The sequence below is a fragment of the Vespula vulgaris genome, chromosome 1, assembly GCF_905475345.1.
Source record: "Vespula vulgaris chromosome 1, iyVesVulg1.1, whole genome shotgun sequence".
NCBI classification, from domain to species: domain Eukaryota; kingdom Metazoa; phylum Arthropoda; class Insecta; order Hymenoptera; family Vespidae; genus Vespula; species Vespula vulgaris.
In genome coordinates, this window is record NC_066586.1 from 5,903,322 (window position 1) to 5,972,149 (window position 68,828).

The 68,828-nt window shown below is 34.8% G+C and overlaps 8 protein-coding genes across 29 annotated transcripts in view; 3 read left to right on the forward strand and 5 right to left on the reverse strand.

The window, feature by feature from the left end:
- Window positions 1-12,621: 12,621 nt before the first annotated feature.
- Window positions 12,622-25,783, reverse strand: LOC127066403 (angiogenic factor with G patch and FHA domains 1). Of its 9 annotated transcripts, none has more exons than XM_051000157.1 (10): window positions 25,656-25,783; window positions 25,340-25,538; window positions 25,036-25,269; window positions 24,793-24,957; window positions 24,394-24,553; window positions 24,093-24,253; window positions 23,554-23,996; window positions 23,381-23,480; window positions 16,400-16,526; window positions 12,622-12,880 (listed from the first exon to the last, which is right to left on the reverse strand). In XM_051000157.1, the coding sequence occupies exons 2-10, from the start codon at window positions 25,520-25,522 to the stop codon at window positions 12,795-12,797; spliced, it is 1,659 nt and encodes a 552-aa protein (XP_050856114.1). In that variant the 5' UTR covers window positions 25,523-25,538; window positions 25,656-25,783; the 3' UTR covers window positions 12,622-12,794. The 9 variants fall into 9 exon arrangements, 7 of the variants coding, with proteins under 7 accessions (XP_050856114.1, XP_050856282.1, XP_050856197.1 ...); XM_051000325.1 differs by lacking the exon at window positions 24,394-24,553 and adding an exon at window positions 24,599-24,674; XM_051000654.1 differs by lacking the exon at window positions 16,400-16,526 and adding an exon at window positions 18,592-18,654 and having other exon boundaries at window positions 12,740-12,880; window positions 25,656-25,782.
- Window positions 25,784-25,797: 14 nt separating this feature from the next.
- On the forward strand, window positions 25,798-37,803 carry LOC127065101 (dnaJ homolog subfamily C member 13). Of its 6 annotated transcripts, none has more exons than XM_050997049.1 (18): window positions 25,798-25,892; window positions 26,103-26,181; window positions 26,537-26,804; window positions 27,570-28,415; window positions 28,723-29,166; window positions 29,300-29,710; window positions 29,824-30,389; window positions 30,484-31,399; window positions 31,482-31,838; window positions 31,908-32,099; window positions 32,186-32,698; window positions 32,833-33,411; window positions 33,532-33,961; window positions 34,037-34,319; window positions 34,404-34,617; window positions 34,949-35,134; window positions 35,216-35,356; window positions 35,447-37,803. In XM_050997049.1, the coding sequence occupies exons 2-18, from the start codon at window positions 26,114-26,116 to the stop codon at window positions 35,888-35,890; spliced, it is 6,858 nt and encodes a 2,285-aa protein (XP_050853006.1). In that variant the 5' UTR covers window positions 25,798-25,892; window positions 26,103-26,113; the 3' UTR covers window positions 35,891-37,803. The 6 variants fall into 6 exon arrangements, with proteins under 6 accessions (XP_050853006.1, XP_050853097.1, XP_050853181.1 ...); XM_050997140.1 differs by having other exon boundaries at window positions 25,828-26,036; XM_050997307.1 differs by having other exon boundaries at window positions 25,830-26,181; window positions 35,447-35,687; window positions 35,778-37,803.
- LOC127065954 (tyrosine-protein kinase receptor torso-like) lies at window positions 34,354-46,914 on the reverse strand. Of its 6 annotated transcripts, none has more exons than XR_007782242.1 (19): window positions 46,749-46,914; window positions 45,223-46,627; window positions 43,191-43,220; window positions 42,180-42,311; window positions 41,966-42,092; window positions 41,785-41,892; window positions 41,559-41,629; window positions 41,311-41,473; window positions 41,052-41,212; window positions 40,845-40,971; window positions 40,611-40,747; window positions 40,301-40,529; window positions 40,000-40,172; window positions 39,770-39,899; window positions 39,623-39,678; window positions 39,326-39,540; window positions 38,818-38,955; window positions 36,131-38,734; window positions 34,354-35,994 (listed from the first exon to the last, which is right to left on the reverse strand). XR_007782242.1 is itself a non-coding variant. In XM_050999200.1 (19 exons), exons 2-18 carry the CDS (start codon window positions 45,349-45,351, stop codon window positions 38,608-38,610), a joined length of 2,253 nt encoding a protein of 750 aa, XP_050855157.1. In that variant the 5' UTR covers window positions 45,352-46,627; window positions 46,749-46,914; the 3' UTR covers window positions 34,354-38,497; window positions 38,570-38,607. The 6 variants fall into 6 exon arrangements, 5 of the variants coding, with proteins under 5 accessions (XP_050855157.1, XP_050855034.1, XP_050855251.1 ...); XM_050999200.1 differs by having other exon boundaries at window positions 34,354-38,497; window positions 38,570-38,734; XM_050999077.1 differs by having other exon boundaries at window positions 34,354-38,734.
- Window positions 41,354-52,149, forward strand: LOC127065598 (kinesin-like protein Klp61F). Its single transcript, XM_050998199.1, has 18 exons — window positions 41,354-41,490; window positions 47,092-47,244; window positions 47,349-47,496; window positions 47,587-47,736; window positions 47,814-47,974; window positions 48,045-48,194; window positions 48,314-48,550; window positions 48,643-49,018; window positions 49,131-49,402; window positions 49,481-49,620; window positions 49,702-49,775; window positions 49,839-50,183; window positions 50,272-50,499; window positions 50,580-50,759; window positions 50,857-51,031; window positions 51,115-51,236; window positions 51,372-51,608; window positions 51,694-52,149. Exons 1-18 carry the CDS (start codon window positions 41,453-41,455, stop codon window positions 51,805-51,807), a joined length of 3,300 nt encoding a protein of 1,099 aa, XP_050854156.1. The 5' UTR covers window positions 41,354-41,452; the 3' UTR covers window positions 51,808-52,149.
- Window positions 52,150-52,373: 224 nt separating this feature from the next.
- On the reverse strand, window positions 52,374-59,508 carry LOC127065769 (protein masquerade). Of its 2 annotated transcripts, none has more exons than XM_050998642.1 (11): window positions 58,743-59,508; window positions 56,537-56,907; window positions 56,433-56,460; window positions 55,856-56,340; window positions 55,591-55,779; window positions 55,313-55,433; window positions 55,052-55,237; window positions 54,712-54,973; window positions 54,155-54,432; window positions 53,923-54,077; window positions 52,374-53,580 (listed from the first exon to the last, which is right to left on the reverse strand). In XM_050998642.1, exons 1-11 carry the CDS (start codon window positions 58,846-58,848, stop codon window positions 53,413-53,415), a joined length of 2,349 nt encoding a protein of 782 aa, XP_050854599.1. In that variant the 5' UTR covers window positions 58,849-59,508; the 3' UTR covers window positions 52,374-53,412. The 2 variants fall into 2 exon arrangements, with proteins under 2 accessions (XP_050854599.1, XP_050854674.1); XM_050998717.1 differs by having other exon boundaries at window positions 56,537-58,604; window positions 58,743-59,507.
- Window positions 59,509-60,567: 1,059 nt separating this feature from the next.
- Window positions 60,568-63,549, reverse strand: LOC127066741 (BRCA1-associated RING domain protein 1-like). 2 transcript variants are annotated; one of them, XM_051000862.1, is made up of 9 exons: window positions 63,243-63,548; window positions 62,969-63,154; window positions 62,693-62,879; window positions 62,484-62,564; window positions 62,200-62,396; window positions 61,893-62,108; window positions 61,698-61,807; window positions 61,497-61,615; window positions 60,568-61,404 (listed from the first exon to the last, which is right to left on the reverse strand). In XM_051000862.1, the coding sequence occupies exons 1-9, from the start codon at window positions 63,311-63,313 to the stop codon at window positions 61,036-61,038; spliced, it is 1,536 nt and encodes a 511-aa protein (XP_050856819.1). In that variant the 5' UTR covers window positions 63,314-63,548; the 3' UTR covers window positions 60,568-61,035. The 2 variants fall into 2 exon arrangements, with proteins under 2 accessions (XP_050856819.1, XP_050856912.1); XM_051000955.1 differs by lacking the exon at window positions 61,893-62,108 and having other exon boundaries at window positions 63,243-63,549.
- A 57-nt stretch (window positions 63,550-63,606) lies between these two features.
- On the forward strand, window positions 63,607-65,396 carry LOC127067170 (JNK1/MAPK8-associated membrane protein). Its single transcript, XM_051001832.1, has 4 exons — window positions 63,607-64,388; window positions 64,492-64,661; window positions 64,742-64,818; window positions 64,907-65,396. Exons 1-4 carry the CDS (start codon window positions 63,943-63,945, stop codon window positions 65,120-65,122), a joined length of 909 nt encoding a protein of 302 aa, XP_050857789.1. The 5' UTR covers window positions 63,607-63,942; the 3' UTR covers window positions 65,123-65,396.
- A 146-nt stretch (window positions 65,397-65,542) lies between these two features.
- The window catches only part of LOC127066325 (neutral and basic amino acid transport protein rBAT), a 4,283-nt gene continuing 997 nt past the window's right edge, over window positions 65,543-68,828 (reverse strand). For both annotated transcript variants that reach the window (XM_050999937.1, XM_051000027.1), the window contains exons 4-11: window positions 68,036-68,414; window positions 67,686-67,930; window positions 67,397-67,522; window positions 67,087-67,313; window positions 66,805-66,988; window positions 66,490-66,716; window positions 65,826-65,975; window positions 65,543-65,748 (exon numbers count right to left, since the gene is read on the reverse strand). In XM_050999937.1, coding sequence (XP_050855894.1) covers window positions 65,664-65,748; window positions 65,826-65,975; window positions 66,490-66,716; window positions 66,805-66,988; window positions 67,087-67,313; window positions 67,397-67,522; window positions 67,686-67,930; window positions 68,036-68,414 — 1,623 coding nt within the window. In that variant the 3' untranslated portion in view covers window positions 65,543-65,663. The remainder of the gene's footprint in view (window positions 65,749-65,825; window positions 65,976-66,489; window positions 66,717-66,804; window positions 66,989-67,086; window positions 67,314-67,396; window positions 67,523-67,685; window positions 67,931-68,035; window positions 68,415-68,828) is intronic.

The following is a 68,828-nucleotide window of genomic DNA, read 5'->3' on the forward strand; positions in this document are numbered from 1 at the left end:
TGGCAGCGTCGAAGCGTTCGAGAAGCGCCGCCGGCTTTTCGAGAGATACGAAGGGAACGAGCGGAGAGGGAGAGAGAGAGAGAGAGAAAGAGAGAGAGAGGCGGACAAGTATTCCGAGAGAGTATAACCTGCGACGCGGATTGCACGACAACTTGCAAAACGTCCGATCTCACGGTACGTAAATCCGCGACAGGTAGGTAAATCCTGTCCGGAGAGCAACATTTTGAGCGAAAAGTTGCAACGGCGCGAAGGAGGAGGAGGCGGCGTTCACCAGTGACGTTCCGACGGACATTGAGATATTAAACGTCGTTGCGCCCTTCGGCGGAGAGAGTCGTATGTAGGTACGTGTTATCGTGATCGGTCGCTCCTTTGAATTTCCTGCTGCTGTTGCCGCTGTTACGCTCGATTGTACGATGCATGCGTTTACAATGTTTTCCCTTTCGAATTCCGGCTTTCCACGTTACTTTCCTTTTCTTTTAACTTTGTTGGAAAATATTGAGACACTCGACACGATCGACGTCAATGTTCAGCGTCGAGTGCGAGATCAACGAGACGAGATAATTTGATGATATTTAATAAAAAACGGGACCGGCATACTACTTTGTTCGTATGGCGTAACTTTTACCGAAAGGCTCGCGTTAGAGTTTAAATCAAGAGGAATATGTAAGTATACGCGAGGGACGGCAGTGACCTAAGAAGTGACTGACGTGTGCCATGAGAGTGAGTCTTCCGGGGCTTCGACTCGTTGTCGGTGGAATAGCCTTTCCGAGTCGTAGGAAGAAGAAGAAGAAGAAGAAGAAGAAGAAGAAGAAGAAGAAGAAGAAGAAGAAGAAGAAGGAGAAGAAGAAGATGAAAAAGAAGGAGGAGAAGAAGAAGAAGAAGAGGTGGAACGAGAAGGAAGAGGGAGAGAAGGAGAAAGAGGTGAACGAGACAACTGCGAAAGAGAACTCGCTTGCCTCCAGGGGCCACAGTCGTTGCTGCCCACGCCATGGACCATGTATCCACGTCCAGCTCGGCCACCTGCGCAACTTGACAGCCAGCCAGCCTCTAACGATGCGCGTACCTACTCTCTCTTTCTCTTTCTTTCTCCCACCTCACTCCAATCCGTTCTTCGCCAAACATTAAATGTACTCGAGATTATCGTTCCATGTGTTTCGACGTTATCCGAAGAATCTGGGAAAGAACGATAGTCTACAAATGGTCTAACTTTCTCGGAATTGATCCTAGAAAAAGGAAGAGAGAGAAAGAGATTAGATAGCTCTGGTTAATGATATTAGATATAAAACAATCGTAAGACCAACATCGATTTAACGCACGTAATCAAAGTCGAATATCGCATCGAGCTTCGCGCGTAATCGCAGTAAAAGCTTTTTTAACCGGAAAAGTTCGCACCGGAATTCACTTAGCTTGGTCGAACTTGTTTTGAAGATGACTGTGTTCTCGGTACGAGATGCACGTAGCATGCTGACAAAAAAGCTGAAAAGCACTTCCACGATCCACGGGACAATGGAATCTTTCTCTCTCTCTCTCTTTCTTTCTCATTCTCTTTCTCACTCGGCGTTCCTCTCGGCGTTCCTCTCGGCGTCCAGTGGCCGAAGGTTTTCAGCACCCTAGTGGTCAATTTCCCACTCAGACGGAATCATTAGTCTACGGGCCACCGGCAAGCAGCGGGGTTGCATTCGCGCTTTCTGCCTCCCGCTAGAAGTACACTCGATGAACGAAGCCGCGGTAGCGCGAGTCGAGCGTGACTAAAAGCAAACTTATAATCTGCTATCGAGAAAAGGGCCAAGCGTTTCGATTCGTTCCGCGGCGATAACTTAACGGGGAAGTCGCGAAACCGTCTACGCGTACCTTTCATCTTCTTCAATATGCGATCCATCTTGAAAATGCATTTTGGAAAGCGTCGACGAAAGTGGCCATGTCGCCGCTGCTGCTGCTGCTGCTGCTGCCGCTACTCCTCGAGACACGTTGCAATTACCTTACCCTTTAATCTATATCTCTAATTACTCGCCCAGAGAAAGAGATCCTGATATCGATTCGCGCGTGACGGTTTAGCGCCGTTTCTCTTCGTCTCGCGCCACGTGTAAGTCATTTTAGAAAGGTAAAAAAGGACTGATTTACGCTGATTGGCTTCCGAGCAAGCCGCGTACGCATGAATATCAAATGAATTACTAGTCGGATTAACCGATGAATGGACGTGTAATTTTCTTGTCCGCCGATGATAAATGTACCTCGCGATGGCATACGTTTATTAAAACAAGCTAATATAAATTAAATTGCGAAGATAAGCGTCAACAAATTCGTTGCGTTCGGTATAATATAAAAGGAAAAGAGAGAAATTAAAGAGATCGATGATCTCTTTGCGTTCATCGTAGCACGTGTCACGAAATCCCTTGCCAATGTATTCTATCTAAATTGCAAGGAAGTAACGTAGTCATAAAATTGTCAGCTGTCGATTTAAAATAATCGATCGATCGATCGACCGACCGATTACACTTGGATTCGTCGTTTCCACGTAGCTCACGTGTTTCTAGCAACGTCAATTGCCTGCTAACACGAGGAAGAAGGTATTATCCTTAGATAAGATCCGTATAAAGAGGGAAAATACTTTAAAGAGAGAAGCGAAGACGCGTTTCGACGCGGCGAGTACGTCGAATAATTACGATTACTATCTATGAGTTAGTCCACTCGTGTGAGTCCGAGTAGCGTGAGAAAACAACTGCTGCTGGGATGGAAAGATGAAACTCTACGAACTGGTTTTACGCTTCGGAGTTAATCGTGCGTACGTAAATAGATACATACGTATTCATCAGTCGATCGAAGAAGTAGAAAGAAAAAAAAGGCTTAGAAGGTAGAGTCTTAAGAAAAAGTAAACTGGACCGGTCACACACAGCTTCTTCGTCTTCTCGATCTTACCTCTTTCGCTTGTATCCTTTGTAATTCGCGTGAGTACTCTTTCTCTCTCTCGATGTTCGAAAGAGTAAGATATTCACGTCCATCCACTCGCGCAAGGAGCGCGATACGCGACCGAGCGAGGCAGGACTTTGGGATATTCGATTGGTCGGATAGAGAGAGGGAGAGAGCCTTTCAGCCGGATCACGTAGTAGGTACATACATCTATCCATACAATCCATACATACGTAAATACGTACATGCATACGTAGTATACACATACGTTAATACGTACGAGGCTACTCGGCAAACGTCTGTTACACGGCGCTAGAAGGACGAAGAAGAGGAGGAGAGAAACGTACAGATACACACGTGTGTAAACGTGGAGAGAGAGAGAGAGAGAGAGAGAGAGAGAGAGAGAGAGAGAGAGAGAGAGAGACGTATGTATGTAGACGCTCGGAAAGCAGTGAACGCACGCGCGAGCGCGCGAGCACGTAAGCCAGTGCGTCCACGTAGGCCCGTCTAGACGGCCGTCAGACGTATTATTGGGTTCGCGTAACTCTGCGCTACATTGCTATCGCGTTACGCGCACGTACGCGCGCGCACACGCGCCTCCTGGCGAGGGTGTCGCTTCGTTCTCTCTCTCTCTCTCTCTCTCTTTTTCTCTCTCTCATTCTATATATACATGTATATGTATATGTATATATATATGTATATATATACATGTGTGAGCGCGTGTTTGCCCACGCTACTCGTCAGCGTATATGGACTGAACTACAGCGAGTTTAGCTGACATAACCGCCGCTAATTACCGGCTGGCCCGGACCACACGGCTAGATGTGTCCGCTCGATGCGTTCGTCCACGTTCGTATCTATGTACGCGTGTGTATGTGTCTTCATAAATACGTGCGTGGGTCGGAGCGCAAACGACAAGATTAGGATGCAGACGCGGACGCGCTCGTTTGTCCTCTCTCTCTCTCTCTCTCTCTCTCTCTCTCTCTCTCTGTCTATCTGTCTGTCTGTCTGTCTATCTATCTATTTATCTATCTATTTATCTATCTATCTCTCTTCTTCTCCCTGTCTATCTATCTTTTTTTCACTCTTGTTCTTCCCGAATTAAAAGAAAAATAAAAGAAAGATTATTGGTGGGAAAACTAAATCGGCAATTCGCGAGATCCTTTGGCAAAGGATAACTCGTAACCATCGACGAGGACATTCGCACGGAGAGGCGGCCATGCAGTCCGTAATTATCCTCTCCTCCAATTTGCAAACTTATATGTAATTCAAATCGGTGCATGGCCGCCGGCTAATGCAATAATAATGACTTCGTGGAAATTACCGCGCGCGCAGACTGTCGTATATATAATCCTTGCGAAATACGTGACACGAACGCCCTAGGAAATTCTCTTTCAACGTAACCCACCACCTGCAAATACTTTTCGATTGCTCCTATCGAACCAATCGGGGAATTTAGTATTACTCGTTTATTATGAAAAATAAATGCAACTTGTTCGATCCTCGTAATGTCTTTGTTGGTATGATTAGGAAACCTTCAAAGGAAATCTTTCGTGTGAAAACCGGTAATCTGCAGTCTCTTCTTTTCGGCCACCTACGCGATATTTTCGTCTCTGAGAAAGAGAGAGAGAGAGAGAGAGAGTCAAGCTCATCGTCCAAGCTCGCGTCTCCTCTCGTTTCTTCCTGGAACTTATCTCATTCAACCGGCACAAACCTATTTATAGTCACGCTCGAGGAGATGATAGAGTATTCGGCTGAATGAAAGCGTTACCTACTCCCGAATGTCGTTTTTACGATGAGCAACGATCGACGCGTTCCGCATGACGTTCGTCTCGAGAGATTCGCTAAAACCTCCTTTCCCTTCCTCTCGATATTATCTTCGTTCGAAAACCATTGGACCATTCTTAAGAACCTTTTTTCTCTTCGCTTCTAATCGACAGATTCGTCATCGAAGATTAATTTTAATCGCGACGGGTTATCCCCGGCATTACTCAGAATCCACAGCGTGAACGTGGCAGAATTCCAGTTCTCCCTTTTCTTCCGTTCCCTTCATCTTCTCTTTCCTCCTTTTTCTTTCGCATTTTCGTTCGATCTTTTTGCTCGACACTTTAATTGATACTTTAACTGCTTCTCTCCACTTACTCGCTTCGCCCTTTTTCTATCTTTCCGAGAAGGAAGAGCGATGAAGGTGAGTGATACTCCTCGTCGTTCCTTCCTGGCAAACGACTTTATAATTGGTCCATTATTATCTTACTCATATATTTTATACGTTGATGAATATCAACGTTAAGCCATTGTATCTATCTTGGCACGATCGGCTCTTTGGTAATTATGATGCAACGAGATCGAAATGATCGACGAGCGACCATAGCACGTTCGAACTTTACTCTTTCAAACGGGTAATTACGTTGTTCTCTTTCCGAATTTATGTTTTCCGGAGTTGTGTAAAAATCATGCGGTTTAAATCGATACGACGTTGTTTGCGAATCAAGTGGACACTTACGTACTTACGGAGCATGGATTTCCTGGAAACAAAATTTCCAAGCAACAGCATTCCTTTCAACCGCGAGCTAGTTTACTCGCATATCTTATTATCTCGAACGAGTTCATGAATGCTGATAGTGAAATTGTTGGGGATTAACGCGAGGAGTAGATTTGTCCTTTCAATTTCATCTTGCCCGTCTCTGCGAAGTAATTATTCGTAGAGAAATAATATTCTAAATAAAAGTCTACAAGGTCTTGAACGTTCCCCGTAACGCTAAGATTTCCTTTCAACTGGTGTGTGCCACACGATACCTTTGATGATTGCGAGTAATGCGTTGTTCGCTATCTCGCATCGTTCTCTTATTGTCAATCGTGTCATGGATATTCGATGTTTTGTCTCGCGATAGACACAACTAACTGATATTACAGTTGGCATACTCCGGATTACGATAGGCATCGATCGCGTTCGCATTCTAATGATCGCGAACACAGAGATAGGATAACCAACTTAACCACTTTGGAATCTACTTGGACTCGGACGATTCTCGTTTACTGGAGCTTCGCCTATTGATCTTACGAATTCCAATCTTTCGACCTAGATCATTCTCGGATTCGTTTACATAAAAGAATAGGATATTCTAACGGTAAGAAAGCTTCGATAAAAATGTTAACGGATTCACGGAACTGGAATGTAATAACGGAGTCGATCTAAATTAGTTCGTTGAATGGTCTTCGATCTAATACAAACTAGTGAATTCCAATAAAATCGTGTAAGTTGCAACGCTCGAGGAATTAAAACTTTACTCGAGGATATCGGTATCTCTTCGATCTTTGCTTAAACGAAATCCGAACGTACGATTTGTAGATTAGATTATCTCCCTGTAAAGAATCGAAGACACGCCCGAGTCGACCTATCAACTTTATTTGTCGGTTCATTTGCACGCACTCGAGAAGGCACACGTGTCGTTTAGTGATTGCTATTAAAATTGAAGCAAACCTTTAAGGAAGAGAAAGAGAGAGAAAGAGAGAGAGAGAGAGAGAGAGAGATTCAGTCGCGAGACAAAATACGCACGCGTACGCGCTAGTTCGTCGTACAAAACAGGAAGAACCACTTGTCATAGATTAGGCGTGCTCTCCTGTCCGTAGAGAACACACACGTGTGTCCTATGGGACACAGCGTTCGCCTACACGTACTCCGTCGAAACATTCGATTTAACTATCGTCTAACCTACTTTCGAGGATGTTGTTGTTCTTCTTCATCTTCTAATCAAGTACACGCGGTTCTTTCTCATGGCTTGCATACGGTACGAATCAAAGAGCCGTGCGATACATGCATATTAATATCACGTACGATCGATAAAGGAGTTTAATACGCGTACTACTCCTTCTGGTGAACGAGCATGTTGTACCTACGTCATTACGGGCTATATCTCTTACGTGCTTACCTTCTCTATGGAGTCTTAACTACGTACTAAAAGGATTATCGCGAGGATACACACGGAAATATAATCTTATCGTTCTTTATATATTCTCTATTTTTTCCAATGATAATAAGAAAAGTTGTAAACTTAATGGAGGAGTAATCGATCGGTCGATCGAAAGTTAACGCGACGGATGCTCGTTTTCGCGTACGTTCGACAAGTACTTGTTTTTCTAACGTTAATTAAAGCTACGGTTTACGCGTGCTCGCCCGATGTAATAGGGACACACATAGAAACTCGCGCGTTCACAAAGCCAGACTCGCAAAGAGACATGCTCGAGTAAAAGGCTGGCACGTATCCTGCGCTCTATCTCTACCTCCGCCGTGCTACGTTGCTACTTCATGCGTGCGTCCGCATTCCTAGCCTTCAATTACGTACGGCCGTAGTTACGTATGTACCTTCGGTACGTGCGTGTACTCTTGTCTATTAGAGAACGCCGGCCACGAGATTATTATTCAGCCAGAAGTACCGCGACAGCGCGCGCGCTCGCCCGGTCCGTTGCTGCTGCTGCTGCTGCTGCTGCCGTTGCTGCGCCTTTGTTGCTTCTCTCCCTCTTCTTTCTATCTCTCCTTCTTTCTCTTTACCTCTCCTCTTTCTCTCTGTGCTGCTCTCAGCTACGCGGCCTAATGTCCCATTCTATGTGCTTGCCTCTCTCGAGATCCCTGCCTCTCTATCCGCTTTCCACGCTCCAAGACGCTGGAAATCAAGTCTTCTCTAAGAATCGATTTCAAACCTCTTCGACGTTCTTCTCCGCTCCGTTTCTGCCGATTTGCTGCTTCGTTCTTGAATAACGAGATCCTTCCGTAACGTCGTTATCCTTGCGTTACGGCAAACTGAGGCAAAATGATCGGTTCGTTCCTTTTCTCGTTCATTCGCCCGTTCGTTTGTCCATCTTCCAAGGCTCCTCTCTCTCTCTCTCTCTCTCTCTTTCTTCCTCTTTTAGATCGAAAGGCAGAAAGAAACTTCTATCCGATATGTGTTACCGTAAGAACTTAAGATACGACGTGGCGAAAGGATTTTTTCAACGAATCGATCGACCGATCGGCTTTTAAATTATATACGAGAGAGAATATCGTCGATGCATAGACGTGTACTCGAGCGAGACGCGACGTGCAGTAGCGATCAATGAATTTGACCCGCGGCGGAATGGATTTATCGTGACGTAACGATCGTTTTACATTGCCTCGGACGATTAATCGATCGAATAAAATGCATCTAGAAGCGCTGAAGCGCAACTCGAAAGCGGACGAGTTATCCTCTGGTCCGAGTTGCGGCTGATCTATTCGCTTAACGAAATTACGATTTTCATCATGTGTATATATATATATACATATACATATATACATATATATGTATGTATGTATGTCTTTGTGTATTCTTTCGAATTATCATAGATTTTTCTCAATGGAATCGTAAAGAGACGCGTAAGGTATTCGTTCCGCCGCATCTGCCAGCACCGACTTCTTCGTCGACTTCGTTTCCACGCACGGAAACGCATAATTGAAAGGCGAGGAGAGCCTCGTAAATAACTGCGCTAATTATTTCTAGCCCCGCCAATTTCCTGCCTCCTCCTTGCACTCCCTCATTCTTCCCCCTTTCCCTTTCCTTCCTTTCTCCCTCCTCCTCCTCCTCCTCCTCCTCCTCCTCTTCTTCCTCCACCTCTTCTTCCTTCCCTTCCTATAGTTCTTCCTTTCTATTTCTCTCTCTTATTCCGAACACTGTTCCCTTCCAACCTGACTTTCCTCGTTTACGCGAGAAATTTGCGCCAGTGAGAGCGACTACATCAACGTATGTATTATTTTCTACCGAGGAAAAGATAAAAGATCAAATAAAATAAAAAAGAGAGAGAGAGAATTGTCGATTTTTGACAATAAAATAATTCTGACTTGTTGCCGATTTCGGAGCGAGTAAGTAAGTAAGTAAGTAAGTAAGTAAGTAAGTGAGTGAGTGAGTGAGTAAGTAAGTACGTGATACGCGTACTCGAGACTGTTGTTTTTTGTTTCCTTCTCAGCTTTATTTTCGAGGTTAATGAAAGGACCTTGACTGATTTCACGAGCGTACGCGCACGCACGAGTATCGCGAAACTTCTCGAGGGGAGAACTCGCGAAAGAAAAGGGAGAAAAAAAATATAGAGGAAGACTGTGCGCAGAAAGAGCAAGAGTAAAAGAGAAGAGGAAAGGAGGGGAGGGGGAGGGAGGACGGGAGAACGAAGGAAGCAAAGAAAGATGGCGGTTGAGATTATGTGTGTGCTGTTGCCATGCAATTTGACTACCTGCCACGGACACGTGCGCACAGCTAACTTTACTCTCTTTCTCTCTCTTTTCCCTTTCTCCTTATTACCCTTTTCTTTCTTTTTTTATTTGTTTTTTATCTTTTTTTCTTCCTTGACATAGCTCGCCCTTCTTATTTTTTTCCGATAAAAAATTTCATCTTAGATATCAAAGATACTTTGCTTCCGATAGTCGCGATTTCTAATCCGGTAGGCAGAGTAGACGCGATTAGTCCGGTTACCGTGGAAAAACGAGGGATGAGAGTGCTTCGTCGAAGAGGAGGGCTCTCATCGCGAGTCACTTATCGTCTTGTTCTCCCTCGCAAGGTACTCCGAACCTGAGGAGGACTCGGTGCACCTCGTCGAGTGCTCACTACCGTCTTTCCTCTATTCTCGCGCATCCGGGAAAAGAAAGAAGGGTGAGAGAGGTCGAAGGCTGTTTACATAGAAATTCCTAGCGTGAAATCCTGTCGAATAGCAGAAAAGAGAAAAGAGAAGAGAAGAGAAGAGAAGAAGAGGAAAAAGGAGGAAAGGGAAGAGAAGGGAAGGGAAGGGAAGAGAAGAGAAGAGAAGAGAAGAGGAGGCAGCGGTACCTGACTCCAGCTCTCCACCTTCGGGACCCCGTGCTGGCGTGGTGCCATTTTTATAAGGCCCATAAAGGCCGTGAACGACCGTCGAAAATAGTTTTGGATGGCCGAGCGAGAGCTGGTAGACGCTATTAACTGTTCTCCAGGTACCCGGTGGTATAAAATTGACTTTTTATCGTGACTCGCGCGCTCGAAAGACCGAGAGAAATAGGAAGGGAGAAAAGAGGAGAAGAGAGGGAGATAGAAAGAGAGAGAGAGAGAGAGAGAGAGAGAGAGAGAGAGAAAGAAAGATAGATAGATAGAGATAGAGGGAGAAAGAGAGAGAAAGAGAGAGAGAGAAAGAAAGAAAAGAAACGACTGGAAATTAGTCAGCGACGTTTTCGAAGATTCCTGAACGTCGCCGCCACCGTCGACCGCGCGCGTGTTCTTTTGTTCTCCTTTTGCGGACCCAAATACCGTTTTACCGTGGGCATACCGGTGCATTCGAGGCATCGTCCCTTCTCTTTCCTTCCTTCCTTCCACTTATATTCGTTCTTTCTTTCGCTCTCTTACGATTCTCGTACGTTCTCTAGACGATTCCCCTTTCCTCTTTACCTTTATACTCACTCCCCTTACGACTTCCTTCGACCGCTCTTCGTCGTCGTCGTCGTCGTCGTCGTCGTCCTCCTCCTCCTCCTCGTCCTCCTCCACCTTCTTCTCTTTCACCATCTTTCCTCCTTTTTCGCTACTCCGCCGCGAAATCGGCAGGATTCCTTAATCCCAAAACATCTATACTCGAAGCGCACAAGTATATCTCATTAAACGACGCGATTTACGAAAACGGTCTTCGATGAATTCTCTCAAAGCTATATTACGTTAGTACGAATTCCTTAAAAAAAAAGTGAAAGGTAAAAAAAGAAAAGAAAAAGAGAAAAGAAATATCGGAATAATTCCAAGCTGTTTGGGTTAACGATAAGAGAGATGAAAATCCTCGCAAGAGATTCGGAAAATTTTTGTCGATAATTCGTAATCCGTTATCAATTATCGTTATCATAACGCTATATAAGTTCGATCCTCATCGATGGTTTACTTCAACTACCTATTGAGGATCTTCCTTTTCGAGGACGTTTCGTTGATAGATGTATACTCTCGCAGCATATGCGCTCGGTTATTATCGCAGATTTGTGTACCGTTGTGCCTCGTAAATTCTCCCGCAATTTCCTTTGGAGAGACTGACTTTTGGACGAATGGAAGGGGTACAAGAAAAAGAAGAAGACGTTGGCTCGAATGAGAACCCGATTAATGCACCCGCCAAGTAAATCCGTAGAATGATGCACCGCCTGCGGTAACTTAGGCCGCCTACGCATTGCTGCTGCACTCGGAAGCGCGGATCCGAAACGACGATGACGATAATGATGATGATGATGATGACGACGACGACGAAGACGACGACGATGATGACGACGATGATGACGACCGGCCAACAAACAAACCAACCGACCGACCGACCGATCGACCGACCGCGACCAACCGCGACCGACCATTTCGCCATCTTTTATTTTCTTTTTCATTTCTTCCGTAAAGACTCGTGTAGGTCTTCTCTTCTCCTACCTTTTTTTTGAAATCATGTTATACTCTATTGTGCGTACAAACTATTGCCACTATGATTTGTGTGACGGTAAACTCGTTAACTATCCTAGTCTTCCACGATGAGCCTTCGAGCAGCGGCTCGAGATACCTTTGTAGTACCGCAGAACGTTCCACTCGACTCAAAGTTGTAGCACTCTTCCTGTCCACGAGATACTTATAAGCGAACGAAAATAGTACGTTCGTTCGATTTTAGTCGAACAGATTCGATTTGTTCGATACGGTTCGTTTCATAACTAGCGGTAAAAAAGGGAGAGAGAGAGACCGGTATCTCTTCTTCATTTTCTTTTTCTTCTTTTTCTTCTTTGAGAAGAAGAAGAAGAAGAAGAAGAAGAAGAAGAAGAAGAAGAAGAAGAAGAAGAAGAAGAAGAAGAAGAAGGAGAAGAAGAAGAAGAAGAAGAAGAAGATGGCTAATTAAAAAATAAACAAGAACGCAGAGGCATTAACAAAGTGACCGAGTTCGACGATTAAAGCGTCCAATCCATTTCGTCGGGGCTGTCAACGCGCCGCTTCCTGCCATTTGTCAGCCAACTTTATGGCTTTTCTGCGCACAGTCAAGCACGGCTACGAGCGTTCGCGCGAGAAAACGGTATTCGCGCGTCGCTGCGTTCATTAATTTTCGCGGACGAGGCCCGGCAGCCGCATGACTCCAGCAAGTTCATTAAAAACGGTATGCGTTGTCTCTACTACGAAACTTATCGCTTTATCCTTAGAACGAATAATACGTAGGATTGGGTTTACGTTTATATTCAACTAATCAATTTTTTTATCTTATCTTTCTTTTTATCTAAAGAAATATATTTTCAATATATTTCTCAAGTCGACCGAAAGAAAAAAAAATGTGTACTTTTGCCAATGGCAACAACACATTTTGATGGTACGAATGATTTTCTGACGATGTCGGAAAAGTAACGATCCACCATGATGCTCCGAGTTTATTATGAAGACAGCGTTGATGTGCCAAAGGAGTTAAGGGCTTGGCCTAAACTTACGGCTTATTCCGACTCTTTCTCTCTCTGTCTCTCTATCTATCTATCTATCTCTTTCTTACTCACTAGCACTCCCTTGCGAGGTCTTTGCACCGCCAAGTTTGCTTTATAAATATCGTCGGAGAACGAGCGGACTTGCTAGAGAAGCTGCGTCGTTATGGATCCAGAAGCGATCTCCTCTCTTTCTTCTTCTTCTTCTTCTTCTTCTTCTTCTGTTTCTTCTTCTTTTTCTTTGACAAACTTAAAAAGATCTTCGATAAAGTACGAAGATTCAAAGATGCCTTACTTTTGTTATTTATTTACATTAGACGTAACAATATCTTCCTTAGAATCTCGTCAATAAAAATATAAAGAGAATCGTTGAAATGCGATTAGAACATTTTCTCCTAGTGATTACTCCGTAATTTGATTGTAACGTTGTTGAGCCTTTCGCCATCTTGCCTGCTTCTTCTCAACGTTTGAATCCAATTCGACCGTAGGAAAGTCCGATTCGATCGCACCAAAGCCGCTCTTGTTTGGATTGTTTGATATAGCTATCTGGAAAAATAGAAGCAAAACAAGACGATGATAATTTAAAAAAAGGAAAAAGAAAGAAAGAAAAGGAAAGAAAAAAGGGGAAAAAGACAAACTGGTAGACAAGAGAATGACGATAACGTCGAAAATCCGAGTCGAAGCGAAAGAGAAAAGGAGGGTTGATAAGGAGGGGAGAAGGGAGGAGGAGATGGAGAAGGAGGACGTGGAGGAGGGAGGTAATCTCGTTGGGGAGGAGGTTGGAAGGCGCTAATACGTGCCGGCTGTAAAATAGAATGAAGCTCGGGCCGAGATATCTATGCAAATCCTTTCCTACTTGGACGAGACGTGGCTTCGTCGGTCTTGATAAACTGTCTGGCCGAGTCTGCACGATCAAAGTATTCGTCCGGCTGCGTTTTCGGCCGTCTGTCGCGACCAAATGCAAATCGTATCCAACCTTCCGCGAATTTGACTCGGTAAATTTTTAGTATCGCTAGTTTCCTCGAATCTCCTCGCACGTTTCGTCCTTAATCTTACTTCTCGGAGACCGGCCGAGACTCGAAACGAAGCGCTTTATCGACACGACGAAGAGTTACGAGCTTGAAGTTTTAAATAGATTTCCCGCCTCCGGCGGGATTTATGCTAATTCGAATTAGACGATGGTTCTTTCATTTTCAGACGGTCACGCTTCCGCGGATCATCCTCCGAGGCAGGACGGATCTTATATCTCAGAGTTTGAAGAATTCAGCTCTGGAAGAATCGGGTCTTTTAAAAATCATAGATTAAAAGAGAAAGAGAGAGAGAGAGAGAAAGAGAGAGAAGGTTCGTGTCTCTTTCGGCGAGGATTCTTATCGTCGAGAGGGAACCGCTTCCAGATTTTAACCGGCTCTACGGTGGAACCCGGGTACATTCTCTCTTCAGCCAGTATTTGGGCCAAGTGTTCTCCCTCGTCTGGGCTGTAAATGAGGCCCTATTCCACCGGCGCCGTCACTTGACTTACTTGGCTAAAAGGAAAGAGAAAAAGAAACGCCTAGTAGAGAAGAGCGCATCGTGGAAAATGAGAGAAATTATGGGTGGTACGCCTGCTGCTCCTCCTCCTCCTCCTCCATCTCCAACAGCAGCCACCAAAAAAGCTCAGTCGAGAAAGATTTCGAGTACGTCGAGCACGTCACTCGTACAATGCCCTAGGATTAGAATTTTCTAAGCGAGTAACTCGTTATTTCGTTGGTAAATGCAGCAGCTTTCTTTCCTCGGTCAATCCTTTAAACGTCGTCGAAAAGCGAGATACCCCGAGACCAAAACTTTGCTATTTCGTCCGCAAACTCATTCGCATCTCGTAAGTAATTGTATGAATAGTTAATTAAAAATGTTAGCTTCGGTAGACTAGGATAAAGATTCGGGGAACGGTGGAGAGCGATTTAAAAAAATTTCATTTCGGAGTAAGGTACCCTGCCAGTTTTAAGCCGACAAAAACTCTCTCGACCGTATTTGGGACAAGTACTGTACCCGTCTGGCTTGAAAATGAGGCCCTGTCTACTGCCGCCGCCATCACTTGACTTACTTGGATAAAAGAGAAAAAGGGACGGAAATAGCAAAACGGAGGTAGGCGGAAATGGAAAAGAAGGGAAGTGGAAAGGAACGACGGCGAATGAACTCGTCGCTTTGATCGAGAAAACGAGGGAAGTTGAAAGAAGTTAACTGCGACTGTTCTCAAGAAAATCGTCATTGCAAAGAATTAACGCATCCAATTTATTCGTCCAACCGTGTTCGAGAGGACGAGAATTTAGCGAAAGAGGGGAGAGAGAGACAGAGACAGAAGGATAGAGATAGAGAGATAGACAGAGAGAGAGAGAGAGAGAGAGAAAAGACGGCCAATGCGGAAAACCACTTGTTCCTTGGCAGATAGCTTCGTGTCAAGGAACGGCGTAGAGCAGACCGACGTCGACACTGACGCCAAAACCGCCAACGACAACTCAACGACGATGATACATCCATCTGGATCGTCTAGACCACTTATATGCTATAACACATCATTGTCGCGGCCGCTCGTTATAATCTATGCCGTGACACAGTCGGCGCTCGGTCGAATCACGACGAGAAAACGGACCAGACTCGTTCTATTTGAGACGAGACGAGTTTCCTGCGAAAACATAATCCATGTTTCGAATAGAATTACGTTGAAACTTTAATACCTCGTCGCTCGTCGTCTAAAAAGCTGACGAAGGAGATTAAAATATAGGAGACTAAAATGTTCCGTCTCGGCGGAGTCACGCTAACGAGGTACATCCTAGCTTATATATTTACGTGGATAAGAGCGAGAGGATAAGAAAGTTTATCGATTTTAATAATAATAAAAATGTATGATCTCCCTTGAACCAAAGACACAATGATGTTTTCTTTTGGAACGATAGAACCGAGAACGTCTGGGTTACGTCGATCGATCGATAAATGCAAGAATTGCAAGAGAACGACTAGAGGTAGAAGAGTATCGAGGGAGAGAGACAGAGAGAGAGGGGAATAGAAAGAGACGACGAAACCGTCGTCGTTTCAAACTTTCATACGAAACGGCGACCGACGTTAACCGTCTGCGAGCGAAACTATTCTCGTTCCTTCCAGGTGTCGCGACCCAGATCTCTCTACGATCTCACCGCAAAATAAGTTTTATCCGAGTACGCTTTCAAAGTTCGGATCCGTCTTCTAGGAAAATAGGCAAATAGGGCAAAACGTTTGGATGGGAGGCAATGCACCGTGACGATTACCGATTAACGCCCGCCAACCGGCAGTCGCCAGCTACGAGCACGGCGCGACGTCTAACACTCGACGTCTACTCCACTAGCATCGTTTAACTTTGGACGAGCTCTTGATGCGTGCGCGTATTCGAATGCGTACGCTCATTCGTCGCCTCCGTCAATTCATCGCTCTATCCATTCGTCGTCGACCTTGATGACGTTCTTCCTTCCTTTTTATACTTTCTTTAAAGAAACCTTAACAACTTGTGTCGTACATTTGTCCAACTTCCTCTTCTTTTTTTCAAGAGACGTATGAGAGAAAAAAGATCAGATATCCCTTTTGAATTAGAGTTTGTTATCCGGAAAGAAGCTAGGAAATGTCTAGAACGAAAAGGACACGAACGCGAAAGCGTGGTCATCTTTGATGCAGGACGTGCGGAAAAGGAAATTCCTGGATCGGGAAAGCAGACTCTCCCCTTCTCTCTCTCTCTCTCTCTCTCTCTCTCTCTCTCTCTCTCTCGCTCAGTTTCATTTGTTCTCCGATAGACATTGGGGCTTGGACAGACAAAACGGTGCCGGCAGACGTACAATAACATATTGGGAATTCGCAGGTTCTCCTTCCGGAGGAAGAAGAAGAAGAGGAAAGGGAGGAGGAGGAGGAGGAGGAGGAAGAGGACGGTGGTAGTGTGCCAGACGGTCTGTGCCAGTTCGAAAGTTTGTCCCGGTTTGCCCGTCTGGCATTACCGGAGACGGGGGTGTAAGAGGTGGTAGCACGTGTACACCACTACTGCGGTCGTAGTAGTCGTTGTCGTCGCACCTTGACAGGTTGAATGTGGGCTTCCATGCGCGGAGACAGCATATTGGGTTCGAAACTTTGCTCGTTTACAACGCCGCCGGTGTGTCCGCCGTCGCCTCCGGTCGCTACCAAGAGCCGTCGTAGCTCTCTGAAATAAACGTCACAGACTTCTCTTTGCTTCTACTCTCTCTCTTTCTCTCTCGGCATTTCCACCGGCAACTCCAATTCAACGTTCCGTTTTCTATCCCTTACGTCGTGTCTCATCTCTTCAGGACAGGCTTTCACCCTACGAGTTTAGCCAAAAAGTTCGATTCTCTGAACGGACCTTCCTGGCTTTTTTCGAAACGAGGAGAAATAATAACAGTTATCTATCCATCTGAAAAAGATTTATTCGATAGAGGCGTGTAGGGAGGGAAGAAGTAAGACGGTAGACGAAGCTACTATCGAGAGATCTTCGCGAGATTAACGCGAACCAACGGCGAGACTGGAGTATATCTCGGAGAGAAGGAGAAAAGGGATCTTCTGCTCGTTTAGTGGAGTCGTCGTGTTTGCAGAGAATTAATTAGTGTTTGGTTGTCTATAGAGTGTAGAGAGTCCGTAGACTAAACTAGACATATACATGTATAGATAGCATGCGGCGCGATCGTCTGCGCGCAGACGAGGCTCCAAGAGAGAATAGACACAGGGAACATGCGGTATGGAAGATCGAGTAAAGGGAGAGAGGACAAGGGAATACACAGAGAGAGAGAGAGAGAATGTATATGAGAGAGATGAAGACAGACAGGTACAGGAGGCATAGACGTATCGGAGACGTCAGGGGAGCGTTCCATATACTTCCTGAGGAGAGCACGCGTGTTACCACCGTGCTCGTGCGATAATCCTGTGATGGATGTCCCTAGATGCTCGTCGGTGAAGCCTCGAGCGTCCTGCGCGCGCTAACGTCGATCCACTCGCGTCGCGTTGATGTGTGTACGTTGTTGCATGCGTGTTTACCCAAACGGAAGCCGTCTGGTGGTGATAGGCCAACCTAGATGACGTATTGTACTCGCCGTGTCTATTCGTTCGTAGCCGCTTCATCGGGATAGCTAAAACTCGAGAATCCGTGCGTCAGTCCGAACGGAAACCTCCTGTGGCCGCGTCACGGAGTACCATACCGATCGAAGAAGACTCGAACGATACGAAAAATCCGCGCAACGATAGAATGCTCCATCCTACGACGGGAACTCCTCGACTTGACTTTGACCACACGATACCTCTTGTCATTTTTCGTCCCGTCGCATCCTCTTTATTTCTCTTTTCCGCGGTCGCATCTCCACCTACGTTAAAATCCAGTTGCCCGAAGCGGAATAACGTCGAGTAGCTAGCTATCTATATACGGCACGTATATATACATATAGATATATACCTTAAGATTCACTTTTACGAGCTTAAAACGTATTGAACTATCTACTGAATTTTTGAAAAATCTTCTTATTATCAAAAAGTCCGACTAAAAACGTAAGCTTCCGATTTTTAAGATTATCAACCTTATTCCTTTTGATTGGCTCTTACGAGGATCAAACGAGGGATTACTGTCGTTATATTCTAAACCCCTAGGATATACATAAATGGACGCTGGGGGATTCTAACGAGCAAATCAAAGAAATAAAAGATCCTCTTCGGGGATAGCGAAGAAGACAGGGTTAACGCATATTCGATTATCTATATATCGGCGGATCGTTTAATTAGTTTGGCCTGTCTCGACGTACGTTCGACCACAGTCGGTGCGTCATGTACTGCTGGCGCGTTGTAATTAATAGATATCTCTCTCTCTCTTTCTCTCTCTCTCTCTCTCTCTCTCTCATACTAGCCTTACCACCCGTCCTATTCCCTCTCTCATTGTACATATTTGTGTGTCGGGTCCGGGCGATTGTTCGCGCAACGTGCGCTATGCGGAACGTGTACGCACACCTCGTCTAGACCGATCGACCGGCTTGCTCCTACTCCTGGATCGTATATTCCTAGTTAGCTAACGTTATGTGTAGCCGATGGTACACGTACGGGGCGGCGGACGAACATACGAACATACGAACATACAAACATACGAACAGACGAATGAACGAACGAACGAACGAACGAACGAACGAGCAGACGGACGAACAGACGGATGGATGGACGGACGGATAGACGGACGTTAAACCGAGACGCGGTTATGCGCGCACGTGTGCACTTACCCTCGTGTATGCACAACATTATGCGTCCGCGTTCTGTCTGACCACCTTCTCCGACCATCGAACCTATGCATCACACCACCGTTAATTTTCTGCCATCTCTTTATTTCTTCTATCCCCTTCCTCAGCCAAACCTTCCTCCTTCCTCCCTCCACAAATCGAAAGAATAAAGATACTTCGTCGTTTTTTGTCGACCTTATGCATTTATCTCGGTATTAAACGATAAAAGAATGAATAAACATTTTCACCACGGCGTTATTTATCGCGATTAATATCTCTCTAAAAGGAAAATTGATCCGGTGAAGTCCGGTTATAATCTAGCTAATCTAACGAATCTACCCTTAACATGTTGTTTGATAAATGTCAATATGTTTGACATGTCTCTTTCTCTGTTTATCTCTCTCTCTCTCTCTCTCTCTTTAAAGAACACGATCGTCAACAGTTTCTTTCGACCTACGAACTTTAACCTCTATCCTAAAGATTAAAATAATCGTTCGAAACGATTATTAAATATTTTACTGACAGTTTCCTATTATCAATATTTTTATTCGAATCATTCTTTCCTCTCTCTCTCTCTCTCTCTCTCTCTCTCTCTCTCTCTCTCTCTCTCTCTCTCTCTCTCTCTCTCTCTCTGTCTTCCTTTGTCTTCGAAAAGGAAGATTGAAATAAGGATAACGAAAGGGAGAGAAATGACACGGTAATCTTGTATCCACATTTAGTCAGCGGATCGTCGTCTAGACGTTAGAGACGCTCGTGTTGGATTTATTTGTGACTGTGGATTCCCACCTGTTGCCTCCCGCACCCCTTTAGAATAGCTTGACTACGACGACCTCTCTCTCTCTCTCTCTCTCTCTCTCTCTCTCTCTCTCTCTCTCTCTCTCTCTCTCTCTCTCTCTCTCTCTCTCTCTCTCTCTCTCTCTCTCTCTCTTCCTCCTTCTTCATTAAATACCAACGTTCTCTTACATTCTTGCCTTCCATACACCGTACTATTCTATCTATCTATTACTGCAAAAAAATCAAATTAGACCTACCCTAGACTAAAACGATCTCCGAAAAATACGATAACGATAATTTATCGTTCGACATTATTTATATAAAAATAATCTTTTAACAATAAAAAATAAAATACTTCGCGCATCATCTCTTGTTCAAATTTTTAAACAGCGATCTCAATTTTTCGTGCAAGCATAGCGAATTTTAAAAGAAGACAATGGCTCGCCTCAGGCGAGGAAAGAGAAACGGAGAGATGCTAGAGAGAAAGGTAGAAAGGAGATGGATCTTCCTCTAGTATCCTTACGTATTCGTAACTATACTCGAGGTCCTCTTCTCTCTCTCTCTCTTTCTTTTGTAGCATTACATAATATCGAGACGACCTTGCGTTTCGTTATACCGCCCGCGGCAGGGCTTTCCATGGATGCATAGTCTTTGACTTCCGTCGCGTCCTTCAGACCCTTCCTCTTTCCTGCCCTTCCGGAACTCTTTTTCCTCTTCTCCCTCTTTCTTTCTTTCTTTCTTTCTACCTATCTATCTGTCTATCTATCTATCTATCTATCTATCTATCTATGTATCTATCTATCTATCTTTTTTCTTTCTTTCTTTCTTGCTTGCTTGCTTGCTTGCTTGCTTGCTTACTCTCGCCGGAAGAAAGGGAAGAACGTCCAATAGAAGGTGAGAAGGACTGAAGAAGAAGGCAATGCTGGATATGCCAGCAACAGGTTCGACCGAGAAATAAAGTCGACTTGTCAAGATCCACTCTTCTCCTCCTCTATTCCTTCTTCTTTTTCATTCTTACCAATCCTTACGCTCCTTTTATTATCATCTTTCCTACACAAATGTACTCTTACTAAATCGTAACGTCGTTAATTCCATTTCGATATATTCGCTATAATTTCGTGATATTTTCAGAGAACGGACCATCAAAAAAAAAAGACTTTTATTCGTATTATTTCTTCTATATCGAATTGAATAATTTTCCATTGATTTTATCGAATAGGAACACAAATTGAAAAGATACGATTTCTAATGAAACATGATCTTTTATATATAATCGAAAGAAGAAATTGTTGCTGTTAGAAGATTAATTTGTAATATAAAAAGAAGAAAGAAAAACGATCTTTCGAAAGACTGAATCCTTTTTTTTAAACGAGGGTTAGCTATTCGAGAGATAGAGGAGAAAGAAAAAACAAATTTTATGGAAGCACCAAGGAACGGATTCATTGTTTTCGTTGAAATACTTTAGATTATTTACAGCGTCATTAATCAAGCACCTCTTCCAAGACTCAAGCTGTAAAATGCCGAAGCAATATAGAAGTGGATGTAAATCGTAAAAAAGGGTGCTATCGAAGATAGAAACGACGCTTTCAACATCCTATCGGATACGCACCTGAATGTCCATAAAATGAAATTGTTGTAGTTAACGAATGCAGTCCCAGAATCGACTATACAATTCGTCGCGAAAAAAACATTCATTCTAGTTCGAATACGGTTCAAGCATTAAAATATTTTTTAAATATTTAATATTTTAAGAATATTTTTGGTATCGTCATTTAGTTGTTTAATATTTAATACTTAAATACATATTTGTATATCGAAGATACGTTCGATGCTAGTACGTATAATAATGAATAAATAAATAAATAAAATGAACCTTCTTCTTTATTGCATTAAATCTATCGTTTATTTCTTTATTAACTTTAATTCATATTAAATGTTTAATTATCAAAAAAAAACATGAATTTAACTAATCCAATGACATTTAATATAATTAAATAAACGATTAAAGAAGTTTTCCTATTCTAATACAATTTCTTTTTCTTCAAAGTATCGTTCACTACAAGGTAGACCATAAAAAAATTTGTTGTTCGATCGAAGCACTCAAATAAATGAACCCGTCAAGGAGATATCGACGAAAGCGTTGCCCTTTTCCGTAAGGGCGATCTCTTCTCCCTTTTCACGATTTTATACTTTATCACGTCCTCGCGGTTTACTAGCAATCGTTATTCCTCGGCTTTACAATGTCCGCTTTACGGTTTTCCCGAAGGAAAAACGAACCCTTTCCAAGGATATCTTCACCTCTGTCTCTTTCCAGAGTTTCTTCCTACATTTTCCGTTTACGATGTAGGTCAGAATCGTGCGAAATGCACTTGCGAATTCGTTTTCGTCGTTCTCGATAAAGAAAGTGCAGCTATTTGCTTCGAAAAGAATGTAAAAAAACCGATGTAAAAGAAAATGCTTCTTCGTCTAATCTGTTATTTAGAAAAATAAAAAGAAAAAGAAGAAATTAAAGGTCACGATTAAAGTCGTTCTCGCAAAAGGACGAAAAATTAAATAAAAACTTACTCGATCGATTAAATTTCTATTCCTTTCTTCGTCATTCCTACTTTATTCTTATTTATTCTGTTTTCTTTTTTTTTCTTTGCTCATTCATTCCAAAGTACAACGCACCTCGTCAAACTCTCGATCTCGCGAGTGAACGACGAAAAAGAAAAGAATGCGACGACGAGGCGACAAGCTAAAAATACATTCTCTCATTTATATGCCCGACCTACTGTGTTGTACATCTTCGATCGTCTTAAGGATCCGCCGAGTTTTACGAGCAAATAAGAGGACAAAAAAGGGGAGGAAGAGAGGAAGAGGAAGGGGAGAAAGAGAAAGAGAAAGATAGATAGAAAGAGAGAGAGAGAGAAAGGAAGAGAGAGACAGCCGGTACTTCCAATAGTCATCTCACAATGGCAAAAGTTTTCGTACATTGTTAAAAAAAAAAAAAAAAGAAAAAAAAATCGGATCGGAGAAACATTCGAAATACGAAGAAAGAAAGAAACGAGGAAGAAGAATAACAAAATTAGGTTCGCGATCACGAAGTGCAAAAGAGAAGAGAGAGAAGAAATCCTTTAATCCACGTTCGTCCCATCGAGCAGCTAAATTCTGCAGACGAAGAGCGAGCGAGCGAATGAGACAGAGAGAGAGAGAGAGAGGGTGGGAGGGAGGGGGAGAGAGAGAGAGAGATGGTCGGGGTGCAATAGAGCATACGATGCGTCTAGACAAAATAATGATTTGGATTTCAATACATTTGCATTCATTTCCACAGAGTCCCTCTCAACATTGCCGTTCGTCCCTTCGACATCAGGCACTTGCTTTCTCTCTCTATCTCTTTCTCATCTTAAAGAGAGTAGTGTGTGTGTGTGTGTGTGTGTGTGTGTGTGTGTGTGTGTGTGGGATAATTCTCTTTCCTCTTCTACCCTCTCTTTCCTACAACTATTCTATACATTTCACAGGAGTTACGCTCGTTATCATATGAATGCTCTGCTCGTACGGTCTGAACTCGTTTTGCTGCCGTCGTCATCATCGTCGTCGTCGTCCTCGTCCTCGTCGTCGTAGTTATCCTAGTCGGACGAAGAAGAAAAAAGAGAAAAAGAGAGAGGGAGGGAGAAAGTGAGAGAGAGAGAGAGAACAAATATATAGTCCAGATTGAATCTAATTTACAAAATTAAAGAAGGAATATGACCGAACGAGTTGTTTTTGTCTTGAAAAAATAGGTCGTGTTTGAATTGTGGATTTTGCATCGTTAAATTTCTACGATTAACGATCGAGCATATTAAAGTGTGTTTATTTTCTACACACTGACCTAATTCTTTACTGTCTATCTACTACGTTCTATAGAAATAAGAGTTCAATTTTGTAGCATTAAATAAAAGAAATGTTGATAGTTATCATTTATCTTTTGTATCTTTCGATTATTTTCTCTTACGCTTCGTTCATATTATAAATTTATGTACAAAATAAAAGTACTCACCGGTTCGGTTCTACCGTCGCCATCCTTTCCTAGAGAACGACCTTCGGACCATCCCATTTTAGATAGTAATTTAAATCCTCGATTATCTTTTGTTATCGATCTGTAAGATAAATACGCGAATAAGAATTATATTAATTTACGCTTTGATGTAACATTTAATAATCTTCACTCACGTGTCGATCGAACTTTGTTCTGTCTTGGCATGATGATTTGAAGAACCAACACACTGTCTGCGAGCTTGAGCTCTATCCCGATAACCACTTGCCAATTGACTGGCAGAAGCAACGTTATCTTTTTCTACGCCGAATTTTGTCTTTAACCTTCTCAGTTCTTGTTTATGAAGATTCCTTCTCGAGAATACATTCTCTTCTGTGTTTACATTGTGCTGTACCAATCCCGGCTCACAATGACCGCAAGTTTCATTCCCGTTATGTATATGACACAATAATTTTGTACCGCCCACTTGAATGATCGAACCATGTATTATCTCGTACGATTCGGATTCTTGTTTAGCTACAGATAATCTTTTTCCATTTAAATATGTACCATTCCTCGAACCCGAATCTACTATCCAATAAGAATTTGTTGTCTCGTTGTAGAGGAATCGTGCGTGATGCTAAAATCGTTATCGTTCGTCAGATATTATGTAATCGTGTATTCACTATCCGATATGACGTCAAAGATACTATCTACGATCTCTCTTATTACATACCTTACTGACATTTATATCTGGTATTATGACAGAATGATCTCCTTCTTTACCCATTGAACCACCGGTGTATGCTACAAGGAAAAGTGAGCCAACTTTTAATTTTGGAAGGTTTGTTTCTTTCACTATTATTCTCATACATGGTGGATATGTTTTTGCAATATCTAAAACAAAAATAGATTTACATTTCTTTAATATATATATATTTTTTGAGAACAGAGTTAATATTATCTATAACAAAATAAATATATTTAGATATAACATGAGATCTGTTGAAATAAAAATGAAAAAATTATCTTTTGACCTTGTTCCTCCTCATTCTCAGTCTCACTATTTGTGGACAATTCTGGTGTAACGTTATAAGAGCTCTGTTCGCTATCGCTGTCCGAGCATTCACCCTCTTCGGGCTCATCTTCTTTTAAGCTCTCTCCATCTTGAGCGAGTTTGCGTTTTTTCACCGTATCCTACAAGAGAGATATGTGTGCATATTAAAAGCATAAGATAATTACCTAGGGCATGACGTCTGTATCTTTCAATTTTTATATTTGAAAGTCCACTTATTAACTCATTTATCTCATCCAAAACCTGAAACCAAATAAAAGTCAAATATACACAATGTCAAATATGTGCAAATATATACACCTTTTACATTTTTATGAATTTTAAGGTTTTGTATTCTTATATCCTTAAACTTTTTATTAACCTTGTTTGCCTTTTTGCCATCTGATTTTTTTTCCTTTTTAGTTTCTTGGGAATGTGCAATATTGTTGACAACTGTGTGCGCATGGCTGTGGAACTTATATGTTTTACTGCTTTCGTCGTAATAATAATACGTTCCATTATTTCCATCATAATAAAGTCCTTGTTTCTATAAAATATATTTGATATTACATTGTTTTCAATATAATTCATAATTAATAATTTTATATGAAAAATAATAATTTACAGCGTCATAATAATATCCTGTATTATAATCATAATATAATCCTGATGTTTCCTCATATACAAAACCAGTCTGCAATAATGCAGATTCTGCTACTTGTTTTACTTGTTCGATTAAACTATTTGATTTTTTATTGTTACTTAGATCCCAATTTTGTATTAGATATTTATTTTCACATTCTAAAGGATCTGTTTGAGTACCATACTCTATGAAACTTTTATTCCTCATTCGATTTTTCTATAAATATAATATTTATATAAGATAACTAATTGAAGAGATTAATTTTAGATACAATTGTTATGAATACCTGTTCTTGTAATTTATTACGTAATTTTTTTATCTTTTTACGTTGCCACTTAATATGCTCACGCATTTTACGTATAAGTTGTAATGCATGCGGTAAAGATTGCAATTCTTCATCTAGATTTTCTCCAAAATCAGATTTAATTTCTCCTTCATCACTTTCACTTTGTATACCATGCTCTGTCATTTTTTCGTTTTATTCACTGAAATAAGAAACAGATATATAAACAAAAAACATTTTGTAGAATTATAATTACACGAGTATATAAATGATATTATTTATTTCCTAATAAAAAACATTAAGAAGAACATTCACAAACCCGTATAAAATTAAATAGAATTATAACAATAAATTTTTTTAAGAATCAAACGCAATTTAGTCACGCACTTAACCTGATTAATAACGAATCTGGACAAATCTTAAAGGCACATATGTAGTGACATCTGGAAACAGCTGTTTGTTAACACCCCTGATTCAACATGGCTGCTCCCAGGCCAACGGAAGTCTTCAAAATGACATTTGTTTGTTGAAACGCAAGAGAACGCGTTAAGATTTCGTTAGTTCACGCAGTTAAATTATTATCGATATTCGCAAAAGTTGAATTGACATTTCGTTTTACATATCTGTATTCTAATATAAAGACTCACACACGATTTTTTCTATTCGTTTTGCGAATGTTCCCTAACACTACTTGGCAGATGCAAGTATTGTGCAGTGTTTTGTTATTAAAATATTATTTAAAACTGTATCTTTGTTGCGTCTTCAGGACATGAGACAATGATGCCACTAAAGGATAACCAGGATGTTGCATGCTTTCTGGTCACCAAACACTCATGGAAAGGGAAGTAAGTCTATGTACTTTGTTATGTTAGATTAATTTTCTATTACCTTCTAAAGATTTTTTCATTATTCTCTCTTTTTTTAGTAAAATTATACGATACTATATAAAAATGATTTTCTAATCCATTTGACAAAGTTTTATTGACATATGTATTTTTTTATATAAACCATTATTTTTAGATAAGAAAGATAATAAAACTCTCTTGCAATGTTAACTATATTATAAATATATTTAGATATATTTAAATGATATGATAATATTTAATTGATAAAATTATAAGTCAAATCTTTGAAAGTTTAACATTTTTTTTTTTTTTGGAAATATATAAATATATATATACTCTATGGAATATATTATAGGTACAAACGTATTTTTTCTATTGGATCCATGGGTATTACAACATATAATCCTGGGACCTTAGAGGTCACTAATAAATGGGAATACTCTGAATTTATTAGTGTACAACCTACAAATAAACATCAGTTGGGTTCCTGTGAATTCAGCATAACTATGCGGAAAGAACGTAAAGTTGATACAATGAAATTTAGTTCAGAACATAGAGCACATTTGTTAACAGAAGCACTTAAATATAGAGGTCAGTTTGCAGAGAAATCAAAAGAAATTTTGGTGAGTTATTAGTTTTAATGTTCTCCTATGTTGAAATTCTGCATTAAATTTCAATGATACATTTGTTATCATGTTAGCCATATGGTCATGATATATCTATGCATGGGATAGTATTATGTTCTATCTGTTCTTTATCATTGTAAATACATACATAAGCGTGCGTGTGTGTGTGCGCGTGCGTATGCGTGTGTACACCTGAGTCTCTTTTTACATGATATTTTTTTACATGATTCATATTTATATGGTTTTCTGAACATGTTTTATTCGCACGTTTTATTTACTTTTACCCAATTGCAACAATATATATTAATTATATATAAAAAACATATATTAATTAGTTCACAAAAATATCATGGAAGCTGTATTATTTTAAAAAAGATATTGGTTTTCATTTTTCTCAACAGATCAACTTTCTTTTTACTTGTTTATTAAACAAAATGTTTTTAATGAATCCACTTCTATATTTTAAATGGTTTCTTGTATAGTTTGCATTAAGTTAACACAAATTCTATATTTCTTGTTTTAGAAAACTTTTTAACATGATTTTTTTTGCACATACACCATCATATAAAAAGAAATACATGTGTGTGTGTGTAATTTCTTTTATGTAGCAACTTTTAAAAACATATTGCCTGTTGTTTAGTTAGGATATAATGTTTTATATAGCAAAATAAAAGATTTTTTAATTACATGTTACGATAAATAAATATTACAACTGAGTATTATTAATCTTACTAAGTAGTAAGATATTTTTCTTATTTATAGAAATATCAAGCTTATAAACGCCATTGGTCTGATACAAATTTACCAATAGTATTGGAAGTAACTCCATACAGTCTTGATCAGTTGGATCCTACAACGAACATGCTACTTTCCAGTTATTGTTATAAGGACTTTGAAGGCATTGCTACGATGAAAGACTTTCCTAATGGATTTGCGATTGTTTGCGGTGGATTTGGACGTTTACATCTTTTTTCATCTGATAAGATGGAAGAAATAAAAAAGAAGCTATTGGAATCTGCAATAAATAATTTAGGAATCAGTATAAAAGTTTTAAAGGAACCAATAGAAACAAAAGATTTTGTTGCACAAAGATTAGGCAAATTCAGTAATGATGAGCATATAACAAGCGGATCAGAATTTACTGTTCATAAAATTTCACCTAGATATAAAGGACTACAAAAAAGAACACTTTGTCTTTCCGATACTTGCTTATTGGAAAGGGACCCGCAGACGTATAATATTTGTACTCTTAGGCCACTATCAGACATTTTTGCCCTTATTCGTGATAATGAAAATCCACAATTGTTTACGATACAATATTTAAATGGACAAACAAGAAGTTACACTGCAACAGACAGAGATTCCCTGTTAGCTTCATTACTTGATGGTGTAAGAGCATCTGGGAATAGAGATGCTCATGTAAGAATGCATCCAATTGCAAGAGGAAAAAGACTAGGACCTTTTAATTTACCCGTTGATGAAGAAGTAGAAATATCTCATATTAAATTCTTACAACAACCACCAGGAGGACGTACTTTTGCAGAAATTTTGGAAAGGTTTAATGCCAATATACCGTATAGTGGTCTCAATTATTCAATAACTCAAGATGTAAGAGAAAATTCATATTGATAATTATATTTAAAATATTTCTCAGTAAACAGTTTGTCTTAATATTTAAACTAACAATATAGGCCTACAGTACATTGAAGCGGTTACAATTGATCAAGACGGAAATATCTCGGGACCTATGCCTGTATTTATAATGACACAAGTACTAAATATTTCGTAATGAGAAACGACTATTACTAGAAACATGAATATCTTTATGACATCATTAAAAAGATTCAACTGAGGTATTTCTGTCTGATATCATACGTAGAAAACATGCAAACTGAGATTTTTTCCCTTTGTTCAGGACGGTACACCGCTTGAATGGACTGTACCAAGCTTACAGCTTCAACTGTACAGTGTGATGAATAACTACTTACAGGGACTTTTTACTGAGAATAAAGAGAAAATTATACTTGCTGCCTTAAGCACCTTAGTACATAAAGAGCTAGAAGGGAATGACGAGATCGAAGCACAATTTCATGCTATACGAAGATTAGTAGCAAGTAAAGTTGGATTCACTGCATTCACTTCTTTTCCTGGATTTAGAGAAGCTATTGGTACTAGAGTTGTAAAGGCATTAAAGAGAGAAGATTGCGGTGTTACACAGGCTGCTATAGATTGTATATGTGCGCTTATGCAACCAATGCATGATGATTGTGACCTAAGGCAAGAACAATTAAACAAAAGCAGTCTTCTTAGTAGTAACAAATTTTTAGAAAGTTTACTTGAAATGTGGATTAATCATATTGTAAGTATTTCAATATACATACATATATACATATATATATATACATATATATGTATATACATATATATTTTTGTATATTTTCTGGTCTTAAAATACAAAGAAGGACTTCAAGTATATACTTTGAACATTTCAGAATCATGGCACTGGTGCTTTAGTAGTTTCTGCCATGCTTGATCTATTAACTTTTGCATTATGTGTACCATATAGTGAAACTACGGACGGCAAACATTTTGACAACCTTTTAGAGATGGTTGCAGCAAGGGGTAGATCTCTTTTCAAATTATTTCAACATCCGTCACTGGCTATTGTTAAAGGAGCTGGTTTGATAATGAGAGCAATTATAGAAGAGGGTGCACCTGAGGTGGCTGCAAAAATGCAAGAATTAGCTCTTGCTGAAGGAGCTTTACCAAGGCATCTTTTATATAGTCTCTTTACTATTGGCAATGATAATAGACTTCTGACACATAGACAACTATGTAGACATTTAGTAGGATTATGGGTGACAGGACATCCTACAGCTATGGGATTATTAAAACGAATTATGGTAAAAATATCATTCTTTTATGGTTAAAGAAATTAGAAACTTTCATATTCTTCATTTACATCCAATCTATATTGTTCACAAAACTTATATTGTTTATACATTATCTTCTGTAGCCCGTCGGTTTGCTAAATTATTTAGACTCCAACGAAAAAGTTCCTGATTCATTTCTCGAAGAAGAAAGATTAAATAATCGTGATAATTTAAAAATAGCAATAGACCATGCATCGAAGAATAAAAAAAGTCAGCAGTGGATTATGATCGAACGTCAAATGCGATTAGTAGAGAAACATGTGGAGCATGCTCTTCAACACTGGGGTGCACGCGTTGGTATAGAAAGACGAGAAAAAATCAAAGAACGTCCAATAGTTTTAAGAAAACGCAGAGAAAGAATTAAGTCTGAAGCAAACTGGAAATTGTTTTATTACAAATTCAATCAAGATCATTCGTTACCTAATTTAATATGGAATCATAAGACAAGAGAAGAATTAAGAACTGCTCTCGACCATGAAATACGTGCATTTACCTCGGATAAAGAATTAGCAGGTGGAACCTTAATTGCATGGAATTACAGAGAATTCGAAGTGCAATATCAGTGCCTATCAGACGAAGTCAAAATTGGAGATTATTACTTGAGGCTGCTATTAGAAAGAGATAGCCCAGAGAGTCCGATTCGAAAATCGTAAGTAAATAAGTATACGACAGTGTTCGAATGTATTTAAAATGTAAAATTATATGATAATGAAATCTTAACTCTTCTTTTTTTTTTCATATAGATATGAATTTTTTAATGATTTATACCATAGATTCTTGTTAACAACAAAAGTCGAAATGAAGTGCCTTTGCTTGCAAGCAATGACTATAGTGTATGGACGATATTACGAAGATATTGGACCATTCTCAGACACAAAATATATAGTAGGAATGTTGGATCGGTGTACCGATAGAATGGAGCGTGATCGATTAGTTATGTTCATAAAGAAACTCATTCTACACAGAAGAAACGTTAAAGAGATAATGGATCAGAACGGTGTACGAGCGCTTGTAGATCTTTTAACATTAGCACATTTACATACTTCTCGTGCTGTGGTACCCACGCAAACTAATGTCATAGAAGCAGGTCCACAACAAGAGAGGATAATGGAAAAAGAATGGTATTATAACGATAGCGATACGCGTAAGGGTCCTATAAGTCTAAAGGATTTGAAAAATTTATATACGACAAATAAGATAACTTATAAAACAAAGGTTTGGGCACAAGGATTGGATGGATGGAGAATGATATCTCAAGTACCACAATTGAAATGGACTTTAGTTGCAAGAGGAATTCCAGTAATCAATGAAAGTGAATTAGCAACTTTGATTTTAAATATCTTAATTAAAATGTGCGAATACTTTCCAAGTAGAGATGCGGATGATGCTGTTATTAGACCATTACCACGTGTCAAACGTCTCTTGTCGGATCTTCAATGTTTGCCACATATTGTACAACTCTTACTGACCTTCGATCCCGTATTAGTCGAAAGAGTCGCTACATTATTGTGTGAAATAATGCGTGACAATGCAGATGTCTCCAAAATTTATCTCACCGGTGTCTTTTACTTTATATTGATGTACACTGGTTCCAATGTTCTACCTATAGCAAGATTTTTACAATTGACACACACCAAACAAGCTTTTAGAAGCGATGATGTATGTGTGACGTTCCATAATAATATTATTTCGTACGATTACTTTTGTAAACGTAAATCTGCATTGTAATTAATATTTCCAGAACATATCTTCCGACATTATGCAACGAAGCATTCTTGGTCAACTTTTACCCGATGCCATGGTGAGCTATTTAGAAAATCATGGTGCAGAGAAATTTGCACAAATATTTCTAGGTGATTTTGATACTCCGGAAGCAATTTGGAATGCCGAAATGAGAAGAATGCTTATAGAAAAGATAGCCGCACATATTGCCGATTTTACCCCGAAATTAAGAAGCCATACCATGGCCAAATATCAATATATCGCTATACCTGCTGTGAGGTATCCACAATTAGAAAATGAATTATTTTGTCAAATATTTTATCTTCGGCATTTGTGCGATACTGTCAAATTTCCGCAATGGCCTATACCTGAACCTGTAAGTCGAGGATACAGAACTTTTTATATTTCATCGTGATACTTATACTATTTATTACTACTGATACAGGTGCAATTATTAAAAGACGTATTGAATGCATGGAAAAAAGAGGTAGAAAAGAAACCACCTTTAATGACAGTCGATGAGGCTTACAAAGTATTAGGCTTGCCTGTTGGAGAACAACACAATGAAGCAAATGTTAGAAAATCATATTACAAATTAGCTCAAATGTATCATCCTGATAAAAATCCTCAAGGCAGAGTAAGTACTGAGTTAACATCAATAAGGGTAGCTTCTAAAGCAATCAAAGTCGTACGATATAAAATATATATTGTTTTTTATTTTAGGATAAATTTGAGGCAGTTAATCAGGCATACGAATTTTTATGTAGTCGCAGCTGTTGGACTACCGACGGTCCGAATCCTGATAATATAGTACTTATTTTGAGAACACAAAGTATTCTTTTTCATAGATATGCAGAAGAACTTAGGCCGTATAAATATGCTGGTTATCCACAATTAATTAAGACGATCAAATTAGAATCGGATGATGAACGTTTATTTTCAAAGTCTGCACCATTGTTGGCTGCTGCCAGTGAACTTGCATATCATACGGTTCATTGCTCCGCTTTAAACGCGGAAGAATTACGAAGAGAAGACGGTTTAGAGGTTTTACTTAATGCTTATACTCGATGTGTTTCGGTTTTGAACAAATCAAGTAAATCTAACGATATCGCGGTACAAGTATGTATGCACATTACCAAATGTTTCGCTGTTGCTGGATCATTTAGTGGATGCAGAGATAAAATTATAGAGTTACCACAGTTGGTTAAAGATTTGTGCAGAATATTACATTTCAGAGTAAGTACTTTGATAAATTCTACATTTTATATTTTATAACATTTATTATGATACAGCTTATAAAATAGTTTTAACATAGTAGATTTTGATGATTATAATATGTGATCTAACATCGAGCCGAATATTTTTGACAGCATTTGACAAAGTTATGTTCGGTTGCTACCGAATGTGTTTCATCGCTTGCTACAGATAGCATTCTACAAATGGAACTATTTAAATCTGATGCTTTGTGGCATCTGTTGCTGTTTATGTTTAATTACGATTATACGTTAGAAGAAGGTGGCGTCGAAAGAACTCAAGATGAGAATAGACAAGAAGTTGCTAATAATTTGGCAAAATTAGCTGTTAAGGCTTGTGCCAGACTAGGTGGTTACATGACGAAAGAAAACAAAACACCTAATAATTCTATCATAGTAAATGCTTTAGAAAAACTTTTAACGCCTTATCTTGCTCGTCAGCTTAGCAAAGATAAACCTGAAGAAATATTAAAGACATTAAATTCTAATTGTTCAAACCCATATTTAATTTGGGACAATGGGACTAGAGCAGAGTTAAACGAATATCTAGAAGTTAAGCGATTAGAGAGATTGAATGGTAACGAAAATTTCGAACATGATTTCGGTAATTTTAAGTACAGTGCTCATGCTGGAGAATTAATTATTGGTGAAATATTTGTTAAAGTATATAATGAGCAACCAGTTTTTCCTATAGAGGTAAAATTATTCATACAATTTTTATATACTATCTTTTTATTCTGAGTTTTTATTATAAGTTTTCTTACCATATTCTTTTTTATTGTATTATTCTTATTATAAGTTTTTAATATTTTTCAGGATCCAAAAAGCTTTACGATCAATTTGCTCGAGTTTCTGTCCAAATCATCGAATTATTTAGCTCCTCTTGGAAATGTTACTTTAGGCAAGGAATATAAAGAAAAATTGGAACACGTTGTAATGGCTCTAGAAGCATTAAGAAACGTAATTAAAAATAATCCTGGTATAGAACTACAGTGTATGGGTCATTTTAAGCTATTATTTGGATTAGTTAATTGTAACAATTGCAAATTGGTGCAAAAAAGTGCGCTTGAAGTAATCAGTAACGTAACTAAAAATCAAGAATGTGTTAGTGATATCGCAGCGAACGAAGTTATAGTACATTTACTATTATGCTTGCATAGTCTAAAAGAGTATCAACTTCTTGCATTGGAAACTTTATATGCACTGATGAGTTCAACGAAGATCGTAAAAGATGCACTGGACAAAGGTTGGTGTAAATATGTTGAAAGAATATGTAAAAAAAAAAAAATGGAGATAATTCTGTGATAATTAATATTTTTAGGAGCTGTTGTTTATGTCCTTGATTTATTCTGTAATTCAAGTAATATTCAGGTACGAGAAACAGCGGCTGAATTGCTCGCCAAAATGTCTTCAGATAAACTGGCTGGACCAAAGGTGAAAATAGAGCTATCTAAATTTTTACCCAGGTTATTTAGTGAAGCTATTCGTGATTCACCTAAGCAATGTGTGCACATGTTTGAAACGAAACACGAAAATCCAGAATTAATTTGGGACGATGAATCTAAAGGACGAGTTTCAAGAATTATTGCTGAATTAAAAGATGAGTGAGTATGTTCTATATAATTAAATTAATACGGATTATTGAAAATACTATATATTGTTTTACATTATAATAATTTTTTGTACAGATATTTCGCATTACAAAGACGCAATCCTAATGAGAAATTGAATGTACCAGAGGCTCAAAAGAATATTGATATCGCTACAAATGAACCTATAGTAGGCGGCGTATACCTCAGATTATTTATAGCTAGTCCTGCATGGGCTCTTAGAAAGCCTAAAGAATTTTTAAATGAACTTATGGACACTATTCTAACACTTATGTCGAAAGAAAAGACTGACGTAAGAGTTACAAACTAATTAGCCGAAAATATCATCTTATCTTATATATTAGAGCTGGTGGATTGTGAAAGTGATCTGAGTCATTTGAGATATTAAGACACATTTTGTCACGCGCTAGCTGTTGTTGATATTTTAAAATTATATAAAAGAATTATTTTTTTCGAAGATAAATATACTTACTCTTCTTGTTTATTTATTATAGAAAAATAATTATCAAATAATTCCAACTCAAACATTAAAATATCTCAAGATGAAAATATTATATGACTTAGATCACTTTCATAACCACCAGATCATATATGAGTGTATTTACAATAACATATTTTTTCAGCCGGAGATGTTAGAGCTTACAACACAAGCTTTGGTATGTTTATTACAAGTGCAACCGATATTAGCAGATCAAGTACCATCGTTAGGCCATATTCCACGACTATGTAAGCAAATGGCTATGCAAAACAATCAACCTTCCGTATACAAAACAGCAATATTAATATTACATCAATTAGCTACCAGCGAGGTGAATTAATTTAATATTAAAATATAACGATTCTAATTATAATTACCGTATTATTATATTTCTTTTCTTTTCGATTTTTAGATTTGTATATCATCTATTTGTCAAACAGAGTGTATAAGTCCATTAAAACATGCTATGCAATCCAGACGGGATATGATAGCAATAGCATGCGAGACTTTAAATAGATTATTTTCAACGAATGAAGATAGACTTATTAAACAGGTACGTTACACTGTAAAACATAGACATTAATATATACTTTGTAATTAAATAAAAAAATTAAAGTACAGTATACGTTTGAATTGTATTTAGGCACTGGAAGCTGAAATGGTGCCATATCTCTTAAATATATTGGAAGGACGGTTAGATGTTATCGATAATCCAGCTACAACAAAAGCGCAAATAGTAAAAGCTTTGAAAGCAATGACAAAAAGTTTACTTTTAGGTGAAAAAGTTATCGCTATACTAGAAAGATCTAGTGTCTGGGCAGAATACAAAGATCAACGACATGATTTATTTATATCCAACGCTACCAACTCAGGCTATTTAACAGGTATGACAAGATTTTCAAATCGGTATTTATGTTTAAATTTAAATATAAATATCGCGAATAGAAAAATATATCTTTTCGATTATTTATCAGCTGGAACACCAGTATCCGCTGGTTATCTAACGGCAGGACCCAGTACGACACTTACCACAGGTCCACCGCCAGTTGACAAGGAAGATAGTTTAATTAGAAACGATAGCATCTGATATAGGTAGCATCGAAAGTCGTACAAAAGGCAGTGAAATTGTCGATGATAAAATTCCTGTCGGTCTATCTTACCGATATAGAGAGACTACGTTGTCTGTGATTTCTGACTTTTCAAAGAAAGGAATATATTAATTAAATAATATTCGGTTAGAGCTACTTTTCTTATCATTAATATTTTATAAGAACACGTCATTTCTTTATTCTATAAGAATTAAAAGTAATGTATTATTATAATTTACCTAGTTATTTTTCTGAAAAAATCATTTCTTTGGTCAAACTATGCCAATCCATATATAAAAATTCGTTCGTTATCAAACGTTTCCTCGAGATAACTTTCATGTCGTACTTGATAGTCATATAATATGATTTATGTTTATTATAAGCGAATGTATACTTATTAATGATCGCAAGATATGATCTTGTACGAAATATTCATTAATAGTATTTCTCAGATAATTGCATACCTATAACTGGAAATATTATTGATGAATGAGATTGCAAATATGTATGAAAAAAACTTTGGCCTGTCCATTCTTTGAAATTATCACTATGCATTTTTAATTATTCGCAGTAAAATCAAAATAAAAAAAAAAGTAATAATAAAAAATTTTAAAAAAATAACATAATCATTTGTAATACAACAATTTCCTCTGTGATACCATTCTTACAATAAAAGAAAGATTGCAATTCACAGATTATGAAAGTACATTTAACAAGTAATAACATCTCAATAATACGGAAAACCACATGCATATTCATAAATTTTTATATTTTTACTTTTTTTCCAGCATTGATGCAATTATAAACTTAATTACGAAAATATATGATTTATGTTCATAGAAGGATTTATAAAATTATCTAATTTACAGCTATCAAATATTAAGATGACTTGTACATGATTAATATTTATTTTTATGGCCACTATCACTATAAACTACCGTCACCATTATTTGTATTATATAAAATATAATATTTCTATTGGAGTCTTTCTTCAACGATTTTTTACGAAATAGCCGCAGTTTAAGTATTACGAAGTATTCTCGTTAATTGTTAAATGTAATTGTTTGGATACCAGTATAAATTTATGGAACATTGAGTTATTATGTTTGACCTATAAGATTTTCAAAGTATAATAATATATATGATAATATTCAAAACAAAGTCCATGAAAAAAAAAAAAAAAAGCCTGAGTATAAACGAGAACACTGCTGTCCATATTTCTTTGATACGTCATGATGTATAATTTTTTGTTTAACACATATTCTTTTCTTTTTCTATCGATATAAAAAAATGTACATTTTTAGCTGTATATCGTAGAACTTATAAAGATAATCGTTGCATCGTAAAGATATCCCATAAAGCCTAACGATTAAAAAAATTTTCCAATTAAGTTGTACATAGTTTTAAGGAAGGACAAAAAAGATTCGTACGGGATTATTGTAACTATTGTTCACAGATAAGATGTGCTTCTCTCAGTCATGTTACGAAATTTTTTCACGCGTTGAATGCGAATAGAAAAACATCTTAACATTTGAGAGATTTGGAGTTATATAAACTTTTTATATTATCCTCCAAATATAACTCCAACTGTGCGTACAAAAAAAGAGGGATATCTTCTATTGGTGATAAGATCTGTCCGATGGATCGAGTTCCATATTAAGACACGATCTCTGTTTCATATCAATTATTAGTATATTGTAATAAAGCGATATATTAAAAAAAAAAAAAAACATGTCCAAAATATTTGTCTGTACTTTAAAAGGTATTATCAAAAAACACATGTTACTTCTTCATTTGTCATTTAACAAATCGATCCTATTCTTTACTTTAAATTGACGAGTCGATTCCCGTGGATTTTTTCCTATTTTTTTTTTTCTTTCTCTTTCTCTCTCTCTCTTTTTTTTTTTTTTTTTTTAAAAATAAAAACGCAAAGTTCCTCTCGCAATAGCAAAAATGTGCCTAGCCAATGCAGTACATATATACATGTAGATATATATCTCTTAAGTGTTTAAGATAAAATGTTGTACGAATAATCGAGTTCCTTGTACACTTTCTTAGCTTTTATTATTTATCGTGTATCAATCATTTCTCTACGGTCTGAATCGACTCTTCAATCTTAATGTTCTTGCCAAGAAAACATTAATCGTCATTTATTGATAGTGAGATCTTCAGATGGTAGGACGTATATTGTGTGTGTAATATTGTTAAACATCGCACAATTGAAAGTGAAGAAGTACGAAGAAAAATCTTACGGTTAGTTACTTTCCGTCAATGTAAATTTGAATTATTAAAATTGAAAGATTATACATACATATATATATATATATATATATATATATATATATATATGTACATACACACACATTATATATAATATTATTAAACACTATACATATACACTCGCGCTCTCTCTCATACACAAAGTCATATACATACGTATATGTGTAAGGGATTATATCACAGATTATTGTACGTAAAAATACTTACGAAATAAATGATTTTGCACATGGTATGACTTTCTCAAACGGTAATACATAGCAATGACTTTAATACTCGATGATGATAATTCTTTTCCTTCTTGTTATAGTAATAAAAGAGACCAAAATCTAACAAAATACCATTTATATAATTTTCCTTACTATCTCATCAAAAAGCACTGATCATTTTTATTTATTTACTTATTCATTTCCTTATTTTTTGTGACTTCTTGTAATCTTTAATTCAACTTTAAATATTTATTATTAGCGTAATTATTGAGTAACGTGTCTAAATCTTTCCTCAATTCCGTAAAAGTCGGTCTGCTTTGAGGTCTGAGATGCCAACACGAATACATTATATTGTATCTAGATAAAAAATTAAAATGCAATGTAATATAATAATAATCTAACTAAATATTAGATAAAAACAATATTTCATATAAACTTACAAATTTTCTCCACAGTTCGGAGGTTTTTCCATTCTATATCCTGTTTTTAAAAGCTTCAAGATATGATTTGTAGGTATATCAGGATATGGAGTGCAACCTAACGTGACTATTTCCCATAACAAAATACCAAAAGACCATCTGGAAATATGCATACATACTTATTAGTTTATCTTTGATAATGGTATATTTTTTAAATAAGTACAATATTCGAATTATTATTATTTAGCGTTTTCTTTTTTTTTATAAGTAATTAATGTTTTAATAGAGATAAGAAGGAAAAAAGTTGTAGCATTTTGAGAAAAAATTGTATTATTTTCCTCAAAGAAAATAATTAATTATTTTTTTTTTTTTACAATAGTTGGTATTACGAAAAAATAGAAGAGAAAAAAGTTGCATTATCTTCTATGAGGAAAAGTAATAGTATTATTTGTGCCGATTTACATAAACTATCTACGAGAAAATTCTAAATATTAATAACACGAATCATTTAATAAATTTAAACAATTACACGTCACTGCGAGTTGTATACATTTGATGCGTCAAAGCCTCGATCGCCATCCACTTTAATGGCAATTTACCACCTCCTTTTTTCTTGTAAACATTTTCTTGATAAATATCACGACTAAGACCAAAATCTGAAATCTTGACAATACTGTCAGAGCATACCAAAATATTTCGTGCAGCCAAATCACGATGTACTATTCGATTGCTAGATAAAAATTCCTACAAATAATGATTTATTGCGTCTTGCGAAATAAATAAAAAAATTGTTAATGTATAGATTATCAAAATATTGATGTGTTACCATTCCATTAGCAATTTGCCTTGCAAAATTTAATAAATCGACCGCGGTAATGTATTCTGTAATTAAATAATTATTTTATTCTAGAATTAAATGTTTATTTTCATTGTTTGATTTTCAAGATCGTAATTACATAATAATTCGACTTACCTTGTTGAATATCGTATAAACAATTTTCAACAGTTAGATTCTCTTGATCATTTTCATAATTATGAAAATGTTGTTCAAATGTAAATTGCGACTTATAATCATAAACACCGTTCATCGTATTTTTCCATATCTGAAATAACATGAAAAAAAGAATGTTTACTTAATTGTCTAAATCTAATCTTCATATTTACGTACTCTAAAAGAATGCAGAAAGTATTTGAAGTTTGAACCTTTCTCAAATACGTTTGAAGATCACCGTTGGAGCAATATTCCACAATCAGCAATGGTTTGTTATATATTGTACAATATCCAATCAATGAAACTATATTTGGATGTTTACCAGCTGATTTCATAATCTGAATTTCTCGATAAAAATTGTTTATATCATCCACGGTCGGATTATCTTTGTAACGAATAAATATATCCATTAGATAAGTTTACGAATTAGACAAGTTTACGAATAAAATATATACGTACGAATAAAACGTACAATTTTAGATACATTACGAAGAAAATCTATAATTTTAATACCTTTGAGCCCTTTAACTGCCACGTTAGTAACACCACCGAAATCATCTTGAAACGTTCCAAATCTAACGACCCCATAAGCACCACTTCCAAGAATATCTCTTAATTGCAATTTTTTCGGACATAATTCAAACTTATCCAATGGCAAAGGAACATTTTCATCTTTAGACACGTTCTTATCATCTTGCAATAATTTAGGCGTATTCGTAGGCAATGTATTTTGACTCACAACCTACATTCATAATGCAATTCATAAAGTATAAAGTTCGTTTTATTTTTTATTTGATTCGATACGTGATTTTTAAGAATTTACCCGAACATGCGAATGTTGCATACAACATAGATTTTTTTTCCGTATACACAGGTACATGCAAGTTGCCATCAATATCACGATCGTTATTAAAATCGCTAACGATATAATGATTTTCTGATAAAGACTGTATTCATTTACTAATTAAGAAAAGACAACAAAAATTAACGAATTAAGAATCAATTGATAATAAATGTAATAACGTTTTGTTGATATTTGAAAATTCATTCTATTTACCTATCGGCGGATTGCAATCATTTATCTTCCAAGATATCGGACTAGAACCACCAACTGAATCAGCGATAATACTGACTTTATATTGTTGCTCCAATTTAATATTTAAAAAATGAGCCTCAGTTACATTCTACGTAATAACAAATTTCACAAGTTTTTAAATAGTACGAGATCGAGAATAGAGAAATAGAAATTAATCGTAATACGAACCCCAGGTACCGTCAGAAGTATTTTATTTTCTCGTAACGTTTCCAATTGGATCGTATAATTATCCGGTTCTTTGCTAGGTTTATCCCAGTTAACGGAAACATCGTAAAGACCATCATATTTGTAAATATCTATTATGCGTAGTCCTTTGACCTTCTCCGGAGCTATGATAAAACATTTTAAAATAAATATATATATTTCTACGAGACATCGCAGAACGTGTTCATGATATAAATGATTTAATAATTTAGCGTGTACTAACAGCAAATGCTTAAATTATTGTGTGTTTCCAAACAAGAGGGTGTGACAAATGTTAAGGTCGTTTGATCGCTAAATTTGTTATCGCCACTGTTCACAGAAGAAATATATATCGTTGTGTTTCGATCAAATTCTAAATTTCTAAGATGGATAAGAAAAGTCGAAGCCTGGAAAAACATACCGAGTAAGTAATGAAAATTAATTATTACCCAATTTTGTAACGTTATAATATAGTTTTTTCTTTAAAATTACCTTTCGAATTACAAAGTGTCTTAAATCGTGCACGTATTGCCAATACAAAATATTATAATCGCAACTCAAATCTGAAATATTATAAATATTATACCGTACACGTGTTTGCATATATACATATATAAGTAGATGTATTACGATATATTATATTTCTCTTATTATATTAAAATTCGTTATAAAAAACAAGTTATTTGCTTTTATGACGCAACATATACATTAGCATTACCGTCCGCTGGCTCGAAGCGAATGTCTGCAGAAAGCCGACATACATCGCTTTTATCTATTTCTATTTTCAACAAAGACACGTTGGAAACTTTCTTCGGCACATAACCGACTGAAATCAATAGGAATATATTTGTTTACGAAATTAAGATCAAGCTGTCATGTGTTTGAAAAGAATAATTTACCGTCGTAAGTTGAAAACCAATCTGATACTTCCGATCGAGATACACCATGTCCCATTAATCTACTCAAACGAAATCGATAAGATGTATTTGCTATTAAATTAGAAAAGGACGAGAATTTGCCGTTGCTCTGAAAATAAGACATTATTAGTGATCATATAATTTGCTTTTTTCCTTTTTTTTTTTTTTTAATCGAAGTATTAATACATTTAATTACAATTTTTACTGTCTTCCAATTAAGATCTTTTGTACTTTGCTCGATAATATATGACCCATCATTATGCTTAATCACAATAGAATCCATTCCTCTACAGCTTAAACTGATGTTTGCATTTGCATCTTCGTTTATCTACGAATAGACTCTCCCAAATTAAATAAAAGCAATATTAAAATAAAATATAATCATTTCTTCCGACAGAGAAAAATTTGTTAAACCAAGATAATACGAATAATAACAATCTTTTCACTTAACATTCGTATTTCAATTTTCAAACGGAAGAAAGACGACGACGGAAAAAAAAAGCAATTAACTCGAATGACTATGTTTTGAAACAGCTGATTGAATTATTATATAATACTTTATATCTCATCGAAAGCAAAGTGTTTCACGACTTTCCTTTAACACAACGTACTCTTTGAATACTTATTATGCGAGCTCATTATTTTCTTTTTGTTTTCTCTTTTTCATTCTTTCATCTGACGGAAATAATAAATATAAAAACTAGGAGTTACAATGCCCATATTTTTACATTTTAGAAATATAAACTAGATATCAAATATACAGGCTGTAAAAAACTATACGGCAAAACTTCAGAAATCGATTCCTCTTTTATAAAGAAGAAAAAAGTAGGTTCTATCACGATGAAACCTAAATGCTTCTCATTTCTAAATTATAAAACTTTCAACTATGATCTCAGTGTGTTACATGTTAAATTTATTTATTTGAATTATGATACGCTCTATTAACATTTCCTTATGAAATAAAATTTTCGAAATTTCCATTTACTCTCTAAATATAGGCCTCAGCTCATACGAGAAATTTATTTCTAAAGTATTGCCATGTAGTTTTGTTACTCCTTATATATTACGTGTACACGCACAGACACACACACACACACACACACACACACATATATATATCACGTGACAATCATCATGGTAATAATGATTAATAATAATATCCTTTTTCCTGGCGAATTTTTAAAAAATTACAAGAGAAAGAACGTACGTTATGTCGACAGGCATTTTCACAGGATTCCTGAAAAATAAGAGCACTCTGTTACTGGTCGATACGTATTACAATTACAAATAAAGTGCACAAGGAATAAGAGGACAAGAAATATAAGAATAACTGTACATATGTATACATACGAAATAAAAAACTATGAACGCGGTTATTTTTCATTGGTGCCTATGACACGTTTCAAGATAACGATTTCAATGACGAAAGACGTCTAAAAGAAAACATGAAACGCTATTTCGTACATAAATCTTTCTTCTTTATCATACCCTTTGATATATTTTTAACAGATTTTACATTGTGCAAGAGAGAGAGAGAGAGAGAGGGAGAGAGAGAGAAAGAGAAAGAGAGAGAGAGAGAGAGAGACAAAAAAATGAAAAAGAAAGATCGAACCTGTGCAAGAATATCGATGAATTTCACAGCTCGAATTCAATTCTCTTCTCTTCATCGTTCCCCTTTTATATCCACATCGGTATATGTATATAAAATATGCATTGACGTCGAAAAGGTCGTTGCATTAATGGATAGAATATTTTGTACGAAAGATATCTCGTCCGAGACAGTAAAATTTGCAATGCGTTAAGTAGCAAAAAAAAAAGAAAAAACATATAGAATCGCCTCTATTACAATGTATTATTATTAAGGGATATTGCTTTTATGGAAAACGAAAAATTGCAATGATTTTCAATTCTTCAATTCTTTTTTTAATTAAAATGTGGGAACGTTCCTGGTAACATAGCATTTTTGTTTTGAATTTCAATGATTTTTTTAATTTCGACGAAATTCTTAAGAAATTTAAAGAAATTTTTATTCTATTTTGAAATAGTATATAAATGAACTTTTATACTGTTTTGAAATATCATATAAATGAACTCTTATACTGTTTCGAAATATCATATAAATCATTTTCGGTACGCAATAATGATGCATCCTTCGAAATGATTATTTCTTATGGAAATTCAAGTAAATTCGATTTCTTGAATTCTCTCTTCAATATTTCAATACAAAAAAGAAATTATCGAAAGATCTTGCAAAATGATTGTTTCTATATGAATTCAAGCATATTCGATTTTTCAATCTTAATCTCGAGTATGTTGATGTAAAAGGAATCATCGATATAGCTACGAATTAAAAAAATTTAATTGTAATTCATACAAATCGATAACGAATGATCGCGTTAGATAATTGTTATAATAAAATCACTTTTGCTTTCACGTTAATACAAACAAAGAGACTTATTAGATTTTTTGATTTATCGAATGAAAATGATCGATGGTTCGTTCGTTCAAATAAAAAAAAATAGTTTAATGTTTGAACATAAGAAATCTAATACATCATACGAATAATGTAACGTGTATATATATATATATTTATTTATTTATTTATATATATGTGTGTGTGTGTGTCTCTTATAATAGAATTTATAAAAGGCACATATGTTCTATGTTTGCAATCTGCTTGAACTGACTGCGTACTTGATAACAGACAAGTCGCGTGGCGAAACAATCGGCAAATAAACAATTATAACTAATAAAAAAATGATTGTTCAGTTTTAAGAGTAATTTCGTTCAATATACAGTAATGTGTGAAATCAATGTAAATATGTAATTTTTCTTTGTAATTTTTCAACGATTGTTTTCTATCGTTTCTACGATCTACATATACAATTTATCTGTTTTACAGCTTAATAAACAATAGAATACAAGTTTTCAAAGATTCGTCAAGACGTTATGTTGACGCAGGTGTCGAAATGCAAAGCATATGAGACATATATTTTTCTTTTTTTTTTTTTTTTTTCTTTTCGTATCTTTGAAAAAAGATATAAAGAAAGGTACGCGACGATACGAAGAACGAACGAAAGTCGATCGCATTCGATACCTATGAAACAATTTCTTCAGTCTCTCAATGAATTTGAGACTTTCCTTTACTTCGATATTAAAAAGTATTTTATAATAAATATTCGAATCTTCAAAGAAATTATTCAAAAAATTCGCATTTTGTTTTTTTATATCACACTTACGTTTGAACAAAGTGTCAGACAATCCTCAACTTCAAAGGCATTCACGTAGGGTGACGATCGATGATGGTATTTCCGTGAACTCGTCAATAAGAGAAACGAAATAAAAATTTTATTATTTATCATCGTCATCAATATGTCGTCGTTCTAATTAATAATTCAAAAAGTATATAAACTCGCACTTGTATTTCCAGGCGATTAGCATAACTCACGTATCGCAAAAATAATGTGTTGAAAAAAAGAAAAAAAAGGAAAGTACAAATAAAAAGAAAAATAAAAGAAAAAGATCAATGCGTGATTTATCAATCTTTCTGATATATACTTCTAAATTATCTATCTTCTCACGTTTAATGATAAACGTTCGTAGACCGCCTTTCGTATATCTCCTTTAACGCGTGAATGGTTACAAACTAAAAGGTAGTCACGTATTTCATGCAAATTACGAACGCGATTCCCCCTTAAAAGAAGCGCGAGCAATGTTTTATTCGAACGTATTTGTAGTTGTATCCCCTACTACAGTACCGTTCGCTTTCATAGTACTGCTTTCAACTCATGTTTATACTTTCAAACAAATGAAAATCAAACGAAAGCAATTTTTTATCGCTTTGACGTGCTATTCTTCCTCTTCTTAATTCATTCTTGCCTATATCATTGTTGTAGCCCTTATTATATCGTTGCCTTTGTGTATCTAAAGGGTACAAAGTCAAAATATTCCAAAACATTTGAGAATTTGAAAAGAGCAGAAATAGACGAATAGAAAGTCAGCTTACTAGCGATCACTGCGTTCGATACATACTTATTAGTATCCGCTATCTTATAGACATATCGGCATACTTCTCAGTTTGTTGCTTTTCATAATACATTATTACGTATATCGATTAACTTAAACTAAAAGTACAAGCTGTAAAAGTTACGTATAAAGTAAATACTAACAGATAAATAAATTCTTTTACTAATATATTTATCTTTAATAAATAAAAATATTATATGATAAATATATTTGTAGTATTAAACTTATAAATAAATGTATGAAATACATAAATGATAAAAAATGTTAAATTTAAACCTTTACTTCGACAGAACAGCATGTCCGGTAACAGATTAATATTAGCAGTTGAAGATCGACGAAAGTAACCAATGCTGTCACAGGGAAGGAATAGTATAAGAATAAAACTTATTCAATATCGTATCATATTATTGGAACGATTTACATCGTATGGAATGCAATAGGTAGCCTGCATAATTTGCGACTAACCTATATACTGTTATGATGTTTTTTGAAATGATATATAGAAATGTTCATTCATTTTGAATAATTCGCATTTATGTAATGAAATAGAAATACCAGGCAAAATAACAAGATCCCAAGCATGTTACAGAAAACAGTAAGTTGTACATCAGTAATCATCTGAAAGAAACAAATATTGGGTAAAACGGATTTATTACGTCAAAAAATATTGTACGTAATACATATCGATTTTGTAATATAATTTTCTATTTGAGTCAAATAACATGTAATATGTAAGTACCTTGAATATTTTGTGATATTATTTTCAATTTCTCTACTTTCTTTTCTATAATTCTTTCTTATAATTTATTAAAATAACACGTAATAACGAATACAATATGACAATCCTCACAGGTCTTATTATGTATTCTGTGAGTGAACTTCGATCTTATCTATATACTCAAAGATGATTGGTCGAGAATGAAGAACGATAATTGGTCCATTACGCCCATTATTACGATCATGTTCAAATCAGATAGATTTATGAACGCGATTGCCTACCTTGGCGTCACTCGCACGAACTATTCAATTTAAATTTTGTAACGGAAAAGTTAGTGTCATCAAACGCGCGTATGTGATTACAGGAAGGAGGTATTACCAAAATCTGAAAAAGTTTATAAATATAGAAGGTCCTATCCAAGAGAAGGTGTACGATTATTAAATATCAGAAAGATGAACGAGACGCGCACTGGAAAAAAGGATAAAAATCAACATATACAAGTGTTTGTACGAGTCAGGTGCGCGAAAGAAAATATATAATTTTATAGATTAAAACAATTTGTATTTTTATTTAAACAATTTTCTTCTTATCGTGTATAATAATTTCTTTTTTTTTTACCAGGCCAATAAATAATGCAGAACGACTTGGAAAATCAGTGTCAGTGGTGGAAGTACCATCAAATAAAGACGTGATAATACGTGAAAGACCGCAAGATAAACTTTCGAAAAAGTTTACATTTGATAAAGTATTTGGTCCATTATCGAAGCAGGTATGCATATTGTTTTATAATTTATATATTTTTTTTATAAATCTTTTATCATTACAATTGATTTAACATCATTTATATCATATATATCAGATTGATGTATACAAAGCTGTTGTTAGTCCTCTATTGGAAGAAGTTTTGGCTGGATATAATTGTACAGTGTTTGCATATGGACAAACTGGTACAGGAAAAACTTTTACTATGGAAGGCGTTAGCAATGATCCTGCTTTACATTGGCAAAGCGTAATTTATTCGATTATTAAATATGCATTAGTTTTAATAATATATTTACTTTATTAATAATTTTATATATCGTTTAGGACACAACTGCTGGAATTATACCACGTACTTTAAGTCACTTGTTTGACGAATTACGATTATTAGAAGCTCAGGAATACACAGTACGAATCAGTTTTCTAGAACTCTATAACGAAGAATTGTTTGATCTTCTATCACCTAACGATGATGCTTCAAAGATAAGGTAATCTTAATATGCTTTAATTTATAAATTTATGAATTGTTTAAATTACATATTACTGTATTGTTATTAGATTATATGAAGATACATCAAGAAAAGGTGCTGTTATCATTCATGGTCTAGAAGAAGTAACTGTACATAACAAAAGTGAAGTTTATAAGATCCTTGAAAAAGGATCAGAAAAGAGACAAACAGCAGCAACATTGATGAATGCTCAATCAAGGTTAGTATTGTTATAATAATCAAGCAGAATTTTAATAATAATGTTTTACATTTATGATCTCCCAAAAAACTGCATTCTTTATAATTCTTAAATATTAGTAGTCTTCATGATTATTTTAGCCGATCACATACAGTTTTTTCAATCACTGTACATATCAAAGAGAACACTGTTGATGGAGAAGAGCTCTTGAAAACTGGGAAACTAAATTTGGTAGATTTAGCAGGAAGTGAAAATGTAGGTAGATCTGGTGCAGTTGAAAGAAGAGCAAGAGAAGCTGGAAATATTAATCAATCTTTATTGACTCTTGGGCGAGTTATAACAGCGTTAGTAGAAAGAGCACCACATATACCATATAGGTATATATAATAAAAATAAATACATTGTATGTTGTGTCATTACATTTATGAAATTGTTATTTATATCAAATCAATATTTTTAATACGTATAGAGAATCTAAATTAACGAGACTTCTCCAAGAATCACTGGGTGGACGTACAAAGACGTCTATAATTGCGACGATATCTCCTGCTAGCATAAATCTGGAAGAAACTTTATCAACATTAGACTATGCACATAGAGCAAAAAATATTACTAATCGTCCAGAAATTAATCAGAAACTTTCTAAGAAAGCATTACTTAAAGAATATACAGAGGAAATTGAGAGATTAAGAAGAGATTTATTAGCAACACGTGAAAGAAATGGTGTTTATCTTGCACAAGAAAATTATAATGAAATGCAAAGTTTAATAGATTATCAAGGTAGAGAGATAGAAGAAAAAATAAATCATATTAAAGCACTCGAAGAAACGATGCAAAGTAAAGAGGTAAATAAATTATTGAAAGTAACATTTTTTTTCACCTACCTTATAAATGTATTATAATTTTTTTTATCGATTTTTTTTATTGTCTTTTTTTTTTTTTTTTTTTTTATTACAGAAATTATTCAATGATTTGCAAGTAGAACATTATGTACAGACAAACAAGTTACAACAAGTGGAAAATAATTTAGCAAGTACAACTAATGTATTAAAATCAACTAAAAATCATTTGAAAATGACTAAGCAAGAAAGGGACGAGCAGAAATATCTTGTAGAAAAACATGTATCAAATGAAAAAATATTATTATCGCAAGCAAAGACACTTTTGAATGTTGCAGATACAGCAAGTACAGATACTTATAAATTACATGATAAAATCGGTCGCAAAACGTAAGTAAATAATCGATGTTTATTTTGCTTGTTGTAATAATTATTTGACAAAATTACATTTCTTTTGTCTATATATAGGAAAGTAGAGGAAGAAAATGAAGATCTTAGTCAACAGTTCCAAAATAATATTAAAAATCGTTTCCAAGATATTGAAAATGATCTTTCTGTTTATACACATGAATTGGTACAATTTTGTACGTCTCTGAAAACTGAAATTGGTAAAAGAAAGATTCTTTTTCATCAGAAATATATTGCGGTATAAAAATTTATATGCTTATATAAAATTTGTGTATGTTTAGAAACAGTTACCAGTGAAGGACTAACAGCAGCCAAGCTTACTACTAAGAAATTAGCAGAGGAAATAGATAGTTCTGTAAGTTATTTAATTGCATTTTCAATACATTCGATAGAATAATCATCAATAATATATTTTCAGTATATTGCTTATGAAGAATGGTTGAAAAAAGAAATTGAAGTTGTTTCCAATGTAACTGAAGATGAGCGTAATCGATTAGACGAATTTTCTAGAAAATTAGTATCTAGAATTGAAAGTTTGGTAAAAACAAAAATTGCGGAAAATTTAAATGTTTTAAATGAAAGTGTTTCACAAAAACTTCAACATTTATCAACGTTAACAAAAACATCTATAAACGAAATGTGTAATTATCAACTTATAGAATGCAATCAATTATGTAAGAACATAGAAGAGATAGAACAAACTGTTCAAAATGTACTTCATAGTCAAGGTCAATCCATACAAGAAAATCAACAATTTGCAAAGGTATAATAACTTAAAGATATATATATATATATATGATACTTTTTAAAATTTGTATAGACAAACGAACTATAAATATGAGATCTTTTAGATGTTCGAAGATGTATATCTTCAGTTCAATAATCTTTGCAAAAATGAAAACCAAAGACGTATCGCGGTTTCTGATATGTTAAATCATGTAAATAAAACATGCATTAACATTAGTAATAAAGTTAAAGATGACTACAAATTGAATATAGATAAGAAACAAAATTTACAAGACAAGCTACAAAATGACTTCACGATGATCGGAAATGATGTTGCCACGAGTACAAATGAGGTAATATTAAATTTTCGTAATGTGATTTTATTGAGAAAATTTGTTAAATAAGAACGAGATACGATATTCATTTATTATAGAATAGGATATTGGCAGACCAAACTTTGAAGCAAAGTGTTATTCTAACAGAAGAAGTACAAACAGAATTATCTGCAAGATCGAATGCGTTAGAAAAATATAAAAATGTTTCGGAAGATCATGCTAAAGCGTTGAAACATAAAACAGAGAATGATAGAATCGCCTGTTCCACCTTAGTTAATGTAAGTTCAATTATTAAAATAATGTAAATTATATTTTATTTTAAATTTTTATAAGATCATACTGTATATAATTTGTTCTTTTTTGTTCATATAATAGAATATAAACGAGATTACAGAAACTACATATGCTAATACACAAGTTGGAAATAAGTTAGAAAATCGAAGTACAGAATCATTAGAATACAATAATAGGATAATTGCACAATTGCATACGACAGAGCATGAAATCGAAAAATTCCTTATTGAAGATTTACGGCATGACGTTGCAACAGGTATTTTAAGTTTCTCTTCACATATACGACAGTATCAAATTTTGTTAAATTATTTTTTACTATTATTTATCTTCATTGTATAGGTTTAACACCTGCAAGAAAAGAATTTCAATACCCTCGTCATCTGACTGCAACTTCCCCGCATGAACGTATTCTTCAAAGATTTAGGGAAATTAGAAAAAATATAGACACTTCGGAAAGTGATGTAAGTTGTTACTTTTAATACATAATCATCTATATAATTTTGAATGATTTAATTTAATCGTAATACGTGTGTGTGTGTGTGTGTGTGTGTGTATATATATGTAAAGACGTAATATTCAGTTTAATATTATTATAGGAAGACACGATTCTAAACCAATCACCCGAAAATGAAACGATCATTTCATCGTCTCTTTTCGAAAACACAGTAATTACTACGTCAACACCAAATTTCAATATAAACGGAGAATTACCAGATAAGAGTAATACAGTTAAATATAATATTGTCAGGGCTGCTTCCGCGTCAGATATTTCTTTAATTCCAAAACCAATTCTTGAAACCAGTATTCAATCCGAACCTGATTTATGTATAAAGGTGAGTATTTATTACATTTGGAATAAACGATTAAAATCATTTTCTTTATATTAATTATACAATATCGTGTATACATATTTTACAGAACCATGATAAAGAAAACGACAAAGATGAATTTTTAAAACCAGACATGATGAAAAGCAAACGATTATCAAAAACAAGGTGTTCGAATCGAAAAGTGCTTGGATCATATAACTGATAATACATATACACATACATTATATATATAGTAAAAATAAAACTTTAGAGAAATGTTTAAAAAAAAAAAAAAGAGTATCACGTAATCGTACAATTATTCTTTTTATCTTTTTTACATATAGATATATATATATATATTGTACTTCATCAGAATTGATCATATAATCCTACTCGAACAAATGTATTGTTTTTAAATGTTTCATGTTTTTTCATTATATTAATACAATAAATATTGTACATATAAATGTATGTGCACAGGTGGAATGATGTCAATAAGTTAATAAATTACCATACACGCGAAAAGGTACTGTATCATTGCTAGATATAAAATTAGTACCTGACAGACTCTCTGTAACATATTTAATACCACTGAAACATTAATCATTTCATGAATTTACGAGGTGATAAATAAAAATCGTAAATTTTTTAGATTCTGTTAAGCTTTTTGTTTAATGAATGAATTACTTTCAATAAAATGTTAAGTGCACTGTTTTACCGTGTACTTTTTATTTTTATATTTTCTTATAAAAGACAATAATATATATTATTAACGTAAGGTGAGATATATATATATATATATATAACAAAATAGGAAAAATTTATTCAGAGAAAGACCTCTGTCAACATGTAAATTGGAAATTTATTCGAATTTCAATATTCTTTATTGATATTAGGGAATCGTACTTGTACGCATATATCAAATTTAAAATCGCTTAACGACTAACTTTAATATGGGCATTTACAAATTCTTCTTCCTTCTCCCCCCTCCCTCTCTATTAAATAAATCAATATAGATTTCTTAATGATAAAATTTAGGAAGATATCTTAGAGAATTAAAGCAGTAATTTACAAAGCACAGTTTTACAAAATTTTACTGTAAAAATAAAGAATGTCTGAATATCAACGGGAAGTTGTATTCGTTCCATGATGTAATAATAAGCGTAAATGGCTAGTTTACATTATGTAATTGGAATATTCGTCAAAAGAAACAGATAACATTAATAATAGATGGTATCTCTAAAGAAATTGTATATAAAGGTATATAAAAGAAAAAACTGATATATAATTTTATATTACCGACAATTTTTACTATAAATAAATAACTTGTACGTTATATTTCTATTCTTTTTTTTTCTTTTTTTTTGTTTCTTAATACATAAAAAATAAATTTAAATTATTAATCCACATGCACATGAGCGCACAGAAAAGAAATTTATCTTGGACCGTTGACATTAGAAAAATATTGGTTTTCTTATTGTCATAAGTGCGCCAAAATGGAGCACACAAAGTTTGCCTATAAAAAAAAAAAAAAAAAAAAAATGGGGACTTTTATCGAGCCTCTTGTTCACTTATTATTCAAAAATCCCACGGAGTTGCACGCATAACAAAAAATTAGCTTAGCATTTTATAAAATATAATTTTTTGGCACAGGCATTCAATGCTTCCGACGACGATTGTAAACAATTTATTCGTCATCCTCGTTACGCGTGCACCACGTCGTTAAACATATTACAACGCAATGCGCACCAAAGTGTATTAACGTTTTATTAATAATAAATAAACGTTTCAGTTCTTTCGGATTCTTTCAGTAACATGTATAAGACGATTAAAGATTATTCACCGATATGATTTGATTTATCCAACCGATAAAGGCGGATACTTTAACATAAACACCAGGAACATCCAACCTTCCACAGCCAAAGCCCCACGATACTAAACCTGCTAATTCGTAAAAGCCATCATCCTGACAAACCAATGGACCTCCTCCATCACCCTATGATGTTCGATGACATCGGATATTAACAGATATATGAATATTATCGTTATATAAAAATATACATAGACACTGTTCAAAAACAATTAGATGAAAACATTATATTGTAGTCATCGACCCGGTCAACAAATTACATATTTTCTAAAATTTAAATGCGTACAATGAAACGATGAAAAATCAATTCACAGTTTTCCACAGGGTCACTTCTTTTTTTTTTCATTCCGTTTATTTGGTTGCTTGCTATAAAACTAATTAACTAATTGTTTTGAACAGCATATATATCTTGTAATGGTAAATCTCATTTAATTAATTAATTAATTATTTAATTGACTGTGTACATACCTGACACGCATCATTACCCTGCTCTCCACCCGCACAAAAGCTACTAGCTGGAAGTATAAAGATTTTTTCCGTCACGGCGTTTACTTTCCTGATACATTCGGCATCACTAACGATCGGTATTTCTGCTTCACGTACTCGAAGAGGAATGGGACCAGCTGTACAGCGTAGATACGATGTTACAAAGATAAATAATAAAAGGAGGGGATGGATAACATCGTGTTTATGTTTTTACCTTCGCCCATGTATCCGTAGCCAGTAACTGTACACCGTTTACCAGCCGTATGACTAACTCCTCTAGCAGGTAAACAAACAAGACAAACTCCGTCCTTTAATTCCGCTTGGCCATATAATTTCAATAGAGCTATATCATTGTCTAAAGTCTGACTATTGTGATTGTGATGAATGTAAGTCGTAGCGACTCTTAACGTTTGCGCACCAGGACTACCATATTTGCGAGTTAAATCGTGATCTCCGACTCTCACATAAATCGCGTCACCGGATCTCACGATACTGTAAATATAATTTACTTTAATTATTTTCGAAGGAGATTCGAATGGAATTATATCGAATCGTTAAGTAATAGTAATTATATTAAGTAATAGTTATTAAGTAATAGTAGAGCCAATAAATAATGTCATTAAATATATTTGATACAATGTCGTTTATTTATATATAAATTCTGTCTATATAAAATTTTATTCTATATAAATTTTTATATGAAAATTTTGACATTATTTATTAAATCAACGAAATATAAGAAATGATATATGTAGAAATGTTTCGACTTACTTTGTAACACAATGCGCTGCTGTCAACACCCATTGAGTACCGATAAGAGCTCCACCACAAAGATACTGATTAAGAGAATTAATAAGAGCAACCTGCCAACACCATTCGTTGGCATCTGCATCTTCCCCTCCAACTACACGAGCAACTCTTTCGGAACTACGAGCTTGAATCGGGCCACGAGAAGTTCCTTTTACACCGCATACATATTTACTGTACACTGGACTCTTCGTAGTCGTCGATATCGTCATCGTTGTCGTTTCGTCTGCGAACAAATATCCAAGTTTTCGAGAGAACGCTAGAGGAGAAAAAAAAATTCGTTATGAAAGATATGATCGCTTACAAACTGTTGGAGCAAAGACTGTCGTATGTGGTCTAGCCGTAACGATATTGTTGTAAGTATCATTTCTATTAGTCAAAATCGGTTCACTACTATTTCCACCGTGAAGTTCTCTGATTAATGATTTCGGTGCGCAACATTGATGTCCCTGTTTCTTGCACTTGAACAAACTCGTTAATTCTGCATTTCCTATGAACCAGTCGATGAGAGAAAACGAACATTCTTTTTTAATAAGGAACAATGATAAAAATGAAGTTTACTTACTGAAGCAAGTGAAGGATAAGTAGGATACGATGCAAGAACCAGGACACTCCGGACGTGGATCGGGTGGTAAAGTTATGGTGGTTGTTGGTCTCGTAGTAGGTCTCGGTCGTGGTCTTGGAGTCTAATTTGGAAGAAGTCGGTCGATGAGTCTCCTTTTTGAAAAGATCGTTGTCTCTTTAACGCTCGGTTTATAGTACATCTTCCGAGATCTTTACTTGCCTCGACTCTTATCTTCCTTTGGGGAGGAGGGGTTTACCGTAAAAAAGAAATAGAATCACCTGCGGCGGACTTTTCGTGTTGTCACAGCAGATCGATCCAGATTGGCAAGTGGATGTTTTAGCAATAATCACGTTTGGTCGTTCACAGAATGCTGCCATGATTGTCAGCAAGCAGAAACCAGGGCAAGGTGGTAGTTTAGGTTGAGGAGGCGAAGGCCTTGTAGTCGGACGGACGGTCGTCGTTGCTTCCTGAACACGGATCTTGTATAAAACTCGTCTAACTTCGAAATCAAGTAACAAATAAAATTCTTATCAACTGATCTACCTCTTTAACAGGTAATTCGGTAATGCAACAAGATCCATCTCCTGGACAATCAGCTTCTGTATCGATGTTATCACAGAAGAGAGCATATAGGCCGCTGGTACATTCGCCTTTACACGGTTTTCTCAAAGTAGGTTTTGGTCTTGTTTGCATCGTCGTCGTACTCGTTGTTGTCGCAATTGCCGTCGACGGTTGTTTAGTCGACGTCCATGTTGTACTAGTTGTCGTCGTCGTAGCCATTGATGGATTCGTTGAGTGAATACCAGGTCTCGTACTCGTTTGAGAAGACATACCATTTTTGTTAGACGTATTGTTTCGACTTGTGTTTGTTCGATCGATCACCAATAATTCCGCTGGTGGAGAATCACCAAAGGCATCTCTCGTGACGCAACATTTGTGTCCCGACTTGCAGAGAGAGTCTATAGCGAGTATAGCATCGCAATAATCGGCTATCCTTTCCGGCATACATATTCCCGAGCACGTTTTTCCTGTTAATGAACGATAATTGAATGAGAAACGTTTCGAATTCCCTTTCTTCAAGGTGATATTTAAATAAATATTCGACGAAAGAAGAACGTACCTTGAGATTTATCATCTGACTCGTTTTGCTAGAAAAAGATTTAATTATCTGAGCCATTAGGTAACTACGTATGATCGAATATCGGTCTTATCAAAAATACTCACTTTACTGGCTGTAGTAGAAATCGAGGTAGAGGCGAGCGTAGTGGTCGTTTTCATCGTCGTCGTCGTTGCCGCCGTCGTCATCGTCGTCGTCGTCGTCGGTATCGTCGTAGTCGTCGTCGTTGTCGTCATCGTCGTCGTAGACGGAGTCGTAGTCGACAAAATTATAGGAGTCGTTGTTTGCTCGACGAGATTTTCATCGGAAGACGACGAAGAAGAAGAATTAACCGGCTCGATGATACAGCATCGCATGCTACTCGTTGGACATTGAACATCTTCGAGTACTTCATCGCACATCAAGGTTGCAAGTGCATGCACGCAAACACCAGGACAATCTGCACTCTTTGCCGTGCTGGTTATAGAATCCAAGAGACCTACGTTGTTTCAAATGGAATCCTTTTAAAAAGAAAACATTGCTCGGAAAGGATACAAAAGAAAATATAGGAACTATCCATGCTATCGTATCATGTGCTTCCCCTATCCTAAATTCAACGTTAAAGGTAACTGTATATCGGGTGCAGCTGTGTGAACATCAAGAGCCGCGAAGAAATTCCTGCATACGTAATTCTACGATCGGCTTTCAAAGTGGTCAAGGATGACTGAACTTGATCTTGACATTAGATATCGTAGGGAGGAGTTAACGACCAGTTGGGAATTTATTTCCCAATATATTTTATCGATTATCCTATAGTTTACGTCGAAATCTATTTTATTAGGAATTCGATCGTTTACTTGGGAAGTATATATATACATATGTATATAATATATATGAAATATATGTATTCTATGTAGGTACATCTTGGGAATGGAATGTCGTACGTGTACTTTAGTGGTATAAGTAAGAAGAGTAACTCGCGTGATCCGTTAAGCGATAGGAGCAACGAGGGAACTTCCGGTCAACTCGTACAATTATGCTGTTAGTTAGCGTGACCAGGAAAAACCTACGTTTTCCTCTTTCTTTAAATCTCCAAATGCTATTCTCATTGACTCACTTCCCAGAAGAAAGACAAAAAGTTCCCGATTAAGAAAGTTAGGAAAAAAATTAGCAAAGATAATTCTCGAGGACGTTTAGTCGTACGTGACGGACGAAAACGGCAAGTAGTATCCGTGATATTCGCACGCAACGTATCGAGGAAAGCCAGTTGGTTTCACTTTGGCAGGCATAACGGCCCAAACAAACATAACGGTAGTTAACGAGCGCTTCGACTCGTCGCGTGTAGCCAAAGACGGCTCTTATACACGTGCCTCTCGTCGTATCTAACGTAATAGTTTTTCGAACTCGACTATGACACACGAATCTCATCGAATATTGGTTTCTTTCGAATCGGGACCATCGTCATCTATCATCGTAACAAGTATCTCTGCTCTTTAATCCTCTAATCTCCAAACGCTATTCCATTTTCTTTCGTTCAACTTATCTACTTCTTGCTATTTCTTGAATGAAGAAAAAAAAAAGGAAATAAATAAAGCAGCATGTAGTTTAAGAACCGTTATCGGTTACAAGAGGGTATCGACTACGAGCTCATTTTATCGTTTATTATTATCGTTCCTAACGTGAGAACGGTAATTACGATACTTGGATAAATTCTTGGAACTTTTTTAAGATTTGTTAACATTCCTTCTATTATTTATAATATATTCGTTATCATCGAAGATATGTCCACGTATACCACTCTTTCCATTTGGCAGGCCGTCTTTATACCCGCCAACGAATCGAACGTTATCCGCATAGCACGCTATACCGTTCCTAAGTGGGACAGTCGCATCCTTCCAGATTCTACCTATAAAAGCGTGCGCCGCATACGCGTGCGCGTATGCGAATTTCTATTTCTCGAAACCTCGACTGGTACATATGTGTATCTAGAGGCACTCTGTGCTCGCTTTCTTTCTTTCTTTCTTTATTTATTTCTTTATTTATTTATTTATTTCCTCGATCACCTTTGAATGTTGTCTCATCGTAGGATACGTCGTTATAAATACGTACTATTACCACGATCTTTAACGTAGGTATTCGTCATTAGAAAAAAAGATTTCTAGTTGTTCCGGATTTGTTACTAATCGCTTTCTTTTCCTGCTTGTAAAAATGAGATCGGATATGACATGTTCCGTGTACGTGAATATGAGCGTACTCTTTGACGAGTATCTCTATTAGAATCTAAAAAAGAAGTAGAAGGAGGCAAGAAGAAAAACGCAAGAAACTTGAATTTACCTGATAAGAAGCTGCCGGCTAAAGAGTCATCGTCTTGAGCATCGACCGATCTTCCAATGAGTATAACGAAAAGGACGATGCCCCTTAGGGCTGCTCTTAGTATCATCTTTGATCTTTCTTCTTCTTCTTCTTCTTTCTTTTTCTATATCTTCTTTTATTATATATCTCTTCCTTTTTTTCTTTATACTTTCTCTTATCTCTAAAGTATATCCTCTTCTTCTTCTTTTCCTTCTTCTTCTTCTTCTTTCTCTTCTTTTTCTTCTTCTTCGTCAAAAACGTAAAGATTTATAAGAAAAAAGAAATGTTTTTTAATACACTATCGCTAGAGGATGTCACGTGCGTGTAAAATAAACGTTTTATCACGAATAATTCGATGATAAATAATTACAACGCGGTGAGTCTGCATCCGTCGTTTTACCGTCCGATCGACTAACTAACTGACTGACTGACTGACTGACTGATTGGAGCGAAAGAAGAGCGATACCCACTTGTGGGTCAGGGTGCGAACTATCTCTCCTTCTTTCTCCTAATGCCACCGTCTTTGGTACAGTACATGAGAAGGACGATGCCTCTGACCGACCTCAAGGAGTAGTATTCGGAAGAAGGAAAGGAGGGGATAAGGAAGCCTGCGGAGAGAAGAAGGTCAAAGAAGAGCGAAGGAGAAGAGGAAGGAAAGATGAAAAGAGATAGATAGATAGGAAGAAAGAGAGAATGAGAGAGAGAGAGAGAGAGAGAGAAAGAGAGAGAGAGAAGTCGGAAGAGAAGGGTAGCTGACAGGGGGCGTCGAACATCTCCCTGGTACTCCTACTTCTTTAATCTATTTTTATAGACTCCTTTAAATGGTGAATCGTTTTATGACGCGTATTTCTTTTTCCTTGTTCCATTTCTTCCATCGATGAGACTCCTACTTTCTTTTTCTTTTAACAATTGAAAAAAACGTGACAATTGTTTTATTTTCTAAAACGAAATGTATTCTCACGATAGTTTATAAATTATCTACGATATTATGGTATCACGTAGATAATGTTTTTATATTCTCGGGATAATACCTATAAAAATAAGAATATTAATTATGTTAGATTTATTGTAATATTTATGATCACGCATTATGCTTTTCAGGCAAGTACGTACCTATTTGTTCTTCTCGATTTGAAACTATTTGTTTAATTTGTTTTGAATGTGTTTCTCAAAGTTTTTGCTTTATATTTTGATTTGCTATATTTTAATTTATGTTTGACTTAAACATGTCCTAAATATACATATAAATATATATATATATATATACACAATATAAACGCAAATATATTCATTTAAATTCTACCGCGCGTAATGTGGATAGCCTTACGAGTGTGCGGCAAAGACCTTTCTCTCTTGGCCTTACTATGTTCTTTGAGATACCACTACGTTTACGAAGGAACGTGTCTTTCTTTTTCGTAGCGTGTAACTTCATTGGTACTCAATCTCTTTCACTATTTTTTTCCCCTTCTTTTACCTTCTTTATCGCCATTTTTTGCTTCTCGGTCAGATTCGCCCCTTCCGCTTCCAATTCTTTTGCTCCGCCCATCTGTGTGAACCTCACATCTTGTAGTACATATAATACAATCCACATAATGTGTAATGCGTATAATACACATGTACAAAACTAACGGTACTTTATCCGTAAATGTACCAACATAATACCGTACAATATTTTTCTTCGAAAATTATCGTTGCCTATGCAACCTGCATGTTTACTATGAATTTCGTATGTATGAGAAAGCAGGGATAATAGTCTAAATTTTAATGTACAATAGTATATTAACGTATATAATAAGAAACTAATTGATTATATCAACTATTTGGAAGATATTTATTATATATCAATAAATATTGATAAATACAGATAGATCTAAACATCGAATAGAATACACATTGACTAGAATAATATAAATAATGTCTATATAATATAGACTACTAAGAGACTGATTATATTTACTATTTTGAAGACATTTATTATATATCAATAAATATTGATAAATATAGATAAAATCTAAACATCGAATAGAATACACATTGACTAGAATAATATAAATAATGTCTATATAATATAGACTACTAATAAGAGACTAATTGATTATATTAACTATTTTGAAGACATTTATTATATATCAATAAATATTGATAAATATAAATAAGATCTAAACATCGAATAGAATAATATAAATTATGTCCATATAATATGGATTACGTCTATCGAATGGAATAATGTGAATTATGGTTTTTAATGAAATGCGTAAAACAGATAATTATTATCTTACAAGCCTATGTAAGATGGATTAAGTAAAGTAAACTTCTCTATAGATTCAATTAACCATAACAGAGGGAGACTTCGCAAATGAGGCATATTATATATTATGAGTGGTTCACTGGTCTCAGCAGGATATATAATATAATGTGTACACTTGTACAAAGGATGATGAGGATTATGAGCAACATGAAATGGGATATATTGCTTCAAATTTTTTATATCTTCTGGATTTGGTTCCCTGTTAAGGATGATTCCATCACCTGCTTTTATCAACTTTATCACTTTTTCCTTCGTTAAATTAATATCGCCGATACGATAAACAACGTTCGCTTGTAGAGAAAGAAAAAAGGAACATCGACTGAACAATCGTGGATTCTGAAAAAAAAAAAGAAAAATATTTAAGGGACATTAAATATATTAGCCTATTAAAAAAAAATAATATATAAATAAAAAATCATCCAATTCACTTGATATTCTTCGTTTTCCCTAGCTCGTTTGGGTACTTCCAAAGTAGGACAACCACTGACTTCAAATAATTCTAATTCTGCCTCACGTATATTCGACAATTCTAAGCTCACTGAAACCCCTATAAAAAAAAATAATTATGAATAAATAAATGTATGAATAAATGAATTATTTCAATTTATATTATCAATTAATTTTCTTACATTCACTAGTCAGTAACCATTTGCCATTGAGTAAAGCAAGCATAATATCATAGGTAAGATCAGCAATATTTTGTTCATTTACTTCCACTATTATATGAGTTACACATGGCCTAATATATCAGAGGAAATCAAAATAATATTATACATTTATATTTTAGAAAATATAAGAGTTAAATTATTCTGACTTATACATACTTATAGGTACGTATAAATTTTATTTTATGTTTTGCAACTACTCTTTCAAATAATTCTTTGTTTATTTCACTCAAATTTGATAAATATACAATTAAATTATTATTATAGAATGTTTGATCGAAAATACTATTTAACTCATATTCAGTTTCTGTATTAATAGAAGATACATTTATATTTAACAAAGTTTCCTTCATTTCTTCAGAATAACAATAATCTCTGTAAAAGTGTATGTTATATCTTATTAACTTGGGAACAATGAAATTCTTGAATGTTAGATATATTCTTATAAAAAGAAATAAATACATACATAGGTTTTTTACCATATTGATCATAAACTTCCTTATTAGCATTATATTGAAGTAATAGTTTTACTTCTTCTACTTTATTATTTATAACAGCTTCATGTAAAGCTGTCCTATTTTCTATACCTGGTGAATTAGTAAATGCACCAGCCTTTAATAGTAACTCACATATTTCATAATGACCCAGATTTATACTTTCTTGCTGAGAACAAAATTTTGATAAGTCAATAAATAGAATAATTTTGATGATTACATTTAAGAAGAAATAAAGCTATATTAAGGAATTTACCAATGGTGACCAATTAGCATTATCTTTTGTATTTGGATCTGCACCAATTTCAAGAAGAATTTTTACTATTTCTTTTTGTCCCTGTAAAAGAATTAAATATATTTTATGCAATTGTATTAAAACTTACAATTCTTTATATTATAAATATATAAGTAAAAATATATAAATATATATATATATATTTATTTATAAGTAAAATTTGTATATACCTTTATGCAAGCTATATGTAAAGGAGTTTCACCCATTGGATTACTTTTATTTATGTTCTTAATATTGTTTTTTAGTAAGTAATTAACAACACTACATTCTTTACTAATAGTATTTTGTATATCAGCAGGTAATGCATCTTCATTTTGTAAAATATTTCTTGCACCAACAAGTGCACTCCATAAATTGCTATTAATAATATATAAAAGAAATTTTTTTTTTAATATTAGTATGTGAAAATAATCTTATTTCATATAGAATAAACGAATAAATCTTACCTTTCTTCTATTACGTTCGCAATAACGTCACAATCACGTAAAAGACTTAATATTGTATGATCACTGCGTATTTCACTTATTCTAACTGGTATACCACATTGATAACATTTTGAATTATCTATACAATGTGAACAGAAAAAATGTCCACAAGAAGTATAACTGACTGGATTTACCGGTTTGTTTCCGCTATAAAAAATAAACAAAAATAATAAATAGAAAAAATATTAATATTATATAATAATATATTCTTTTATAATAAGTGTAAATTGATTACCATTTTCTACATATTAGGGTCTTCGCAAAACTTTTCAAACTCTCGCGAGTATTTGTCCATGAGACCTCCATTTTGGTATTTCTTGTTAAAAGAATGAAGTAAGAAAATATTAAATCGTTACTTCAAGCACGTATATATGACATTCAAACAATATAATAGAAAAATCTTAAAATAACTTCCGTAATTGATTCGTATTCCACTTTTTTTATTAATATAGGCAGTAAATATTTTTAAAAAACGTATTAAGAAACCATTATCAAAATCTAACTTTCGTATGGTATTGATTAAATGAACATGATTCCAGTGACTGACCGCATAGGTGCGCACTACGAGCTATAACGTACATACGTACGTAGTGTATCGTATAGTCTATGGTTAATGGATTTCGAAAGTAAAAAACAAAGTTGTATTATCAATTTTAAGGTTATACAAGGATTTAACAAAAATTATTGACGTTGCAGTAATATTGAAATACTAAATAAATTAAACATCAGTTAATATTGATTGATACTTCTAAACTAACGATAGATAATATGATTTTATACAAATTCAAATAATAATACAAATCCAAAATAATAGATATGAGCCGACATATAAATATTTTTTGTTTAAAAAAATTAAATATTTGTTTTACGTTAAGACTATGTAAAATTTACCTTCTGTAAAAAATATGTGTTAAAGAATTTTGAAACATTAAAATATGAATTACTTTACACGATGTCCTGGTATCTATTGTGGAAAAGAATTATTAGTAAATGGAAATTGGAGTGACTGTGGTGCGTGTCCTCGTGGATATAGGACGAATCTTTCTTCCTCTTGTGTTCCTTGTGAAGATACACCTATGTTTTATGATTGGTTATACCTTGGATTCATGGCATTGCTAGCGTTAGTTTTACATTGGTTTTGTATTGATGGTGTTTCGATGAGACGAAATATACCTAAAGAAGTCATAGCACTGCATCTATCTGCATTATTTGAAGTTTTGAGTGCATCCCTCATTACTTTACAATTAACTGATCCTATTGGTACATTTGAAATAAGATCTTGTAGAACACGTCGTCTTTCAGACTGGTATACACTACTACATAATCCTAGTCCAAACTATGAAACAACTTTACATTGTACTCAAGAAGCAGTATATCCTTTGTTAGTAACATTTTAATTACATATTTTAATCTTTCAATGAGATTTCTTTCATCAAAAATTATTTATGTACATATAAATTAATTTATATCTTATTATCTTTTAGATATACCATGGTTTTTGTTTTTTATGCTCTTGGCATAGTTATTATGCTGATTCTAAGGCCAATGATAGCAAAAAAATTCTTACCAAAACATGGAAAATTTTCAATATATGCTGCCCTATATTTCTATCCTATTTTAGCACTTCTACATGCTGTTGGAGGAGGTCTTATATGTAAATAAGGAATAAATCATTGACTTTTCTAGTGAATTAGTAAAATATTTAATATCGATGTAATATTATATATTTTGCAGATTACTCATTTCCTTATATCACTATTATTTTGTCAGTTTTATCAAATGCAGCACATTTTGCTTTCAAATTAAATCAGGTAAACAACTTTATATACTTTTTTATCTACTTTAATAATCATATATTGATATATATTTTATTGATACTAATCTATTCATTTTTTACAGACCATGAAATCTCTGTTACTTAGCTCAGTTTCAGATGTGAAAAATGTAATAGTGATACTTGGTCATTGGTTGTTACATGGTTATGGAGTAGTAGCTGTTGCTACATTACGTGGTATTAGTATTCATCCAGCAATGCTTGTCTTGGTTCCTTTACCTGCATTGTTTTATATTTTTACAGCAAGATTTACTGATCCACATAAACTTGATATACAATAAAAAATATATGCTTTAACTATTAAGTGAAACAATATTAATCCTAGGTGTAAATATCTTTTTTTTTAATTATCAAACAGTCTCTTATTTTTCTAGAATTTGATATCTCAATTTTATCTATAATTATTTGTTAATATAAGTTATTATTGATCATTTGAAATTGCTTTTTTCATTAAGCTAAAATTTTGTATATATACAAAAATAAAGTAATAAGATAAAGTTGCTGTATAATTAGTTTTAAAGCAAATTTTTTTGTTGAATAAAGACTTACCGTGTATCATTCGTCAATAATTTAAATTTCCACTTGACACTTTTTAAATATACATATGAAAATAAAAATTTGATTCTACTTAATTATTTTTAAGTAATATTAAATAATTCTTATGAAATTTCTTAAAATAGAGTTAAAAAAATATACAACTCTTTAATACTTTGCCACGCTTTTTAATGATATATCAGTCGTAATTAACATCAAGCAAATCATTTGCATAAAACAAATAATTACGTTCATATATAGATAATGAGCGAGTTTAAATGCGTAATATTACTCTACATCATCCTTAGGTACAAAAGTTAGAATCAATGTACTCTTAGGTAATATAGGTATCATATTTGAAGGTAGCTTTGTTCTGAAAAATCAATGAACAAATTAGTACCGTTTTGTAAGATTTTATTTTAGAATATTATTTAGATTACGTGTACTTACTTTAAAGCATCTCCATCTTGAGCATAATTAGGACTATATGCAAGTATGGTTACTTCTTCTGATATTCCAGGTATAGATGATAAATCTATAATTGTAGGATATTCTTCACTCTGATATGCTACTAGATATCCTGGATTACCACTTTTTAACCTAAAAATAAATTAAAAAATAGAACTAATGTTCATAAAAATTTAATAATCTTTTAATTACATTAACCAACTCGTGCATGTTACTATTAAACTAAATAAATTAAAATTCCATATATTAGAAAAAAAAACTACTGGAAATTACATGCAGAGAAATGCATACAGTATGTTAGTGAACTCACCAACTCCTGTGACACATAGAAGGAAACATGAAACAAGGTAAATTAATCTTTGGTTAGTTTATTATATGAAGGTATTATCAGTTATATCAGTGTAAAGAATAAATTTGGACATAATAATTGAACTTTAAATGGATCAATTTGTGTTATGTCACCATGTGAATACAACCAATTGCTCTATTCTTTGTAGATTTATTAAGTAGTTATTTTTAATATTACTATTATTTGTTAATAATTTATCACTAAACATTTAACCATTATATATATATATATATATTAGATAAGTATAAAATATGATAATATTGACATATATTAAATAATTATCTAAAAGGATCTTACCTTGTATAAACAAAAACACTTCCATTTACGACTCTAGGATCAGTTTCTCCATAAAGAAACGTCGCACTTGTTCGAGCTTTAGCTAATATTGCAAATGCATTTTTAGCAGATAATGTATCATTTAATCTAAGAATAGGCGTTCCTGGTAAAAGCATAGACATTAATGTTATGCTATCAGCTATATCACCTGCCATTCGTTGTCTTAAACTATATTGTTCTCCATTTATCTATAATAAATAAATATTAATGTATTTTCTTAGAAACAAAAAAAGCATTTATGTCAGATATATTTCTGTTTATTTTAACAATGCTTACATCCCATCCAGGCCAAGATGAAATAGTTATCCATTGTTTAATACCTTTATACAAAGTAGTTGCATTTATGCTAGCATTTGCTGTTGTTAAAAATTGAGAACTTTGTGGAAGACTAATTAATGCCTTCTTTTCATTATAAACTTCTAAGATATCTGCTCCAATATCATCTTGTAATGCAAATAAGCTGTGGACATTTTATTGGAAACTCATCATATGAAATATATATAATATTATATGAATATACTTCTTTTCGTTTTTAAATATAATATTAAATATAATTACCCTTGTCCTTTAGTTTCATTGTAAACTATTTCTTGCCATTTTGTTAAAACTATTGCATTTTCTGATCGATCTCGAGTGTATACATGTACCAATGATTGATAATTATCAATCTCAGTTGGTATTGTACTCAGAGATTCGTCCCGCAAAGTAGAATCTTCTGTCAGATATTGAGTATTTGCCAATCGAAAACCACTAATTCCCAATTTTAACCAATGTTTCAAAATATTCTATATAATACAATAGTAAAATAAATTTATGTTACACAAATTAATTCACCCAAGATCATTTGCCAATTAAAAAAATAACTTACTCCAAATTCTTGTACCACAGTTGGGTTATAAAAGTTCAGATCTGGCTGAGTTTTATTAAATTGATGAAGATAATATTGACTTCTTTGTTCATTCCATTCCCAGGCAGATCCACCATTGACACTTAACTATATTAAAATAAATTGTTATGAAACTATAAAGATTTTTGTACAATTAAATGTTCTTTATCCAAAAAGTATTCAAATAACCATATATAGAAAAAATATATTTACAAAACATTCATAGGTATGTATAGCATTCAAATGATTACAAGAATGTTAAATATAATACCCAATTATTAGGAGGTTGCCTTCTACCATCAGAAGTAGTTTTTCCATCTGCCCAAATATAGTAATCGGTGTAAGGATCTTTAGTGTTAACAGATTGTTCGAACCAAGAGTGTTTCATAGAAGAATGATTAGGATCTAATTCCAAAATAAGATATTGATCTCTTTCTTTTGCAGCTTTAACAAGATCTTCTAGATCACCCATATCACCTACTTGTGGATCTAATTCCATGAAATTATCCGTATGTCCTAAATACCATAAGTAATAATACAAATATAGATAAAAACCTATGTTATATATTTTTAAGTGAATCTCAATAACGAACATCATTTAGGGATTATTTTTGTTTATACCTTCTAAACTTCCTTTCATTATTGATGGTAAACAAATTGCTTTTATATGTTGTTCCTTTAATTCATCCAGAAGAGATTTAAAACCTTTTAAATCTTTGGTAGGTGAATCAGAAAATTGTAATCGAACAATAGGACTTTCTTCCCACCATTTTTTAGGCTTTGGTGCTACGCACTTTGGTGCCATTACAATAATAGCTATAGCACCAGCAAGCATAGCGATCCATAATACCCAAAAACTAATGAATAAAAACCATCTTAAACGAACCCAAAATGGATCATTAGCAAATTTCATCAATTCTTCTTTCCCCATTCCAGAAAGTGTCTGTTTAGCAGTTTCAATATCGATTTTTGCATCTCCATTTTCCGATATAAATTTAACCTATAAACGAAAAATATTTTCATTTTCATGCAAGAATGACAAAAATGATAAATTCTTAATTCAAATATATTTCACTAAGTGAAAGTATGACGTAACTTCGAAAATTTCTTGCTTCTATATATCGTTTTATTGCTTTGCAAAATTAAACAATCTCATTTATAGATAATTATTGGTTTTAACGAATTATTTCGAAAGATAGTATTCCATTCGATAAAATAGATTTAAAAAATACAGGGTATGACGCAATCAGAAAAAGATTTTCAATTTTATCAAGGAAGACTAATATGTATAATAAAGAAAGAAGAATATCTTCGTAATTCTTTATCCATGACGATATTGCGAGTACGTCATGGTAAAAACCGTGTTAGAAAATCCATACTTTCCTACATGAATTTCATCTTAATTTCTTCGAAA

Excerpts from the sequence above, each read along its gene's own strand:
- LOC127066403 (XM_051000157.1), bottom strand. The coding sequence starts at position 25,522 with ATGACAGAGCATGGTATACAAAGTGAAAGTGATGAAGGAGAAATTAAA. Across the intron at positions 16,527-23,380 it reads GCGACGGTAGAACCGAACCG|AGAGCTACGACGGCTCTTGG; the intron begins GTGAGTACTTTT and ends CGTTTATTTCAG. Across the intron at positions 12,881-16,399 it reads CCCACATTCAACCTGTCAAG|ATAGCTATATCAAACAATCC; the intron begins GTGCGACGACAA and ends CTATTTTTCCAG.
- LOC127065101 (XM_050997049.1), top strand. The coding sequence starts at position 26,114 with ATGATGCCACTAAAGGATAACCAGGATGTTGCATGCTTTCTGGTCACC. Across the intron at positions 28,416-28,722 it reads ATTATTCAATAACTCAAGAT|GACGGTACACCGCTTGAATG; the intron begins GTAAGAGAAAAT and ends CCCTTTGTTCAG. Across the intron at positions 34,320-34,403 it reads ATTGCTGAATTAAAAGATGA|ATATTTCGCATTACAAAGAC; the intron begins GTGAGTATGTTC and ends TTTTTTGTACAG.
- LOC127065598 (XM_050998199.1), top strand. The coding sequence starts at position 41,453 with ATGGATAAGAAAAGTCGAAGCCTGGAAAAACATACCGA. Across the intron at positions 49,776-49,838 it reads CAGAGGAAATAGATAGTTCT|TATATTGCTTATGAAGAATG; the intron begins GTAAGTTATTTA and ends ATATATTTTCAG. Across the intron at positions 50,760-50,856 it reads CCTGTTCCACCTTAGTTAAT|AATATAAACGAGATTACAGA; the intron begins GTAAGTTCAATT and ends TTCATATAATAG.
- LOC127065954 (XM_050999200.1), bottom strand. The coding sequence starts at position 45,351 with ATGACGATGATAAATAATAAAATTTTTATTTCGTTTCTCTTATTGACG. Across the intron at positions 39,900-39,999 it reads TTCAAACGTATTTGAGAAAG|ATATGGAAAAATACGATGAA; the intron begins GTTCAAACTTCA and ends ATGTTATTTCAG. Across the intron at positions 38,735-38,817 it reads CCGAACTGTGGAGAAAATTT|ATACAATATAATGTATTCGT; the intron begins GTAAGTTTATAT and ends TTTTTTATCTAG.
- LOC127065769 (XM_050998642.1), bottom strand. The coding sequence starts at position 58,848 with ATGATACTAAGAGCAGCCCTAAGGGGCATCGTCCTTTTCGTTATACTC. Across the intron at positions 56,461-56,536 it reads TTTCTACTACAGCCAGTAAA|CAAAACGAGTCAGATGATAA; the intron begins GTGAGTATTTTT and ends ATCTTTTTCTAG. Across the intron at positions 55,434-55,590 it reads ACACGAAAAGTCCGCCGCAG|ACTCCAAGACCACGACCGAG; the intron begins GTGATTCTATTT and ends CTTCCAAATTAG.
- LOC127066741 (XM_051000862.1), bottom strand. The coding sequence starts at position 63,313 with ATGGAGGTCTCATGGACAAATACTCGCGAGAGTTTGAAAAGTTTTGCG. Across the intron at positions 62,880-62,968 it reads GCGAACGTAATAGAAGAAAG|CAATTTATGGAGTGCACTTG; the intron begins GTAAGATTTATT and ends TATTATTAATAG. Across the intron at positions 61,405-61,496 it reads GGGAAAACGAAGAATATCAA|AATCCACGATTGTTCAGTCG; the intron begins GTGAATTGGATG and ends TTTTTTTTTCAG.
- LOC127067170 (XM_051001832.1), top strand. The coding sequence starts at position 63,943 with ATGAATTACTTTACACGATGTCCTGGTATCTATTGTGGAAAAGAATTA. Across the intron at positions 64,389-64,491 it reads CAAGAAGCAGTATATCCTTT|ATATACCATGGTTTTTGTTT; the intron begins GTTAGTAACATT and ends ATTATCTTTTAG. Across the intron at positions 64,819-64,906 it reads TTGCTTTCAAATTAAATCAG|ACCATGAAATCTCTGTTACT; the intron begins GTAAACAACTTT and ends CATTTTTTACAG.